At 36.6% G+C, this 72,089-nt stretch overlaps 4 protein-coding genes and 3 pseudogenes across 5 annotated transcripts; 3 read left to right on the forward strand and 4 right to left on the reverse strand.

The window, feature by feature from the left end:
- Positions 1-551: 551 nt before the first annotated feature.
- On the forward strand, positions 552-1,880 carry LOC148928686 (uncharacterized; annotated as a pseudogene).
- Positions 1,881-26,252: 24,372 nt separating this feature from the next.
- Positions 26,253-26,906, forward strand: LOC148928687 (desiccation protectant protein Lea14 homolog). Its single transcript, XM_089055991.1, has one exon. The coding sequence runs from the start codon at positions 26,282-26,284 to the stop codon at positions 26,774-26,776; it is 495 nt and encodes a 164-aa protein (XP_088912117.1). The 5' UTR covers positions 26,253-26,281; the 3' UTR covers positions 26,777-26,906.
- A 9,219-nt stretch (positions 26,907-36,125) lies between these two features.
- Positions 36,126-38,848, reverse strand: LOC125193090 (organelle RRM domain-containing protein 2, mitochondrial-like). 2 transcript variants are annotated; one of them, XM_048090819.2, is made up of 4 exons: positions 38,648-38,848; positions 37,384-37,452; positions 37,181-37,287; positions 36,126-36,576 (listed from the first exon to the last, which is right to left on the reverse strand). In XM_048090819.2, the coding sequence occupies exons 1-4, from the start codon at positions 38,787-38,789 to the stop codon at positions 36,511-36,513; spliced, it is 384 nt and encodes a 127-aa protein (XP_047946776.1). In that variant the 5' UTR covers positions 38,790-38,848; the 3' UTR covers positions 36,126-36,510. The 2 variants fall into 2 exon arrangements, with proteins under 2 accessions (XP_047946776.1, XP_047946777.1); XM_048090820.2 differs by having other exon boundaries at positions 36,126-36,641; positions 38,648-38,844.
- Positions 38,849-40,466: 1,618 nt separating this feature from the next.
- Positions 40,467-42,225, reverse strand: LOC125195970 (large ribosomal subunit protein uL2-like). Its single transcript, XM_048094284.2, has 2 exons — positions 41,706-42,225; positions 40,467-40,992 (listed from the first exon to the last, which is right to left on the reverse strand). The coding sequence occupies exons 1-2, from the start codon at positions 42,143-42,145 to the stop codon at positions 40,650-40,652; spliced, it is 783 nt and encodes a 260-aa protein (XP_047950241.1). The 5' UTR covers positions 42,146-42,225; the 3' UTR covers positions 40,467-40,649.
- Positions 42,226-48,024: 5,799 nt separating this feature from the next.
- LOC125192544 (uncharacterized) lies at positions 48,025-49,178 on the reverse strand. The gene is made up of 2 exons (XM_048090152.2): positions 48,681-49,178; positions 48,025-48,265 (listed from the first exon to the last, which is right to left on the reverse strand). The coding sequence occupies exons 1-2, from the start codon at positions 49,090-49,092 to the stop codon at positions 48,222-48,224; spliced, it is 456 nt and encodes a 151-aa protein (XP_047946109.1). The 5' UTR covers positions 49,093-49,178; the 3' UTR covers positions 48,025-48,221.
- A 2,750-nt stretch (positions 49,179-51,928) lies between these two features.
- On the reverse strand, positions 51,929-52,378 carry LOC148928688 (secreted RxLR effector protein 161 pseudogene; annotated as a pseudogene).
- Positions 52,379-70,444: 18,066 nt separating this feature from the next.
- Positions 70,445-71,883, forward strand: LOC125195173 (uncharacterized; annotated as a pseudogene).
- Positions 71,884-72,089: the final 206 nt, after the last annotated feature.

Genomic DNA, 72,089 nt, shown 5'->3' on the forward strand with positions numbered 1-72,089 from the left:
ACAACAATTTGTGTTGGGATGAGAATGAGCCGCATCGGATTGTGATGGGAACAAAATTTGATTCGAAGCTTCATGTGAAGACTGCTATAACTATGTGGAGTTTGTGGCAGGAAAAACAGTTTAAGGTCGTCGAGAGCAAATTAAGAAGGTGGCATGCCGTATGCAAATTTCCTGCAGGAACGACAGCAACAAGTATTGGCATCATCAGCACCACCGACGCTGAAAAAGAAAGGGAATGTAAGTGGGAGGTTTCAGTTACTCAAAGGGCGCATGACGATATGTGGGAAGTTAGAAAGTGGGTGGGGCGACATACTTGTGTAGACCATCGTGCTAACAGAGATCATGCTAACTTCTCATCGGCAATGATTGCTCTGTGTATTCGACACCATGTGCGACAATGTGCCGATTTCAAGGTCTTCTCAATAATAGCTGATGTTCAAGACAAATTTGGTGTGTCAATCAGTTATAAGAAGGCATGGTATGCAAAGAGAAAGGCTATAGAGTTTGTATATGGTGGATGAGAGGAATCATTTAGGCAGTTGCCAAGCTACATGTTTGAACTCCAGTCACAGAATCCGGGCACAATTGTTGAGTGGAAGCACAATGAGCTATTGAGTCAGAGACGTACAAATGTGTTCAACTATGTTTTCTGGGTATTTGGGCCTGCAATACATGCTTTCCAGAAGGCTGCACCGGTGTTAACAATAGACGGGACTCACCTCCGAGGAAGATTTAAAGGTAAGTTGCTTGTTGCTTGTGGTTTTGATGCTAACAAGACATGCTTGCCTATTGCATATGCTGTGGTGGATGAAGAAACCAATGATAGTTGGTCGTGGTTTTTGGATCATGTAAGAACTCATGTGGTGAAATACGAGAGGGAGGTGTGCATTATATCAGATAGGCATAAAGGAATCTTGAAAGCAATAGAGTCTGAAATCATGACAAGAGCCCCGCGGATACACCACAAATTTTGTTTGGTCCATGTGAGGGCAAATGTGTTGAAGAAGCACAAGGGCCCCAGTTTGAAGGCCATGATCTGGAAGTTGGGGGTCAGTACTCAGGTACGTAAATTTGACAGAAGAAGTCGAGCACTATCTGATGTCAGCCGTGGTACGATGCGAATGCTTGATAGGATTACAAAAGAATGTTGGTCACTATGCTACGATGACACACTTCGATGGGGGGTGGCCACAACAAACATGTCGGAGTGCTACAACAACGTGTTGCGGGGTGTTAGAGAGTTGCCAATTAGAGCTTTGGTTGATTTGACATTTTGGAGGACGGTGAAATGGTGGGTGCAGAAGAAGACAACAATTGAACACACTGAAGGTGAGTTAACCCCGTGGGCGAGGGACATGCTTGCTAGGAATGACTCAAAGGGGCGAAAACATTACATTACTGTAGTTGACCGAGATACAGGGAAGTATCATGTCCGAACTCGATGAAGAATAGAAAATGGAGTGTCAAAGGGCAACAATGTACAAAAAGTCAGGTATCTGGAGTCGACGTGTAGTTGTGGTAAGTGGCAGACGTGGAGAATTCCTTGTTCACATGGTTGTGCAGTTGCTAGAGACAGAGGTCACGTCATGATTGACCTTATAGATAAGTCCTACTACCTAAGTACATGGAGATCACAGTACTATGGTGAAAATTCATTTGATGCACCAAGACACGAAGATTATTGGGTTGAACCTCCATGGAAATTGCGCATCACCCCCCAGCAGTTGATTCCTAGAAGGCGTGGCCGAATTAGAAGAAGGAGGATACGTAATCAAATGGATGTCCGCGAGGAAGATGAACCGAGGGCTCCCCTCCGTTGCAGAAATTGCGGGAAAGAGGGACATGACCGAAGAAATTGCACAGACGGTGCTGTTAAGTAATTTCGTGGTATATATTTCCTTGCTTTTGGCATTGATTGAGTTGTGCATTTGAGAGCTATTAGTTTTTTTATTGACTATTTTTGTTGATTTGCAGGAACAGCTGACAAGAGAAGGCATGACTTTGAAGCTGAATATCGTTGATGTTTGTTTTTAGCTGCAGAAACTGATGGTGGATCTTATTGGACAGTTACTATGTTTATTTATCAACATTTTGTGGTAGATGTTGTTGACACTTATTATATTGACTTTTGTTGACAGTTATTATGTCAGATGAATATTGTTGTCATTTTTTTTATTCAGGTGGAATGATTATTTGACAATCGATACTTTGTATTGTCAATTTTGTAAAAAATTTCCAAGAATTTACCTTAAAATTGCAAGAATTAAAACATATAAGTTCACACTAAAGATACAAATGAAGCCCCTATCAAACACCTATTTCCCCGAAGGCGTGAATTTTGTTGGAGCTTTCTCTTTGTTCTTCCTTGTTGAAAACCCCCTCAATACATTATGCATAGCCTTCCCAATCTTACTTGATGAACTCTTCACTGTTGGTCGTGACGATCCCTCGGTGGGTGGTCGAGATATTACTACTTCATCATCTTCCTCACTCCCTGATTCCCCACCCTCTTCGTCCTCGCCTTCTTCTTCCCCAACCGGATCCACGAATTGATAATTCTAGAAGTATGGATCACGTCCTGCTAGCGCTGCGTTCCAATCAGACCCACCGCCAAAGAATGAGTCACATGATGATCGTGCTCCCCATTGCGAGTGCTCGTGGCTTGCACCACTCAACTGAGACTGTGACCCTGGGTAGACAGTCCAACCTGGGGGATCGTATTCTGGATGCAGTGGCGATGGTACCGTATACTCGGGCTGCGGCTACTGCGGCTGCGACAACCTATGCTGTCGTGTCCACCCGTGTCCACCCGTCCGAACACCCGACAATCCATGACGAAGAGAAGTTGGTGGGCGTGGCGGCATGGCCACATTTCACCGTTGCGAAGCTGGATACTCCATCACATCAGTGTGGTTCGTCGCACGAAGGGCCTCAGTAGCAATTTCTCGGATCTGCCGTAACCGAGGGTCGTTGTCGTGTTCAGATGTCAAATGCCATATCCCCTGAAGGGTCTCAACCTAGATAATACAAATATATAATCATTATTATCAATCTATACAATCAATCTATACAAACATCAAACTAAATACATTTTTATATACAAAAACATAACATACCGTCAACTTCAACGAAGAGGCTGACTCGTTCATCCCAACTGTTGACTGCGTCCCAGGTTGAACTAGGTACGACACTGTGATCCTATTGTACCAAGCCATATAGCCCGGATGACAGGAACCTTCCATGGACGCTGTTGCATGGTGAAAAGTTGATTGGGACCTGTCGTGTCTCGAATCCCATTCATCTATGAAGAATTTATGTATCTTTGCCCAATCAGCACCCTTCCTCCCACGGGGTGACTTTTAGACAAATGTCCCGCATTACCTTGCATCCTATCACGATACTCAGGAATACCTTGGTAGCGGTTAAATTGTCGGCAAACTCGTCCAGCCTCGTGTGCCTCGACAAATGACCAACACACCAAGTAAGTGTCGCACAAGAAGGATGCAGTCGAATCAATGCAGTAATCAGGCAGGATACAATCTGTATACGGTGTCCACACAAACTACAAAAAAATAATATAAATATCAAAATTAATTTCATAGTTTAGAAAATAGTAAATTCATTAACTAACCCAACAAAAATAAATTTCACCTGGCCGGGACGAATCAGTGATAACTGATCACGATAATGAGATACTGAATATCGGGGAGCATTTCTAATTTCAGTAACTCCGTGCCACCTATACAAAACATTTATGTCAAAAGTTAACAAAGAAACATAGTTAAGTGAGTTAATGTAAAAAATACATTACTTGGCTCCAGATGGGGTACACGGCGTGTGCATAGGTGATATAAAAAAGGATGGCCTCAATGTGGGCATTCTTTTCCACGCCCATAGCTGCAAAAGAACCATAGGTCCACCCACATCTCTTTTCTGTCTGCCTATAGATGCCTCGCATAAATAATGATACAGAAACGCTAAGGCAGCGCTACTCCAACTGATACTAGACACGTCAAAGGCATCGTCAAAGGCATTCAACCACATAAAGGGGACCTTGCACCCTGTGGTGTCCGATATAATAAGACCCCCTAACAAGATCAGCGCATGAATACGTGCCCTTTGCATGTATACATAATCATACAGCCCATCTTCCAAAGGTATCGTCGTTTGGTGGATAAGAGATGTCATTAACAAACCGCCCTGCTTCGTTTCATTTTCTACGTCAGGTATCCATCCTAACATATCTCGACACTTGCTGGGCCAATCGTCATATCCGATAGCGTAGTCACGGCCAGTGAAAACACGACCGTCTGCTCTCAAGCCCCACAAGCTTTGCACATCCTGTAAGGTTACAGTAACCTCTCAAACTGGTAGGTGGAAACAGTGTGTCTCAGGCCTCCAGCGCTTGATCAAGGCAGTGATAAGCTCGTTGTCTATCCTCATCGTCCTTCCACATTCCAACAAGCCTTTGAAACCCCATACATCAAGCCAATGTTTCACAGTTGGATGTATTTGCACTGTCCAGACCTTACTTTCCGTCCGACGAACTCTAAACACATTTGATGTGCCATTCGCCAACAAGGAGGCTGAAATATGTTCGGTTTGATAAAAGAGTAATGATGGATCTTCAGGTCCATAACATAACTGTTCTTCAGAACTTGAAGATGCCATCTGCTTCAAAATAATAACCCAAATTGAATCAACATTCCAACATAATCATAAACTCTAAACTCAAATTGAATCAACATTCCAACATTCTTAAGTTCAAAATAATCACCCAACTTAATCAACATTCAATTTTAATCATAAAAACTCAACAATCTGACAGGTCCCAGAAGTGCAGTGCAGGTTTGTACTGTGATATGTGTCACTCGATCTAACAGGTCCAGAGGATTCGACTAGACTTCGAAGGCTAGAAGATCGTGGAACTATCAGAAAGGGGTCGTTGGGTGCACTCGGTCCCTTCAAAAACCTCAACCCACTATACTACAACTTAGCACAGGGAAGTAAAGGATCGATCCCACGAGGAAGTAGGTGTTACGAAACTGCATTTGAGGATGTTTTGGGAAAAGGAGTTGGCTGCTGCCACGCAATTTTTTTGTGGGTCGAGAACTTAAAACTACTGGGTCTGAGAGATAAGCGAAACTTTACTCTACCTATTGGGTCTAATAGATCAGAAGAACTTTACTCTACCTATTGGGCCTAAGAAACGAAAGCGTACGGAACATACATGACTCAGAGAAAATGAGATATTTTAAAGCTCTAAGACAACTGGAGTAAACTTAACTAGACAGACTTTCCTAATTTGGACAGACAAGCATAAAGCGAAAAGCAAGACAAGTTTCCTCAAACTACCAGGGTCTGGAAAAGCATGCAGAAAAGTAAAAGAGACAAAGTAGATCATACTGACAGGTCTAGCAGATATGCAGAAAAAGTAAAGTACATGCAGAAAAGTACTGACATAAAGCAGATCTGGTTCTAACTACCAACAACTTCATCTTCTCCAGGAATCAAACGAGAATAGCAGAGAAAACAGAGTATTAAACACCATGAAAACAAAGCAAACTCTAGATCTAGACTTAAAATGAGAAATTAAAGCCTAAAGTAACAGATCTACGCTACTGGACCTAAAGGATGCAGAACCAGAAAGTGAATAGCCATAATCATGCACAACGTAAACATCAAGCACCAAATATGCGAAACTTCAACTCCAAAACACCACGATTCAACAAATCCAAACATCTCCATATGCAAGTTCCCAACCTCCAGCAACAAACACAGATCTCAGCTCCAAACATCCAACAACAAGCAAGAACGAAAGCTAAAAACAAGAGATGAACATAAACTCAGAGATATTCAACTAAAAGCAAACATAAACTTCCATAATAACTAGAAATAGGTCTGAATCCAGTAGATCAAAGCAAGAAACTAGAGTTGTGAAACTTAGAAATCAACAAGGTACTAAACGAAAGCAAATAAAATTGTTTCTTCGCCTCCACAAGGCGGTGTTACACAGAAAAATAACAACGATGACGATGAGCGGCCAGAATCCTCCATGTCCAAGTGCGCAGCAGTCCAAGATGAAAATTTTTAAGTAGAGAACTAGAACTAGAGCTAGGAGAGCGTCGAAGTGGCTGTTCACGGATTGTCTTCTTCTTCAAGGTTGAGCTCTTTATATATGTGAGGCTCTGATCCCTAGGGTATCCCCTCTGGTGATTTTACGCTCCTGCCCTTGAGTAAGACTCTTTAAAATAATTTGCTCTCGCTCCATTCTGCTCTTGTCGCCAACTTTTGATTCTCCCAGGTCTGAACGACGACTTCTGATTTTTGCTTCAATTTCATCTCTTTTGCATCTTCCAGGTCAGGTAACAACAACTCCTGGGTCCGACAGATTTACTACGCACCTGAACTCAATAACGCACATTAGCACCCCAAATGCACAGAATTTTAACCCTAAACCGATGCATGAAACGAGCCTTATCACAATCCAACTTAAATTGCAACTACAACTGAAAAACACACTTCAATTCAACTTAATCATAAAATTCAACTTCAACAATCCAACTTCATCAAAAATTAAATCACTTCCTAATTATATACATGTGAAACACACAAATAGGCAACAAAACAACAAAAATCGTCCGAAATTTCATCAATTTCATCCTAAACCCTAACTTTGTTAAATTAGGGAAAACATACAGAAATTAAGCAATAAGGGATAAATGTAGCCAAATTGAAGAACAAATACCGAATATGTTTGAAATTCGTCGGAAAAGATGGACAATTGCGCCGGAGAAGATGGAAAATCGCGACTTTGCCGCTGCCTGCTCGTTGCCTCTGTCGAAATGTGTTTCTGCCTCTGTTCTGCTGTGTTTAAATCTCGACTTGAAGACGCATAACCCTTATGCGTCACTAATGAAAGACGCATAAAGGTTATGCGTCACTAACGTTTGACGCATAATGATTATGCGTCACTAAATAAAGACGCATAATTGTTGTGCGTCACTCCAAAACGCTAATTTTATGTGCGTTTTTACTTGACGACGCATAACCCTTATGCGTCATTAAGTAAAGACGCATAACAGATATGCGTTTTACTTGGCGAACTTAAGGCGACAAGAATGTAGACTAGGGTTTCATTTAAAGAGATTTGACCAAGTGTTTAATGAAGATCAAGACAATAAGTCAACGGCTTTAAATACGAAAAACAAGATTTAATAGCTATCATAGGCTAAGCTCAAAAGTCAAGGGTTTATTGTAATTCCAACAAAACGCAATAATTCGCCATATTCTAATTCGAAGAAATAAGTTCAAACCAACCAAAGATAATAAGTTTCAAAATATTCAGCGGAAGCATTTCCAAGAGAAGCGAAGCCATGTATGAAGACACGACTACACTCAAAATCCCAACCATCCGTATTATGCGATTCAACTGTCTCAACACCACCGACCGCCCATCGCCGCTCAACCTGCACATAGGGAAAACACGTGCAGGGCTGAGTATTTTAAACATACTCAGTGGACTCATGCCAAAATATTTTATAGTTATGCCACCCTTACCATAGTGAACTCGAGGTTTAGCATTTAATTGAAAAGATAGCATCGAGTATCACAAAATATTTCATGGACTGGTCAGTCAAACAATACCTCCCATTTTCTCATCAATCATCATTTCATATGGTGCGACTAAGTGTGGCCACACTTTCGCCCACGAGACCGGCTGACTAGCAAGGACGACTCCCGATCTCCCGTGTACACTAGCCTGATAGGGTTTGCGGCCCTACTCAGACCCGAATTCGTTTTTATAGCCCTATAGCCTAATGGAGCGTACTCACAATCTAGGCATCAGACACACACAATATCCAAAATAATCATAGGCATGGCATAACAGTTTAATCCACCCTTATTTCTCCAATATCATAAATTTGCAACATAGAAGTGTTTAAGAATAAAGCCCACCTCGATTTCCTTCGATTTCAAAATATGCACTTCTTCTTGTTATCACACCGGGAACGCGAACTATCACCTTTAGTTCATATATTTCAAATAAGTCTCAATCATGGATCAAAATCATGCATGATCTCACGTTTCCCTTTCCCATCGATTATTTTCAATATTCCCATTCAAAATCAAAGTACGATTATCATATCGTTTTTATCCACACAACAACTCTAGATTAAACATCAAATCGTGTCACGCATGAGTGTTTTCCACACACAACACACGCACACACCCCCCTCACATGTGCACGCCTAACGAGGCGTGCACACACACGCACACACGGTCACAACACATACACATGCATCCAAATTCACCGATTAATTTCCCATTCACTCGTTCTAAATGCATGTGGACTCAAGAACACCGATTGATCGGTAGAAGAAGAGAAGATCAAAAATAAAAGTACCTTTTCAATAGAACAATCGGTAGAAAACAAGTAGGATCTTGATTCTTCAACAAATTCTCGAATTGCAGCTTCAATCCTTCTCCAAAAGATGAAGAATTAATGGAGAAAGTAGGAGAAAAATTTGAGAGAGTGGGAAAGAGAGAGAGATCGAGATTGAGGGAGTGGGGGCGTGATTTAGTGATGCTAGGGTTAGGTTTCTCACTCTTATTTATAGAGTGCAAGATATAATCCAATAATTAAATAAATCAAGATTTGGAAGAGATTTGTTGGTTGAATTTGGCGTGATTTACTAGGAGAAAATAGGGGATTTCGAATTCTAGGCTATTAAATTAGCCTATGATTTAATTTGAATATTTCACGGAGTAGAATAAAATATCACGGAGCAGAATAAAAATAATAATCTCCCCAATTAAATATGGAATAGGCGTGTAGTTTCAATTCCTCAAAGGGATTTAATAAAAATCCTATTTAAATTAGGATATGGTAAGATCTCCTTAGATTTGGCAAGATATGCTAGGATATTTGAATTTATATATGGAAGAGAATAAACAAGGGATCAAATAATATAATAAAAATAATCCCTTCTCCCATAATAAGAGATTTTCGAAAATCTCCATGAAACAATGATAGGGGCATCAATTAAATAGGAATATTCGGACTTTGGATTTAATTCGGTATCTTAAACAATAATTAAATCCAAGAAAAATAGGATCTCTTTCCAATAAATAGGAGGGGTCGAAAATTCCACATAATTAAATAATGCTCCTATTTAATTCTCACTCATTCCTTAGGAAAATAATTCACCACAATTATTATTTTTCCCCACATTAAAATATCCACATATTCGAATTTCCACTTCCACTTCACATTTTCCAACGACTTTGACCATTCCACGGCCACAATATTTTCCACAATATTGACTATTCAATAGCCACATCACATATTCAACAAGTTTGACTATTCAACTCAAACTCAACTCCATATCGCAATTAGGTCACAAAGAATATTGCAACAAATCACTCATCATTTAATTCCACATAATCATAGCATTAAAAGCATTTAATGCAAAAATTTCCACGTCACAAAAATTAGGGTTCGAAAAAGCTGGATGTTACATCCTACCACTCTTAAAAGAAATTTCGTCCCGAAATTTGGTACCTTCATGGGAAGAGTTCCGGGTACAGTTCCATCATCTTATCCTCGAGCTCCCACGTGGCTTCCTCGTATTCGTGGTTTCTCCAAAGTACTTTTACACTGGCAATAGATTTGTTCCTCAAGATTTGAACTTTACGGTCCAAGATCATCTGAGATCGCTCCTCGTAACTCAAATCCGGATTCAAATCAACTTCCTCGTAATGAATCACGTGTTTTGGGTCGAACACGTACTTCCGCAACTGTGACACATGGAAAACGTGGTGTACGTTCCCAAGGTTTGGCGGTATCGCTAATCGATAGGCTACGAGTCCTACTCCTTCGAGAATTTCATAAGGACCGATAAAACGTGGTTTCAACTTTCCCTTAACACCAAAACGCGTCATCCCTTTCGACGGGGATACCTTGAGAAATACTTTATCACTGACTTGAAATTGTAAGTCGGTCCGTCGGACGTCAGCGTAAGACTTTTGTCTGTCCTGGGCTTCCTTCATTCTCACACGGATTTGTCGAACAATTTCAATCATCTCCTCGACTGCATCGGGTCCAAGTACCCTTTGTTCGCCAACTTCATCCCAGTAGAGCGGTGATCTACACCTTCTTCCATATAAGGCTTCATACGACGCCATGTTAATCGTTGCTTGGAAACTGTTGTTATAAGCGAATTCGATCAACGGTAGTGCGGTCTCCCAACTTCCGCCTCGGTCGAGCACCACGGCTCTTAGCATATCCTCGAGAGTTTGTATCGTCCTCTCGGATTGTCCATCGGACTGCGGGTGAAACGCTGTGCTAAAGTTCAATCGTGTTCCAAGCTCGCGCCGTAGACTAATCCAAAATTTTGATGTGAACGTCGGGTCACGATCAGACGTAATCATCACTGGGACTCCATGCAATCGCACGATTTCTCTTATGTAGATACGCGCTAGTCTGTCCGATCCATGAGTGATAGGAATCGGTATGAAATGCGCACATTTGGTGAGTTGGTCTACAATCACCCAAATGGCGGTGTTTCCTTTGAGGGTTTTTGGCAAGGCCGTCACGAAATCCATGGTGATGTGCTCCCACTTCCACTCTGGTATTTCCAACGGTTGTAATTTTCCGTACGGTCGTTGATGTAAAGCCTTCGCCTGTTGGCAGGCTAAGCAACGCTCCACAAATGTCGCGATATCCTTCTTCATGCCATTCCACCAAAATGACTTCTTCAAGTCTTGGTACATCTTCGTACTTCCAGGGTGAGCAGTGTATGGAGTTTCATGAGCTTCACTCATGATCTCGTTCTTGAGTTCCTCGTTATCGGGCACGCATAGTCTTCCTTCAAACATGAGGGCATTATCGGACTCCTCACTAAAATTTCCCGATTTGCCCGTTTTCACTTCCACACGAATCTCTTCGAGTTTCGCATCCATTCGTTGCGCTGCAATGACTCTTGTTTTCAAGTCTGGCTCCACCACGAAGGTGGCGATTCGTCCTTCCACCGTTTCATGTGCCCTTATCACTTCCAATCGCAATTTACTAAACTCTCGTACCAAACTTTCCTCTTCCGTCAGGAAAGCTAGTTGCGAATGGTCTTTACGGCTCAACGCATCTGCCACTACATTTGCTTTGCCGGGGTGGTAATTGATACCACAATCGTAGTCTTTCACAAGTTCGAGCCACCTTCGTTGTCGCATGTTTAAGTCCTTCTGCTCGAAGAAGCATTTCAAGCTCTTGTGGTCCGTAAAGATTTCACATCGAACTCCGTGGAGATGATGCCTCCAAATCTTTAGGGCATGAACCACTGCTGCTAACTCCAAATCGGCTGAGTTGGGTAGTTTAACTCGTGTGGTCTCAACTGTCGTGACGCGTAGGTGATCACCTTGTTTTTTTGCATCAACACGCATCCTAGTACAACCTTCGAAGCATCGGTGTAGACTACGTAGTTCACTCCAGACTCTGGCACAGCTAACACTAGCGCGGTGGTCAACTTCTCCTTCACGAGTTGAAAGCTTACTTCACACTCTGGGGTCCAATTCACCTTGACTCCCTTCTTAAGTTGTTGCGTCATTGGTCTCGCTATCTTAGAGAACCCTTCTATAAACCTTCGGTAGTATCCTGCCAAGCCTAGGAAACTCTGAATCTCGTCTGGGGTTGATGGTGACTTCCATTGTTGCACGGCTTCAACTTTGGCGGGGTCCACTCTGATTCCTTCTGCCGACACAATGTGTCCAAGAAAATTTACTTCCTTCAGCCAAAATTCACACTTGCTAAATTTGGCGTATAGCTTCTCGGTCCTCAATGTCTCCAAAGCGATTCGCAGATGCTCCTCGTGCTCCTTCTCGTTCCTCGAGTAGACTAAAACGTCATAGATAAATACTAGGACGAATTTATCCAAGTACGGATGGAATATTAGATTCATCAAATTCATGAATACCGCTGGTGCATTCGTCAATCCGAACGGCATCACAACAAACTCGTAGTGTCCATATCTTGTGCGAAACGCAGTCTTGGGTATATCCTCCCTTCGTACTCGTAGCTGGTGATATCCGGACCTCAAGTCCATTTTTGAAAAGACTCCGGCTCCTCGAAGCTGATTGAACTAGTCATCTATTCTCGGCAGTGGATACTTGTTCTTAAGGGTCAACTTGTTTAGCTCCCTATAGTCGATGCACATTCTCATCGATCCATCCTTCTTCTTTACGAAAAGTACTGGTGCGCCCCACGGCGAATCACTAAACAAAACCTAGGTCCATGAGCTCTTGGAGTTGTATCTTGAGTTCCTCCAATTCCTTAGGCGCCATTCGATACGGTGCCTTAGATACGGGTGCGGCTCCCGGCTCGAGATCGATCGTGAACTCCAATTGTCGATCTGGCGGCGGTCCAGGTAGCAATTCGGGGAAAACGTCTGGAAATTCCCGCACAACAGCGATGTCTTCTACTCTTCTTTCATCATTCTCCTTGCCGTGAAGATAGACGAGATAGGCAGGTCGCCCCTTTCTCATCATCGCGGTAGCTTGCAGTGCATAGATTATCGCGGTTCGCCGGTTCCTCGAGATGCCATGATACACGATAGGTTCCTTTCCCGGAGCTTGTAGAGATATTTGCCTCTCTTTACAACGAATCTTCGCGAAATTCGCGGCCAACCAGTCCATTCCTAGGATTACGTCGGTATCTCTCATCGCCATAACTTGCAAGTCGTGAGCGACTAACTTAAGTTCTCCCATAACAATTTCTATGTTCGAGCATGTTCTAGATATTTCTATCATTCCTCCTACTGGTGAGGACACCATCATTCTATGTTCAGATTCGCTAGAAGGCAAGCCCAAAGTGTGCAAACATAGCTCAGATATAAATGAATGCGATGCGCCCGTGTCAAATAACACAACAACGGGGGTATCGAGAATTTCGCCCATACCTGTCAAGTTTCCTTTCTCACGATCATCTTGCTCTTTCTTCGGCTTCTTTTGTTCCAGCGCGAACGCTCTAGCTTGTGGAGGAAACCTTGGGCGGGATTCATTTTGCGGGATTTCCTCTTGATTCATTTTGCGGTGCCCTCGATTGCTGACGGGATCCTTGATCATTCTTCCTTGATCCCGATCCTACCTTGTTATTTGCACACTCCCTAGAGTAGTGGCCGTTTCCTCCGCAGGTGTAGCACATGGCGACGTTCTGATATCGGCATTCTCCGAAATGGTACTTAGAGCACACATTGCACTGCGGTGCCCTGGGTCGATAGTCTCCTCTCTGGCTAGATGTATGTTGCCCTCCTCCGTGCTGGGATCGATGCTGATTCGACTGGTGCCGTTTTCCGTCGTAGGAATTCCTAGCATCCTCCCACTTCCTCTTCTCCCGGGAGTGATGTGTGATACGCCCGGATTTTGCACTGTTTTAAGGCCATTATTTGGTCCGTTTTTGTTATCAAAATCACTCTACATGTCCATTATTTGCATATTCTATACATTTTGGTATTTTGACGTGTTTTGTGAGAAATGTGCATATTTGAGCCGAAAGGGAAGTAAAAACGCATAGTCTGGAAATCTGGAGTCAGACGGCGACCAGCGACCGCCGCGAAGTTGTACGGCGACCGCCGGAGCCCGGCGGTCAGGGCTATGTGGCGGCCCGCCGGAGGACATGTGGCGGTCCGCCACCGAAGGGTCAAAGTCTCTGGACTCCAACACGGCGACCGCCGGCCAAAGTGCGGCGGCCCGCCGGAGAAAGGCGGTGAATCCGACCAGCCCTATATTTGCTCCAAGATTTACCAAATTTTGAAGATCTTTTCCTTCTATGATGAGGAATAATCTTCCCCTATAAATAGGACCTCAAGCTTCATCAAAAGAGAGTTTTTTTTCACACAACAAGAACACATTCATAGATATCAAAAGCTAGAGTACTTCAATTGTGCAAGGAGTTGAAGAAGGATTTCAAGAACATCAAGAACGACAAGGATTCAACCTACGGGTTTTATTTGCTTTAGTTTTATGTTCAGATTGCTCTCCCTTCAATCTATGTTTTTAGTTTATTCAGTCATGTGTAACTAAACTCATAGGATTCTAGGGATGTGTTAGTAGCAACTTTTGTTATACAATTCCGTTTTCTATTTAATATCCGTTTTGTTTTTACTTTGTTTCTTCCCTAAGTTAATCATGATGCTTCATAATTGAGTGACACAATTATGTATGATTCAATACAACTTGCTTCATAACTGTGACAGAGTTCTAGCGAGTTAGATCCACTTAGTAGACACTACAGTTAGCTTCCTTTAAAACGGCACTGTTAATTGAGAGTGACGACTTTTCAAGGGTCTTAGGAGCTTTTTGGAGTTACGTGTTAGGATTGACAACCCTAATGTTAGTAATCAACGTTTGTATCGCATGAGCATAAGCTAGGTGACTCGTCCTTTCAAAGTATTAACTGTGCTAGGGTATTGTAGTTTGGAATTTGTATAACCATAAAAGCGAAAGCACATCCGTGGAATTCCCCTTATCTCTATACTTTTCTCTCCGTGATTTGCTTGCATTTAGTTGTTTACTGTTTTTAATATTTACTGTTTTCAAAAAGTTACAAAAAATTCTTGTTTCTCCAGATAGTAATTGAGTTCTAGTAGAAGATAGACACTTTGTGTACATCTTCCCCGTGTTCGATACCCGGTACTAACCTTTTGCTATACTATACCTACTCTGTATACTTGCAGGTATTTATAGTGCAAATAAAAAGTGCATCAAGTTTTTGGCGCCGTTGCCGGGGAAGACAATTCACTTTCGAGTGATATCTTCAAACGGATAATTTTACTACTTTGGATTTTACTGTTTTCAATTTTTATTTTATTTTTTTTTATTTTATTTTCGTTTTTATTTTATTTTTATTTATTTATATATATTTTTTTTAGTTTCTGCAGGTTGTGCAGATTTACGTATCTTGTGGAGAAAATAAGATGGCGGAGCCTACCAACCACGATCTTATCATCTCCCTCCGAAAGGAGGTGGAAGAGATGCGAGCAGAGAGAGCTCGGGCAAAAGCTGAAAAAGAAAAACGAGCAAGGGAGGTAGTTCCAGTCTTGAATATGTTTAGTCATGGTAACATTGTGGACATTCCTGCAGGTCCGCGGATAGAGGCCAATAACTTCAAGTTGGGGATACCCTTAATCAATAGGGTTGAACAAAATGCCTTCGCAGGAAGAAATAATGAGGACGCGAATCGACATCTCACCAAGTTTGTGGAAATAGCTAATTCAATCAAGATCAATGGTGTTGATGATGATATTGTGAGGGTAAGACTTTTTCCCTTTTCCTTAACTGATGCTGCTAAAGAATGGTATGATTGTCTGTCTACAGATAAAACCACCAATTGGAAGGATCTAGTGGTACTCTTTCTCGACAAGTACTACCCGCCTGGCACCATCCTTAAGCTTAAGTGTGAGATTTTTCAATTCATGCAAGGATCCGATGAGCCTCTATATGAAGCTCTCGCACGTTTCAAAACTCTCCTCAGCAAATGCCCGAACCATGGTTTTGGAATAGACCATCAGGTAGGAATCCTTTATAATGGGTTTAACGAAAAAATCTCTAGTTTATTGGATTCAGGGGCGAATGGGGGATTCTTGAGGAAAGGAGGAGTTGCTGCTATGGAGGTGATAGAGGAATTAGCTACCAACAGTCGGGGTTGGTCCAAAGAGAAGCACAAAGCTGAAAGGCTAGATGCAGTGAAGAGACCATGTGGGAATGAGACATCTCAAGAATTGGCATCCATCAGAGCAAGACTTGAAAAATTAGAAGCTACAGGCAAAGAGGGGAATGTCATCAAAGATGTTAAATATGTCCAAAATGGGGGGTTCAATGTGAGCAAAGAAAAAGGAGTGGAGCCACCTACCAATGGAGAAAAATATGAGATGGGCATCCAAAAGATCTTGGAGGTGATGCTTGAGGATAGAAGAAACAATGAGGCCAGGATTGGATTTATAGAGGAGAGAGTGAACAACCTCGAGCAAGGAATAAGTACAATTACCACTGCCGTCATGAACATTCAAACTCTAATGGACCAAGTCCACAAGAAACTTGAAGAAGACAAGGGAAAGGCAGCAGCACGAGTGGCGGACATAAACAAGAAGTGGGTCGCAAAGCAGAAGAAGGACGAAGGCAGCACCTCCGGAACAAAATTTGAGGACTGCCCGACACCCAGCGGACCGCCGCAGACCCCGCGGCGGCCCGCCACTGAGACGGAAGAATCGTCCACTAAGCAGGAGCTCGTGCGGCACAACGGGATTGTACTCCCTTTTCAGCCAAAGAGGAAGTTCAAGCAATTCCTTAACATGTTTTGCAAGGTCCATACTAACATTCCACTTGTTGAATCGTTGCAGGAGATACCAAAGTATGCAAAGCTACTAAGGGAGGCGGTAATGAGGAAGAAAAAGCCGACTAAAGCCGACCTTAAGCTACCGCATCATTGCAGCGAGATCATCCAAAAGGAAAGGGCAGTGAAGCAAAGAGATCCGGGCCAGTTCATCATTAGGTGCCGAATTGGAGAAGGAAAAGTTGATAAGGCCCTCTGTGATTTGGGAGCAAGCATCAACATCATGCCGCTGAAGTACTATGAAAAGCTCAACATCGGGCCACTCAAGACCTCGGATGTGACCATAAGGTTGGCCGATAACACGGCCATCAAAACGGTGGGTATGATTGAGGATGTCTTGGTAAAGGTAGACGATTTCATCTTTCCTGCCGACTTCATTATTCTTGATATGAAAGTAGACAAGAATGTACCTCTAATCTTAGGCAGAGATTTTCTAGCCACATGCAAAGCTCTTATTGATGTAGGTAGAGGAGAAATCACAATAAGTGACCATGGAGGAAAGTCGACCTACAACATCGAAAGCGCGATGCTTAAGTATGAAGAGGCGAAACAAGCTAAGATGGAGCATGATTGCAGGGAGGTCATGGTGACCGATTTGTCTAAGCCTTATGATCCATTTGGAGGGGAAGATCCTTCTAACCCTACTATTTTCATTGTTAACACTTTACCTCAAGCTCCTAAAAAGGGCGAGCCTAATCCTACTAAGCCTATCTTGCAGGAAAAGCCTAAGAGAAAGAAGAGGAAGAAGACTCCACCTCAAGATGACCCTGAAATCTACGTGATCAAAACCTCGAATGGAAAATTCAAATGGTGGAAGAAAGTTCTCAACAAGTTGGTTCCATTCGCGGTGGCAGAGACTAAGATTGTTGGTACAAAGGCATCCCAAAGGAATCCTCACGATGGGGGATAACTCATGAGCTTCAAAGAACGTCAAGCTAAAGACGAAAAATAAGCGCTTGTTGGGAGGCAACCCAACCATTTTTGAAAATTTTTGCTTTAATTTTAAGTATTTTTGGTTTTGGTTTAATTTTGTGCTTTGCAAAAATTTTCGCAGGTTTTGACCTCTCCGTGGCGACCGCCGCAAGCTCTGCGGCGGTCCGCCACCTGAACGCTGGAAAGCATCTTTGACGTGCGGCGACCGCCGAACAGCTGCGGCCGACCGCCACCTGGGCACAATTTTCCAGCGCGATTTTTCGAAATTCTTCGAATTTTCGCCCCGCTCAACCTCTACGCGAAATTTTTCAGGGTACGTTTTTTTTTCAGTAGTATACTCACGCCCCTACCGACTCTACAAACTTATTTTACACTTTGTTGTAAATAAGTTTGGGGGGATGAAGTGGTGGACCGTGAGTTTAGGGTTTTCTTTTTGTTTGTTTTTGCTTTAATTTTTCAAAATCCCGTAGGAGATTTTTGTGTTCTAAAAATGTTTTCTTGAATCCATGTCATGAACATAACATGAAGAACTTAGAAACACGCATGCTTAGGGACACATTAGACCGAGTTGCCAATGATATTATATTCCATCCATGTTTAAGTGTGGCTTAACGTTTTGATATGATGGTTGGGTGAAAAGGTGCATAATTAGTGAATTGCTTGTTCGCCTTGAATCGTGCTTCTACCTTGTGAGATTTGAGCCTTAAATTCTTTCTTGTGTGATTTATCTGTATGCATGTATATGTTTCTAGAACTTGCTCCTAGTCTGCCTAAGTTTACATAGTGTTTAAGTTGATTTAGGAGGATGTTAGGCCGTCTTTTCTTAGCTACTTTTATATCCAAAATTTTCGACCCTCTCAAATTTTTCCCTTGGAGCCAATTTTGAGCCTTTGAGCCTTTTCTTTGGAAGCCAAAATAAATGGGGGGACAATTCCTTGGGTTAGTATAGTTTTTGTTATCTTCTTTTGTAAAGGAATTGGAGAGATAAGGAGGAAAGTATAAAAAGTAGTGTGCTTAATATTAAGAAAGTACAAGTTGTGAAATTGAGAAAAATTCCAAATATGTGCTTGATCTTAGGAAAAAAAAAGAAAGGATGTGTAAAAAAAAAAAAAGAAAAAAAAAAGAGAAAAAATGTGTGAAAGGTTGTGAAAAGAAAATAAAATCAAAGGATTGAAAGTAAATTGAAGGAGAAAAATAAAGTGTTAGAAGTGCCTTAAGTTTTAGAAAAGTGGAGTCATCCTAACTCTACTTGGGATATTTTTATATTTGAGTCACTTTTTAGCCAAATATTCCTCACCTACCAAAGAGCCTACGTTACAACCGAAAAGAAAGACCTTTCGGACTTTTGATGCTTAATCACATTGAGTAGAGGAGGGATTAGACTTTGAGCAAGCCTATGGTAAACTTGGCATGATGCATGATTTGAGTGATTTACACTTTACCTTTATACACTTTGAGAGTGAGAGAAAGAACACTTCCCATCTTTGGATGTTTGCCACATGTGAGTGCTTGAATTCAAGGTGTTCCACGAGTTTGTAATGAAAGTGCACTATTAAGCCTTGCTTGATTTGATTGTGTTAATCCATGCTTAATCTATTCTTTCATCTTTTGAGGCAATTATGACGTCTAGTCCTTGTGCATTCCGTGCGTCTATTCTTGTGTCTTTAGTGTTTTGTTCGAGGACAAACAAAAATGTAAGTTTGGGGGAGTTGATACGCCCGGATTTTGCACTGTTTTAAGGCCATTATTTGGTCCGTTTTTGTTATCAAAATCACTCTACATGTCCATTATTTGCATATTCTATACATTTTGGTATTTTGACGTGTTTTGTGAGAAATGTGCATATTTGAGCCGAAAAGGGGAGTAAAAACGCATAGTCTGGAAATCTGGAGTCAGACGGCGACCAGCGACCGCCGCGAAGTTGTACGGCGACCGCCGGCGCCCGGCGGTCAGGGCTATGTGGCGGCCCGCCTCGGAAATTTACGCTAGGAGAAGAGTCTCACCCGGCGACCGCCGGAGGACATGTGGCGGTCCGCCACCGAAGGGTCAGAGTCTCTGGACTCCAACGCGGCGACCGCCGGCCAAAGTGCGGCGGCCCGCCGGAGAAAGGCGGTGAATCCGACCAGCCCTAGATTTGCTCCAAGATTTACCAAATTTTGAAGATCTTTTCCTTCTATGATGAGGAATAATCTTCCCCTATAAATAGGACCTCAAGCTTCATCAAAAGAGAGTTTTTTTTCACACAACAAGAACACATTCATAGAGATCAAAAGCTAGAGTACTTCAATTGTGCAAGGAGTTGAAGAAGGATTTCAAGAACATCAAGAACGACAAGGATTCAACCTACGGGTTTTATTTGCTTTAGTTTTATGTTCAGATTGCTCTCCCTTCAATCTATGTTTTTAGTTTATTCAGTCATGTGTAACTAAACTCATAGGATTCTAGGGATGTGTTAGTAGCAACTTTGGTTATACAATTCCATTTTCTATTTAATATCCGTTTTGTTTTTACTTTGTTTCTTCCCTAAGTTAATCATGATGCTTCATAATTGAGTGACACAATTATGTATGATTCAATACAACTTGCTTCATAACTGTGACAGAGTTCTAGCGAGTTAGATCCACTTAGTAGACACTACAGTTAGCTTCCTTTAAAACGGCACTGTTAATTGAGAGTGACGACTTTTCAAGGGTCTTAGGAGCTTTTTGGAGTTACGTGTTAGGATTGACAACCCTAATGTTAGTAATCAACGTTTGTATCGCATGAGCATAAGCTAGGTGACTCGTCCTTTCAAAGTATTAACTGTGCTAGGGTATTGTAGTTTGGAATTTGTATAACCATAAAAGCGAAAGCACATCCGTGGAATTCCCCTTATCTCTATACTTTTCTCTCCGTGATTTGCTTGCATTTAGTTGTTTACTGTTTTTAATATTTACTGTTTTCAAAAAGTTACAAAAAATTCTTGTTTCTCCAGATAGTAATTGAGTTCTAGTAGAAGATAGACACTTTGTGTACATCTTCCCCGTGTTCGATACCCGGTACTAACCTTTTGCTATACTATACCTACTCTGTATACTTGCAGGTATTTATAGTGCAAATAAAAAGTGCATCAATGTGATGGGGGTAAGGACGGTGTAGAGTTCTCCTTTGCTCTCTCTCTAGGCATTGCTGCCTCAATATCCAACGCGAGTGCCAACGCTTTAGCGTAGGTGAGTCTCCCTCGACTGGCCAACGACATCTTTATGTCGGACCTTAGTCCCTCATGGAACTTGTCGGACAGCTTCTCGTCAGTGTCGACTTGATCAGGGGCGTATCGGGTCATGCTATTGAGCGCTCGATCGTACTCGGTCACAGTCATGCGTCCTTGAGTCAGATTATGGAACTCGGATGCCTTTGCTTTCCGGTAGCTCTTCGGCACATACTTGTTGTACAATTCAGTCTTGAAATCTTCCCACGTCATTGCTTCCACTTGACCTTGTGTCAGGGTCTTTGTTCTAGTATCCCACCAAAAGTCGGCTGCCTCGATTAGTTGGTGAGTAACGCAACTCATCCGTTCCCTATCATTGCATCCCAAGATTGCGAAGATACGCTCTATCGTGCGGATCCATGATTCAGCCTTGGCCGGTTCTCCAAGTCCATCAAACGCAGGTGGTTTCTGCTCCAAGAACAGCTTCACTATTTCCCGATTAACCAGGGGTGGAGGAGACGGCGGTGTCTGAATTGACTGCGTCACACTCTCCTCGCTCGAAGGCGGAGGTGTCGGTTGACGGTTATTGCGTCTTGGCGGCATTCTGATTTATCAATACACGGATTATTCTCAAAATTCTAGCAACAGTCGCATGGTATAACAAGGCGCATTGGACAATTGTTTTGGTGTATCTGGCCAAGCAAAAGTTCGTCACATAGATGGGTTTCACAAGTAGTGTCAAAGCATGATCATCAAAAAAATCGGTTGCACCATAGGGTATCAAAAGAATCATTGGTCCTTATCAACAAGGAAATTGTAATCAAGAGGCAATTATGCAATTTAAGTGGCAAGTATAGGGCGCAATAAGGTTTTCAAGGATAGTGGTGCGATAATATGATGGCATGATAACATAGTGATAGATAATTTTCCACAATGGCATGAGAATAACAATATGGGAATCCATTGCATCATAAGGTAGTGAGTAATAAAAAAATCCTCCCCATAGCATATCAATCAAAACATTGCCTCAATGAGGTCTTAGTATCAACGGAATTAAAAAAAAAAAGAAATAGAAAGGTACGGCAAAAGTTTAGCAAAACAATAAAAAATATGGGGGAAGCAAAACAATGTTTTCCACGACCAACACTCCTAGTCAATATCATTCATATCCTCCTCGGGGTCCTCATCCTCATCAACATTTCCCATGTCCAAATCATGTCCTTCCTCATAAGGTTCCTTGTCCTCGCTTGATCCACCAACATCCGGGGGCGGAGGGGTTATCGCACGCATGTCCTCCACGTTCCCATTTATGACCAACGGGTTAGACGTATGAGTCCTAAGCCTTGGTTTAGTAGGGACACGATCCACATGCGGCTCCTTATCACGACGATATCTCCATCGACGGGCCTGACTCGGCGGATACTTGTGCGCTGGGGGACTAAGCGGCGGTCCATCCCTTGCAGCTGCCATGGCTGGGAGTAGCTAGCACTCCAATCAAGCCAATCATATCGCCTCGCGGCTTGTACTCGGGCGGACTAAACCACGTAAACGGTAACGCAGCTTGAGCAGTCCATTCACTCCATGGAGAAGGTAGGCTGTGGATCAATTTCGAGATCCCCGCGTGATGGGTAGCTCATCCATACGCGTATGCATCCATCCAGCGATCGTAGAATTCAGTGACGTAGGTTAGGAGAAAGGACTTTCCATCCCACTCAAAATCTTGGTAGGTTTTGACAGGGAAAACCTTGTTCTTCGCATAACGGTCGCGCATCGGTGCGTAATACCGGTTAGGCATCTACAAAAGAAATCTCAGCATCAGAACAAGGATCGAAGAAAATATCAATAGTGTATGAGGTTTCAAATGATGCTGACAGTACGATGGATATGTATATATATGGGTCGAACGATGGAGGTGTAAAGATAATATCATATCTAGAATAAACGGAATTTCATTTCCGAGGCAAATGGTTTGTATATATATATATTCTTCGCATTTCGGTAGTTCGCAGTTTCGTTCTCGCAAGTCGTTCGCCTCGCATTCGGCGTTTTTATGCCTCCAAGTTCGATATCGTCATTCAAATTTTCCAATCACAACACGATTTACAACTAAACATAGCATGCGCAAGTTCAACTCATAACGTTGTTCATCGAACAATCACGCAATCACCATTTATATAGAATTCCCATAGAGTTTTTATTCGTTCAACTCATAACGTTCTTAACATTTAGTCACTTGCATAACAACATTCATCATTTGTTTTGCATAATCACACTTTGCAATTTCGCATGCATGCATAATCATCATTTTATATTCCAACACAAATTTCCAAATATCACAACAACTCCCATTCGCTTCAACTTCCCACATTTCATAATTCAAATCAATATTCAAAGATACGGGTTACCTCATTCTTCATGGTTGAGCGGAGACGAGTCGTGGTGTTGAGTCTTCGACGATATTATTTAATCAATTCCCACAAATTTCAGATTTTATTTCAACAAGACTCTTGGGTCCAGAGCGGAAAGAACTAAGGCTCCGATACCAACTGTAACAACCCGGCATTTCTAGGGTGTAATAAATACGGCGACTGTTAACTTGGCGAACTTAAGGTGAAAAGAATGTAGACTAGGGTTTCATTTAAAGAGATTTGACCAAGTGTTTAATGAAGATCAAGGCAATAAGTCAACGGCTTTAAATACGAAAAACAAGATTTAATAGCTATCATAGGCTAAGCTCAAAAGTCAAGGGTTTATTGTAATTCCAACAAAACGCAATAATTCGCCATATTCTAATTCGAAGAAAATAAGTTCAAACCAACCAAAGATAATAAGTTTCAAAATATTCAACGGAAGCATTTCCAAGAGAAGCGAAGCCATGTATGAAGACACGACTACACTCAAAATCCCAACCATCTGTATTATGCGATTCAACTGTCTCAACACCACCGACCGCCCATCGCCGCTCAACCTGCACATAGGGAAAACACATGCAGGGCTGAGTATTTTAAACATACTCAGTGGACTCATGCCAAAACATTTTATAGTTATGCCACCCTTACCATAGTGAACTCGAGGTTTAGCATTTAATTAAAAAGATAGCATCGAGTATCACAAAATATTTCATGGACTGACCAGTCAAACAATACCTCCCATTTTCTCATCAATCATCATTTCATATGGTGCGACGAATTGTGGTCACACTTTCGCCCACGAGACCGGCTGACTAGCAAGGACGGCTCCCGATCTCCCGTGTACACTAGCCTGATAGGGTTTGCGGCCCTACTCAGACCCGAATTCGTTTTTATAGCCCTATAGCCTAATGGAGCGTACTCACAATCTAGGCATCAGGCACACACAATATCCAAAATAATCATAGGCATGGCATAACAGTTTAATCCACCCTTATTTCTCCAATATCATAAATTTGCAACATAGAAGTGTTTAATAATAAAGCCCACCTCGATTTCCTTCGATTTCAAAATATGCACTTCTTCTTGTTATCACACCGGGAACGCGAACTATCACCTTTAGTTCATATATTTCAAATAAGTCTCAATCATGGATCAAAATCATGCATGATCTCACGTTTCCCTTTCCCATCGATTATTTTCAATATTCCCATTCAAAATCAAAGTACGATTATCATACCGTTTTTATCCACACACACACTCTAGATTAAACATCAAATCGTGTCACGCATGAGTGTTTTCCACACACAACACACGCACACACACCCCTCACATGTGCATGCCTACCGAGGCGTGCACACACACACACACACACGGTCACAACACATACACATGCATCCAAATTCACCGATTAATTTCCCATTCACTCGTTCTAAATGCATGTGGACTCAAGAACACCGATTGATCGGTAGAAGAAGAGAAGATCAAAAATAAAAATACCTTTTCAATAGAACAATCAGTAGAAAACAAGTAGGATCTTGATTCTTCAACAAATTCTCGAATTGCAGCTTCAATCCTTCTCCAAAAGATGAAGAATTAATGGAGAAAGTAGGAGAAAAATTTGAGAGAGTGGGAAAGAGAGAGAGATCGAGATTGAGGGAGTGGGGGCGTGATTTAGTGATGCTAGGGTTAGGTTTCTCACTCTTATTTATAGAGTGCAAGATATAATCTAATAATTAAATAAATCAAGATTTGGAAGAGATTTGTTGGTTGAATTTGGCGTGATTTACTAGGAGAAAATAGGGGATTTCAAATTCTAGGCTATTAAATTAGCCTATGATTTAATTTGAATATTTCACGGAGTAAAATAAAATATCACGGAGCATAATATAAATAATAATCTCCCCAATTAAATATGGAATAGGCGTGTAGTTTCAATTCCTCAAAGGGATTTAATAAAAATCCTATTTAAATTAGGATATGGTAAGATCTCCTTAGATTTGGCAAGATATGCTAGGATATTTGAATTTATTTATGGAAGAGAATAAACAAGAGATCAAATAATATAATAAAAACAATCCCTTCTCCCATAATAAGAGATTTTCGAAAATCTCCATGAAACAATGATAGGGGCCGAAAATTTCATCAATTAAATAGGAATATTCGGACTTTGGATTTAATTCGGATAATTATCCCAAGCAATAATTAAATCCAAGAAAAATAGGATCTCTTTCCAATAAATAGGAGTGGTCGAAAATTCCACATAATTAAATAATGCTCCTATTTAATTCTCACTCATCCTTTAGGAAAATAATTCACCACAATTATTATTTCTCCCCACATTAAAATATCCACATATTCGAATTTCCACCTCCACTTCACATTTTCCAACGACTTTGACCATTCCACGGCCACAATATTTTCCACAATATTGACTATTCAATAGCTACATCACATATTCAACAAGTTTGACTATTCAACTCAAACTCAACTCCATATCACAATTAGGTCACAAAGAATATTGCAACAAATCACTCATCATTTAATTCCACATAATCATAGCATTAAAAGCATTTAATGTAAAAATTTCCACGTCACAAAAATTAGGGTTTGAAAAAGCGGGACATTGTACTTCGAGTCATTTCTAAATAAAAAAAAAAAAAAGTAGGCAATTTAATGGTTGGCAATGACAAACCCACGATATAATTATGGAGAAGCGAAATTAGTACAGTGTACGAATTCACGAAAAAGGAGTGAATGAGATATTTTTTTTTACTTTATTTGAGGGGTAAAATTATTACTATGTCACAAATAAGTTTCAAAAACTATCAAAACAAAGTCGTTTGACTTGATTTCTATATATACACACTACTATGTTGACCATGATTTCTATTGTAATTTTGTTTTTTGTTATTCAATCCCGTGTCTATATCAAAATCTAGAATACTAGGATTTGAAGGTAATTAATTTTAATATATTTATTTATACTTGTGCAATATCCAGACCATGTTTTACTTTAATATGGTACATATTCCTAATATTGATTAAATAATACAGTATGTTACTATATTATTGCAAGATTCTAGAAATGGATAGCAATTTTCACTCACAATAATATTTTAGTTATATCAATAAGTGCATCATATTTTATGTATGAATATTATATGAATATATCCTTGAATGCTCCTTTGCTTAATTAAGCAGAGATCGTAAAACGCGGGGCCCCTTTTTTCAAACAAACGCGTCCAATTAAAATCGTTCGCACACGCGGACCCCACACGCACACACGTATGCGGTGTGTGTATATATATATATAATGAGCTTGCAGTGTAAAATGTAAATCCATCCCCAATTTGAAAAAAGATCAACAAAATGGACCTAATTGAGAAGGCAAAGAACTACGTCTCCGATAAGATCGCGAACGTGCCGGTGCCGGAGGCGACGGTGGCGGATGTAGATCTGAAAGGCTTCGGCCTCGACGGAATCACTCTCCTCGCCAAGGTCTCCGTCGCCAACCCCTACAGCGTCCCCATCCCGATCTGCCAGATCGCCTACGCCGTGAAGAGCAACGAGAGGGTGGTCGCCTCCGGCACCATCCCCGACCCCGGATCTCTCAAGGCCAGCGCCAGCACGCTGCTCGAGGTCACCGTCAAGGTGCCGCACAGCGCCGCCGTCAGCCTCGTCCGCGACATCGGCGGCGATTGGGACATCGATTATTGCCTGGAGCTAGGCCTCATCATCGATCTCCCCGTCGTCGGGAATTTCACCATTCCGATCTCGTATAAGGGGGAGATGAAGCTGCCAACCGTTTCCGACTTTTTCTCTGGATCATCGGGTGAGACTAATGAGAAGGTCGTGACCAAATAGAGAAGGTTTTTCATTTTCTTTGTTTGATGTTATTTACCAGTTATCATCACAGTGGTTTCGAGACAACGATTTCTCTCCACATTTGTTTGCATGGGAGAGAATGAAATAAATCAGTAATTTGATATTTCAATATCTTTTGCTTTTAAATCAAATGTTTGAGGTTAATTTATTTAGACTGTGTTTTTTATAATGAAATTGAAATTAAATTTCAAGTTACAATATTTATATTCTAATAAGCTAATAGTATTAGAATTCATATTTGACCAATCAAAATTTAGCATTAAAATACACAACTGAAAATAATGATGAATTTATAGTAGTAGTATGTATTTGTCAGGTACTCAATTTTATAAGTATTTTTTAATTTCAAATATATTACAGGTTTCAAATTGTAGATTTCGAAAATATTTATTGAAATCATTTTAAAATTTAAATATATTTCTGGTATCAATTCATAATTTGAAAATACTACTCCTTAAGATAATGTGTAAGTTTTATAATTATATTTTAACCTATAAGAATATATTTCATTGATAAAACTAGGAAATTAAACATATATAGTACTTACACTCTCTCTCCCTGCCACGTCATCAACACTAAAATTCCACCTGTCACATCATCATTTTAACCAAATAGGCTAGCCACAGGCTAGCCGTGATAAAAATAATTCAAAAACAACTAAATTTACGAGACATATTAATTTATTGAATTAAATTTACCAGCAATTGGACAAAAGCAATAGACTAGCCACAGGCTAGCCACATCATCAACACTATTAAAAAAAACAACTAAATTTACGGAATTAAACATAAAATACGACATTAAATTTACGACACATATACGGAAAAATTCATTAATTTCATTTTTTTTTAATAAAGTACATTAATTAAAAAAAATTACATGATTAAAAAAAATCGAGCTTCCACACACGAGCCCCCGCTGCACTCTACTCCTCACTAATTTAAAAAAAAATACATTAAAAAATGCAATAATTTTATATATATTAATAAAAGGTACATCCTAAAAAAATTACATAATTAAAAAAATTCATAAAAAAAATACATTAAAAATGCAATAAAAAAAATACATAAAAAATACATTAAAAATGCAATAAATAAAAAAAATACATAAAAAAATATATTTAAAAAATGTAACCGGCTAGCCGAAATTGAGCCTAATGCGGCGGCCAGCGGTCGGCTAGTGCCCGCAAATCGCCTAGAGCTCGCCGATCGGCTAGCCTAAATTGCCGTAATGGAGGCTAGCGAATTGGCCAGCGATCGGCTAGCGCCCGCGATCGGCTAGCCTATCCGATAGCCTCCATTATGGGTGCTCTTCATTTATCTAAAAAAAGTAGTTCTCGTGATGAAAGCTATTAGAAAGTCGTAAATAAGTTGATAGTATGATAATAATTAATTATAGTAAGAAAGTTTTCAAAATTAGATTGATTAATTTTAGACTTTTAGTTGATACCATTATTGATTGAAAAAAAAAACTTTATTGAAAGCCGTCGGTTTATAGATGTACTTAATAAACTTTAATTGGAAGGGATAACAAAATAAAGGAGAAAAATAAACAAAAAGTTATTTGCGGTTGCCGGCGTTGCCGCCATTACAATCAATAAATGTATAATATTTTTTCATTGAATGTATAATATAGTCATACCTCATAAAGATACCTCATACCTTATCTTATAATAAAGGTTCGTTCAATTGCCATAAATAATAATTACTATATTATCCATATGAGATATTATCCATATGAGATTAAATTGAGTAATTATTTTAAGAACAGTGATTTAGAGAGTTTCCATGCCATAATACTCTTATGGCATTTTGACATAGATATATTTTCTATGGATAGTGATTTAGAGATATATGTCTCTATATCATAATAGAGTAGTGATTTAGAGACATAATGTCTCCATGCCATAATATCCTTATATTTTTTTTCCATAAATATAATCAATATTGTAACTAATTTACCCTAACATTAAATATCCTTATCTAAATGCATATCATTGGTTGGAGATAAACTTGAATCATGGATTAAAGTAACATAATTCCAAAAATTTCAAAGAAATATATTTCGTTCGTCATGTCAATTTAATACTATTATTTTAAATAAATAGTTAGTAATTTAGTGAATTAATTATCATAGTGTTAATTAACACACTGCTTCACTAAATCATTATATATAATTGTAAAATATATACTTTTTGAATAAATAGCATTTATTAATAAATTTGTAGTGTAATTTTTAGTTTTTTCTTTGTTCTTTGTGCTATTCTTTCATAGTTTGTTCTTTTTGTTAAATATTCTAAAATATTTTATCAATGCAATAGCAATGAAATTATTTATTTAATATATGGTAAAATTTAAATAATTAAATAATTTTCTTATTCAGATTTAAATTTTATACTAGTCATTATGATGAAGCTTTCTTTTACATTATCTTTTTTATTTTTGTGTTAATAATTTCTTTTTATTTTAATTGAGCTTATAACTCTAATATTTTTATAAATGAAAATATATTATATAGCTTTTAAATATAAAATAGATAAGTTAAGAAATATATGATTATTTTTTTATTGATATTTGAGTGTAAAATTTCAAAAATTAAAAATCAATAAATTATTGTTTAGTACAAAAATAATTGGATGAATCCACTTTTATCATTTTAGATTATTTTAATGTACCATATATCAATGAATTAATTAAGAATATAAAGAACATATAGCTTTAGAATGTTAATTAAATGTATATGAGTTAATATTAGGAGAAGAGATAAAAAAAAAATATCTAATCATATTTTAAAAAGATTATATGACACACGTATATCATTAAATGCGTAATAAAATATGCATAAGTTAATCTATGTCCATAAATAGGTGTCTTTAATAAATACATTAATGCAAGGGTAATAAAGTACATACATAAAATAAAAATTTAATTGAAACTAAAATATGATGTACAATTACCAATTCAACCCCATTATGGGATTGCCATTATGTCTCCAAAACATTTCTCATCATAATATCCCTATTTCATTTTACCATAATCATATTTTATATTGCGACTAATTTGCCCTATTATTATTTTAGAAATACAAGTCTTAAATTATGAAATTTAACACATGCTTGCATTATATACTCATAATTTTAATTAGGCAATTTAAAATCTTAATTAGAGTATTATTAAATGTACGTTGGATAATTTTATGGGAAATGCTCATAAAATTTTTAAAATATAAAATTAAAAATGATTGTTCTTATAAATAAAAATTATTAATTTTATAAATAATAATTATAATTTTTGTGAGTAAAAGATATTAATATTATTTTAATAATAAAAGTTATTCTATTCATTACTAAAATTTATTATCGTAATAAATAAAATATATTGTTATTTTCAAGGAAAAAATTGTTTCATGAATAAGAATTATATTGTAAATAATAGATTTAATTATTTTTAAAGCAACAATAGTCATTTTTCATCATCGAACCCTTTGATTCATCGGATAGATGAGAAGCTTATTACCAATTGAACTAAACTTCATCGGATAGATGATGACTCAAACCCTTTGATTTATCGGATAGATTAGGAGCTTACTACCAATTGAACTAATCTTCATCGTTGAATAGAATTTTTTATTCTTCAAATAAAAGTTATATTTATTATGAAAAGTCATTAACTTTTTTAAATATAAAATTTATTACTCTATTATATAGAATTTTTATTCTTTTGAATAAAATTTATTACTTTAACTTTTTTAAATATAAAATTTATTACTCTATTATATAGAATTTTTATTCTTTTGAATAAAATTTATTACTTTAATTTTTTAAATATAAGTTATTATTCATGAGAATAAAAGTTGGTACTAAATTATTGTTTATGCAAAACTAAAGTACAATTTAAAACACAAAAGTTATTATTGGTTTGACTAATAATAAACATAATTTGTTTCAACGAATAAAATTTACTACAATACTATTTTATTGCGAACAAAAGTTTTTGTTTATTGTGGACAAAAGTTATTTAATTTTTCTATCGTTCAAGAGTGAGTATAATTGTGAAAAAAATAATCATTTGATGAATAAAATGTATTGTACTATTGTTGTCAATAAAAGAATTATTGTAATAAAAAAATATTTTTCTTTAAATTGAAAGTTATAACTCTAAAGAAATAAAAATTATTACTCCAACAAATAATTTTTATGCTTATGATAAACTCTATTATTGTTGTAAACTAGTGTTAACACCCGCGCTATGCACGGGACATAAGATTTTCAAATAATGAACACAAATCCTAACGAAATATAGAAAATAAGAATTAAAAACAATATAAAGATTTACAAAAACGTAAATCTTTATCTTATCCCACTTTAAATGAAAAATTTACTCCTTCCTAATAAATAACATTTCAAATTTGGTAATCGATTTTGTACAATTTTAATTTATGATATAAGTGGAGTAAAATAAATGACAAATAAGAGATGTGTGACTAATGATAAAAAGTATGAGTTAGTTAGAATAAGATGAATAAAGAAAATATGTGTGAGTAGTGATTAAAGAGAAAAACTTAGAAAAAAAAAACAACAAACCAAACAATAGTTCATAAGTTTTGTTTAAGATAGACGAACAAATGATACTATCATTCACAGCACACGAATTAGGTTGATTAAGTATGCCATCACTCGTAGCTATTGAACTTTGAACGGATACACCAACATTAGCTAAACAAAAATGTAATAAATTAGTAAGTTCAAATACAATACAATATGATTCAAGATACAATTCAATATTTACCATAAAATTAGTAGTCATTTTTCTTTACTGAAAGTTATCCCAATGTATTACCCATATAAATCAAGTTATTTACAACATATACGACAATTAATACATCAATAGTAACGTCAGTTTCACTATCTACTAACACTGCTTTAACAATTTAACTTCCAATCCTCCTCTTTTTTACTTTATCAATTTTATCTTAATTCAAATAAAATATCGTATGGATGAAGTATAAAATAAAATGAATGTTGATTCACTTTTTAGCAAAATAATAGATGAAAAGAATAATTAAACTTAAACTAAATTATACAATACTTAACATTGAACAAATACTTAAATAACCTAAATTTAAAATATATTTACATAGTCTCGAACTCCTAAATTCGTATATTGTTTGTTAACGTAGTTAATTAAAATTATTACTTAACATAACCAAATATCAAAACAATCAGCCATTAAATACCTTAATTTTTTACTAACCATTTAGATGATCGCAAATAAAGTATAATTGAAGCCCACAACTATATATCAAGCCCATATAGATACACCTCAATAGCCTAATTTAATAGCCTCCATCGTCTTCTTCATATTGCTCCCTCATTTCCTGACGCCGGTGATTCTCTCTTTTCCCTCATTTCCTTCTCTCTCATGCCTCACTCGCCAGCTTCCCGCCGCCCCACTTTCCTCAACCGCTGCGTCGCCAAGTGGAGGAGGGGTTTTTGCGGAGGATTTTGGTGGGTCTGCACAGCTGGGTAGCTGGCGCTGCCGGCGTACTTCTCTCTTTCTCGCTCTGAAGTCCAGCCGCCGCCAGAGTAGCTTGCCGTCGCGAGTCGGGCTCGACCTTGACTGTCATGGAAAGTTTGGTTTTTGTTTCGATTCAATGGTTGATCTTTATTATTCAGCTACAATTTTCCATTTTTGTTGTAAGGTTCCAGAAATGGATAGATCTAAAGAATCCACCTTTATTCTGTCGAGTTTATCGGAGCATCGCTGGATTATGGCCAGAATTATCCCACGAGCTGCAATAAGAATATGTTCACATTAGTCCAGTCGCCACCGCGTGGGCTTGCTGGCGTGCGAGTCCAGCCGCCACCGCCGTCGGCTGCTCCTCTTTATTCTGCTGCCGCCACAGTAACCCATCCTACACAGCAGTAGCGTCGCCGCTTCCTCTTCATCTCCAGCATCTCTCTCGTCGCCTCGCCCGCCGGCTATCGCCGGAGCCGTCGCCGGATTCCAAGCAGAACCAGGCCTTTTTTTTTTCTATCCAATGGTTGCTATTTTTCAAAATGACCAAAAGGATAAATCAAAATAGCTTTACATTTTCCCTCCAAAAAGGGTATTAAAGTCTTTTTTCGAGTAAATTACTTTTAAATAAAATTTAAAAGTTACTACTCCCTTCGTCCCGCTTAATATGACACGTTTTCCTTTTTAGTTTATCCTAACTAAGATGACAAATTTCCTTTTTTGGTAACTTTCTCTCTCCAATTAATACACTCAACCACTTTTTCTCACTCCTATTAAAATATCCATCTTTCTTTATCTCTCTACTTTAATATTTATACTCATTTTCTCTCTCTTCAATTAAACACTTTAACCAATAACTCCTAAAATCCCGTGTCGGCTAAGCAATGTGTCATCTTAGCCGGGACGGAGGGAGTATAAGTTTAATAGATACTCCTTCCGTCCCGGATAATTCGTCCCAGTTTTCCATTTCGGTCCGTCCCACATAATTTGTCTCATAATTTGTCTCATTTCATTTTTACTATTTTTGGTAGTGGACCACATATTTCACTAACTCATTCCTACTCACATTTTATTATAAAACTAATATATAAAGATAGGACCCACATCCCACTAACTTTTTCAACCCACTTTTCATTACAATTCTGAAAACCCGTGTCCGGTCAAAGTGACCCGAATTATCCGGGACGGAGTGAGTAAAAGTTAGTATTATTTTAATTAATAAATAATTTTGTTCTAACGGATGGTGTTATATTTTTGAATAAGAGTTGTGAATGAAAGTTAATTTTTGCAAATAAAGTTATTCCACAATTCTAGTGAATACAAGTTTGTGTGAATAAAATGTAGCTATTTTTGTGAATAGAAAATTTTATTTTTATGCATAAAAGTTGTAATAAAAAAAAGCCATTGCTTTTGTGAATAATTTTTTTTTTTGTGATTTTTGTGAAAAAGTTATTGTTCTTATAGACAAATAAAATGTGATAACTAATATTGATTAAATAGCTTAATATAAATTTAAATTACTCTAATTAATCAATTAGTATAAACTAGTAACAATTTTTATAGTAATATTGGAGAGAAAAATCAAACTTTTTTGTAAATAGTTAATAAAATCAAATTGGAAGTGAAAAAAATAAAGCACACTAAAAACTAGTATTTTTTATTAAATTATTTTCACTAAAACTTATAAAGACTAATTTGATTAGAAACTCACGACGTATGTTAATATATAAAGACAACAAATTTATACTAATATTTTATATTTGCTCATAAATATATACCCATAAATAAATGCAATAGAAGTAGAGAAACAAAATGAATATTGTCCATCATAAATAAACGGGCCAATGTTAACAAATACTCCTTAATTAGATCTAATATTCTAATTAATATAATAGTACAATTTAATGTAAAGGATAGTAAAGTAAATATCAAAATATTAATTTAACTAAAAATAAAATCTGATATACAATTACTATAAATTCCCATTATGCCACTGCTATTATGTCTCTAAATCATTTCTCATTAATTTATGGAATACAATACATATTCAATAATAATATAATTTTGTGAACCAAACAGCCCCTGAATGTATAATATAGTCATACCTCATAAAGATACATGGAAGAATATATGTGAAAAAGGCCAACTTTTTTTGGTGTATACATCCTCCGTCCATGAAAGATAGTCTCATTTTAGCACTTTGGGTTGTTCACAAAAATTTGTCTCATTTTTATCACTCGAAAACAACTTTCTTTTACTTTACCTACTTTTTCTCTTTTATCTCTTACTTTATCCCTTTTTTCTCCTCTCACTTTACTTACTTTTCTTCTTCTCTATTATTTTACCAATTTCTGATTAAAACTCGTACCATCCACAAATATGACTATTTTTTGTGGATGGAGGGAGTAATATTTTTTCCATAAACATGTATTTCAATTAAAAATTGTCATTTTAAAAAATAAACTATATTCCACATTTCACTCTAAGTGAGCATTTTTTTTTATTTGGCATAAGAGTTTATAAAATGTAGAAAGAGTGGTGTTTCTATTAAGAAGTATATCATTTAGAATGTATATCCAAAAAAAGGAAAATGTACTCTCTCCGTTCCACAGTAAAAGAGTCATTTCATTTTGTGTAGTCGTTTTGCTAAAATAATTTAAAACAGTAAAAGTTGAGAAAAAAATGAAGTAACAAAGAGAATACTATAGATAAGACTCTTCTCTATATTATTCACTTTCTTACTTTACTTTCTTTCTACTTTAACTATTTACAATTATTTTTGTAAAGCGAGTGCACAAAATGAAATGACTGTATCACTGTGAAATGAATGGAGTATCACTTTAACAAAGAGTATATATATTTTATGTAAAATATGATAAGAATTCTTATATTTATAATAATTAATTGTACGATTAATTAGACAATTTTTTTGTCGCTGTTAAAACTTACTAGCACAAGATTAGAATATTGAGGGTTATCTATAGTAGTACTACTCATTTGTCTTATCTTCACAGATTTTTTTTCGCATTTATTTTGGAAAAAAATAATATAATAAATAATTAAAGTCGAGAAGAAAGTATAAAGTAGAAGAATGTATAATGTAGAAGAGACTCTTTATTGTATTTTATTTTATCTCCACTTTAATTATTTAAAATTATGTTTTTAAAGTATGTGTGAAAAAAGTTGTCATCTTAGACGGGACGAATGGAGCTATGATTGTACATTTGAATAATTGAATTTTTCTCATGACATCTTTTGCGCTTTAACTATTTCTGAAATCTTGTGTCTAATAAAAATTTTAAGAAGAAAAAAATAGCATGCTAAATTTGATCATCCCACTCGAATTCCAAGTATATCAATTTTAAGATATGGAGTAGTAGTAATAGTTAAATTTATCCTACAGTTTTTAATTTTGTAGTACTCACTCCGTCTATAAAAATACGTGCACTTTCCATTGTTGTCGGTTCCACAAAATATATGCATTCTATTTTTGGAAAGTTTATATCAATTTAATAATGTAGATCCCACTATCCACTAACTCTACTTTAACTACCATTCTCTTTCTCTCTCTTACTTAACCATGCCATTCTCATCTTCTCTCTTTCTTTACCAATTTTATCTTAACTCTCGTGTCATCTCATCCGCCCATACTTTTATGGGACGAAGGGAGTAATACCTCCGCGTTTTACTGTGGACTGAGTGGATTTAAATATGCAGTGATCCCGTCCTAATGAAAATAACCTACTTCTTCCTAAGTGGTAGTGCGAGATTTATGTAATACTCCATGTTTTGTGTGCTAAGTATAAACAGAATAAAGTAAAAAAGAGAATAAAATAGAAATAGAAATATTTACTTACACATTGAGAGAGAAGGCATATCTAATACTCCTAGGAGGTGTTCGGTTTGCAAGATTGTATTCGAGATTAAATTTGTAGCGTGTTTGATTCATGAGATTCAACCCCACAACTTAATCCTAAATGAACAATCATGGGATAATTAGTCATAGCTAACCCCCTATGACTAAAATAATCTCACACCTCAATCCTAAATTATATCTTGGTACTATTTTATCTTGCAAATCGAACACCGCCCTAGGTGATGAAACTAGCAGCATTCAATCAGTGCTTTGAACATGTCAGCCAAATTCGTATACACGAAGATGAATAATCAAAAAATAAATTGGAAACATGAATGATCCTATCCAGTCATCAAGGAGTGCATGAATTGCTCCACTCTCTCCACTCCTGTTCTGTTCGTTGCATGCTTCATTTGGGGAAAGAACCTTTTGGTATTGCATACTCCACAAATATAACCCAATTATCCAAATACTACAACACACACAAACACACACTAACAATTAATAACTAACCACACTACAACCCCCAATTCAAATATTATCTCTACATAATTCCATAACATACTACTCCATGTATGTATGGTTTAAAATAAAAATCTTCTTATCAGTTGAGTCATTATACAAACCTAATTTACTGTATAAACTAAGTATCGATTAAATGAGAATCATTTTCAGCTCTATGACTTTAAAAAAAAAAAAAATGACTTCTGTAGGTTAGATGGTAAGAACTTAGTTTGGGCCTCTGTTAGGTCGGTTTTAGGTCTTGGTTGTTCCTCTAACGGACCTGGGCCCAGGCCAGTCCTAAATTTATAAAAAAAAACTAACTGAATCCCATAACAGATGATGAACCTAGCTCAGACCGTTCCGTGTCTATGGTGGGCCAGCCCATACGGGGCCAAGCGGGGCACTTGACAAGTGTAGTTGCTATTTTGATTTTCAGTGCAGGTAATCCAGTTAGTTTTCAACAACAATTATTATTTTAAATAGGAAGTCATCTAAAGAATTTTTAACCTGGCCATCCATGCTTTTCATCCCTAATTCAGCATCTTGTATTGTTGCATAATTCACAAAACCAAAACCCTTAGAGAGTGTAGTAGCATGATCAGTAATAACTTTAGCTGCATAAAGAGGTAAAAATCAGCAAATTGCTTTAACATTTTCCAGAATTCTACTACAAATCCCTCATATTATTAAACCACAAAAATTTTAGATACCTTGGACAACTTCGCCATATTTAGCAAAAGCATCACGTAGGCCTTCACTTGTAGTGCGTTTGTTTAGTCCTGGAAATTATACAAGAAGTTGAATTTGGAAAACTAAGAATATGATGCTGCTAAATTTGACTAATTAGCAACAGTGAGGATATTATATTAGTGGTCTAATAACAAACAATAAACAATTTATTTTACCAACTTGTATTAAGCCAGAAAAACAATTTTAGATGACTGCAATATGAATAAAGATTAAGCATAGAATACAGCCAAACTTTATCCTATGCAGCAAAGCTAACAAAGATATATTGGCTCTCTAAGATTGTTTATTACAAAATCAAATTGAATGAGAAATGCAGCAGTAACTTATGGTCTATGGAGCTATCAAGCTAGAAGGTAAGCATAGCATGCAAAACGATCTTAAATTGCATTGAACTTCCATCATAATTTGATGATCTACAGCTCACAAGTCACAAATCAGTTGTGTGTAGCCTCAAATGTTGTCACCACAGTGAAGGTTGGGTTGTAATGACGATCAATATAAAAAAGCAAAGAAGAGAATTAGCATAAAGCAAGCAGCACCATCCTCTAAAACCGAGCGTGTCAAAGATGCTAGTATAATATGTTTCCTATAACTCTATGCCTTTACAACCCTTCAGTTTAAGCAAACATACAAAAATAATAATATCACAAGTGAGCAAAAAAAGTATGAACATTTGGCAAATTTCTCATTTTGGGTGATTTTAGCTTTTCTTTTTTATATTCTATGAAACGGAAATACACGAATGTTTATGGCGTGTTTAACCATTGGCGTTAAACACAGCATTATCATTAGTGTGTTTCACTTTCATAAAAAAAGGTTCCATTCACTGAACATTTTTTCTAAAATCACCCAAAACAAGAAGTTTTTTACACATACTACAAATAAGCACACACGGTTAGAATTGTTATTTTGTTCTCTCGTTTTGCAGAAGACAATCAAATGAATGGCAAAAATTGTAGCTTGAATACCAACATAGGCCAAGGTAGCACTGCTGCTCTATTAAACACATCACGCCCAAACAATACGAATATAACTACAAGTCTACAACCAATATACTTAAAAACTATGAGAAACGAATTTCAGAATCAAAGTATATTGCAGAGAGGTATATACCGAGACAAGTGATGGGAAAAAAGTGTAACTCAATCAGGCCAAAACAGGGAAGACTGTTAACAGTGGTATTAAAACTAATTTATGGTGTGATTGAGAGAGAGAGATATTTACCACAGACGAATAGATTTGTAGAGGGTTCGGCGGGAGGAGGCTTAAATTGAGATAGAAGGGTGGAAAAAGAAGAGCTGAAAGCCTTTCTTAATAATCCCATTCCAACTCGAGAATTAGCGGAAACCGCCGCCCTCACTGCCATTTCTGTCACCACCAGAGAGCACCTCTCTTGTGAATTTAGAATTTATAGCTTTATTCTCAAATGGGATACAAGTAGAGTCTCACTTTTTTTGAAGAAAGAATTTAATGAAATATTAATCTCATTTTTATATACTCCTTCAACTTTTTTAAATATTTTTAAATATAGAAACTTTTGAATGGCATAAATTTTAATGTAAAGTTAGTCAAAAAGAAAAAAAGAAAAAGGATAGTGAAAATGTTTAGGTGAATTGTGGGTCGTGGAGTCAACATTATTAGTGGTGTGTTAATAATATAAGTTGTAATAAATTATGAGTAAAGGTAATCTATTATTTAAAAATGTACTATAATAAAATATTTCTATTTTTAAGAGATTGACGAGAAAGAGTTTCTATTTTTTAAAAATAGATTGAATATTAATTTTATATTTAGTTAAATATGAATATACCAATTTAATGGAATGTGGTGAATGAAACCATAAATAATAGATGTCCTGCTAATCCATCTCCTACTACATATACTATAACATGATTAGTGATGGTGGGGGTCCATCACTCATGTTTGTGTGTATATAGTAGGAGATGGATTAAGATTTCCCAAAGATGATCCTGAATGGTACTAGTAATGAACCATTATTTAGTATAACGAAGGAATATGCCACAAAGAAAGTAAATCGCGTGCAATACTTCTCTCTATGGCCCTAGCCCTTATGTCTTCTGATATTACAAGCATATGACTTGGAACGTGCAAACTGGGCAACTCTTTGTGAGTTTTGCAGTAAAAACTAGGAGTGAGAATATGGATATTAGGTTTATCCATTTTCGACCCAATACTCACCTGGTATTGGATACCCGATATTCATTAAAATGGAATTGGGTATGATCGGGTAATGAAATTTAAGATAAGTCAGATATTGGGTAATCCAATCGGGTATCGGGTATTACCTGAATATCTGATTTACTGTCTAGGGTAATTTTTAATTAGGTTTAACCATTTAAGGGTTGTTGGCTATGGGATAACTTATTTACCTAATTATAATTAATTAGGTTATTTTTCTCAAATATTTATAAATAAGTAAATCATTCGACTCTCCATTAAAGTGACTATACTCTCATTCATCTCTTTCTTTCTTCGAGTCTGTGTATCTATTATGTTTGCGCCTACAGATACCCTACGTCGTTGCCTCTCGGTGAGTCACTGGCCTCCCTTGACAATACAGTTTCATTTTTAAGTTCATAAATATACATAATTAGCATACAGAAGAAAAATAAAATAAAACATTCTCAATGAATAAGAAATTTTTAGCTTTAAAAAATTTAATATATTTTTAATTCTTAATTTTTTTATAAATTATTAATATATATATAAATAGTTGGGTATTTAGGTACCCAATCATTGGGTTTAGATACTCGCGGCGGATATTTGGGTACCCGAAAAACATATCGGGTCTGTTACCCATGGATACCCGAATTCCAATCCCTAGTAAAAACGCTCAAAATTGCTGCTACTAAGAAAATTAAACAAGCAATGCAGAATTATTGAAGCCCCTCAACCAATCAGCATGTACTCAAGGAACAATAGCACAACACAAGTATGAATACTAACACTACAATACCCATCTACTCTTGAAGTCTACAAAAACTTCAGCGCATAGCAATAGTAACAATCAAAGCAGGGTACACGCTCCAGAATAAAGACACTATCATAAGAATCAAAATGCCATAACAAAAAGTAACAATCTTCAAAGTCCCACAAAAACAAGAACAGAACATTATAGTAGTATTCTTAATCCCACAAAAAACTACTAAACCTATAACAATGATATGTCGTAAGATAATTAAGTAACTCATCCAAAAACACTAGCTTAAGCCTTGTCGGCCTTAGCAGCTGTAGCAGCAGCTTGACCACGAAGCCGACCAGTTCTCCTGGCTGCAATAAGACCGACCTTCTGTCCGGGTGGTGCATCACGACGCACAGTACTAGCATGACCAATATGTTGATGGTTACCACCACCATGGGGATGCTCCACTGGGTTCATGGCAACACCACGGACCTTGGGCCATGAGTTTCTCTTCACCCTGAACTTGTGGTACGCATTTCCTGCCTTCAACATGGGCTTCTCAGTACGCCCTCCTCCAGCAACCTGACCAATCATTGCACGGCAGCCACTTGGCACAATCTTCTTGGCTCCGGATGGGAGCTTAATTCTGCAGCCAAAGTAAAGCTTGTCAAGCTAACAATCCAAAAGACATATTAACAACATAATACACCAAAGCTTGTCAAGCTAACAATCCAAAACACATACCAACAACATAATACATCAGTAGAATCAAAATATAAATTATAGTAGCATGCCATATCGTAGTAGCAAAATCAAAACTATACCCTGCAATTTATTCTAACATGACACCAAGAAAACACATATGGCTATTGTCCTCAAACATTAACTAAAGTTTTAAAAATATCAGGATGCATAAACTGAGAGATAGTAAGAGAGTGAAGTGAAGTTAAAAAACATTTTTTTGCTTTCCTTATGTATCAAACAGACCTTAATCTGAAAACCAGAATATCTCAAATTGAGGCCAACAATGTATGTAAGAACATGAGCCTCAGGATTTTGATTAGGGAAGAGGCAAACACCAGAGCACTAATCGTAATTAGATTGTAATTGCGATTGTGAAGGGACACTAAAGTTTATGCCTTCAACAGAAAATGCTAACACATATTTGACAATCAGATGACGGGCATCTAGTCAGGGAGTATTAAATAGAGCAGAAGAATCGAGCTAATATGTAGCAAATTAAGCATTAATTGGCCAAACATATAACTCAGAGAAGCCTTGGAATTAATCATGTGTTCGATTCATGAAATTGTTAATAAGCATCACAATTAGTTAATACGAGCACAATAATAATTATACCTAGAGGTGCCATTATCGGGGTTGTGCGAGATGACGATAGCGTAGTCACCAGAAGCCCTAGCGAAAACACCACGGTCACCGACATGGTGCTCGACGTTGCAGATGACAGCTCCCTCGGGAACGGATCTGAGGGGCAGAACGTTTCCGACGACGAGGTTAGCCTTCTTCCCGCAGTAGACGAACTGGCCAGTGTACATACCCTCGGCGGCGACGAAGAGCTCCTTCTGGTGCTGGAATCGGAAGGGGTGGCGGAAGGTGACGCGGGCGAGGGGAGCACCGCGGCCGGGGTCGTGGATGATCTCGGTGACGACTCCCTTGAGGTAGCCGTTGCGCTCGCCGAAGTCGAGGGAGCGGAATCGGGCCGGACCCTTGCGGTGGTGGGTGTGGGACTTGAACACCGAACCCGCACCCTTACGCTGTGCCCGGATTACACGACCCATTTTCGCTGTGTGTGTGTGTGAGAAAGGTGGAGCGGCGGAGAAGAAATAAGAAGATGAATCTGCGGATTGGGGAATTAGGGTTTTACAATTGTGGGCTTGGGCCCTGATTACTAATACCCCAAATTCATTTCAGGAGATGTAAAGGTATTAAAAACACAAGGTGGACTAATATTTTTCTCCGTCCTTACACACGGTCAACTTTGGGTTCAGCACGGATTTAAATAAATAAAAGAGAGAAAAATGGTAGTGGAAATATTGTTAAAGGAGAGGGGATCCATATTATTATAATGGTATAAATGTTAATGATAATAGTATAAGTTGTAAATAAAATGATGTGTAGAGGTAATATATTGTTTGAATTTTTCAATGTTAGAAAGTTCATACTCTTTAAGGACGGACCAAAAAGGAAATAGTTCGTACTATCTGGGACAGAGAGAGTATTTAACAACAACCTATCCTTATACAGAATAATATTAGTAACAAATTTAGTAAATTCAAAAATAATACTTAATGACAATAAATTTGAAATTAAATTAAAGTATGCATATGAGTTAAAGGTTAGAATTTCAATAAATATGAATTTATATAAAACAACATTCCTTAACCCAATCTGGCCGAGTTGATTCTATAAACATTAGAGTATTAGTATCTTAATTCAAACCTCTATAATCTATATCATATGGAAGCAACTTTTTCGTAATTATCCAACAAATCTTCTAAAATAGTTACAAAGAATCCAAATTTAGAAAGAAAAAAAAAATCATATTCCAAATGTAAAATTACATTTTATAAGTTCAATCATCAATACTTTTATAAGTGCAATTGTCAGTGTAGCCATAATGCAATATCAATGAACTATATGTTGTTAGTGTATGTCAGATCAACTTGTGCTCTGAATATATTTTAGTTTGAATATTTTTAGAAGATTTATATATAATGATTCTTTGCTAGATCTTCTAAAATAAATGGAATGATCAAGAAGATTTGTTATTAATAATGATAAATTAAACAGTAGAAAATAAGCAATAGAAGCACGAAGAATAAAAAATTGAAAAGCTAATATATTTGTACAGTTACTTAATTAAGGATCATAGTGGATTTATAGAGGAAGGAGGGAGAGCAAAATGATTTTGTTTAAATATGGTGGGTATAGAGGAAGGAGGGAGACAACAATGATTTTGTCTAAAACAAAATCAGGGTGCCTTCCGCTATGAATTTTCATTTATACATTGCATATATCAAACTTCCAAGTTTATACGAATCTTTCATTTTGCACCATAAAGTACTTCTAGCAACATATTTTCCACTTTTGTCCAGTCTTTCTTTTTTGTATTGTATAGTTTCAAACATGACCTTATTTACTGTTGACATGTAGGACCACGTAGGAGGCATTATATTGAGACTTTGCATAAGACATTTTTTTTTATTGAGAAAAAATATTCAAAGCTAACGTAGAGCAGCGAGCAAGACTACACAAAGTCAATACCGATAACAAACAACAAATAACGCACAAGCAGTGGCGGAGCCAGACTTTTAACGATGGGGAGCCCAAACAACTATTCTGTTCGTTCATAAAAAATAGTCTCATTTATAGACGGCACGAGTTTTAATGAGAAAGTGGTAAAGTAAGAGAGAGAATGTATAAAAATGTGGGTAAAGTATGAGACGAAATTTTTTCATTTTTATAAATGAAACTATGTTTTGTGGACATTTCAAAATGACAAAATGAGATTTTTTTGTGAACGGATAGAGTATTAAAATATATTGAGTATGTTCAGTGTTCGGAAACAACTCGAACATATGCTAGAAAAATATGAATATATTTTTAGGGCATAACATTGATATTAATTTTACTAATATTATACCGAATTATATATTTACATGTCTATAGAATTGTTTTTATTCTTAAATCATAAATATCATTCTTCATGAATATAAATTTAAATCATTTATGCAAAATTACTCGAGAGAAAATCAATAAAAATAGTAATGTGAGAAAATCAATAATACTCTAAATGAATATGATAAAAAAAAAAACCAGAATTACTAATTTAATTTAAAAATAAAGCCATAAATGAACTAAACATAACTCTAAAACCAGCTTTACTAATTGTATTATACATTTATACAGTTGTAGAGTTAACAATTCTCTGCTAATATTAGAAAATCTGAAAAAACGTACTCCAACAGGATTTGTTGTAGAGTATAAGATTCCAAAATAAGCTTCAGTTATAAAAACTAATCCACAAGCAGGATTTGAACTTGTTATCTCGCGAATGAGAGGCTTGTTACCAAACCAACTGCGCTAGCTACTGATATCATTCATATTGCATACATATATTGAAAAGGTTGTTGTGCTGCGTGTGTTCAAATAGGAAATAACAGGTTCCCTAGATCCAACAAATCCACTAGATCACGTGGTCTAGAAACTCTTTGATCGCAAGGAATTCCGGTCGTCGGACACACAGAGCACTTCTTTCAAAAACCCTCAACCACTTTACTAAACCTAGTATAGGGAAGTAGGGATCGATCCCACAGAGAAGGATGCGTAATACTCATGTTCAAGGATTTGGGTGTGTTTTTGGTGTTGGCTGCTGCCACGCATTTTCTTGGGTTGAGGAAAACAAATTTAACTTGACTTGGGAGTCTTTAAGACTCCTAAACTAACAGCTAGACCTAGGCAAAAATTATAAGAGAACGTTGCAAAGAAAGTTAACTGCTCAACACTTGATCTAAGAAAACTGCTTCACTACTAGACCTAGGAAATAGACCTACTGTGGGGACCATGACTGAAAAAAGCAAAGTACGAACGAAAAGCTGGCAGAATAACTAACTCTCATACTAACTAACAGCGACATCGTCTTCTACAACCAAATTGCATAAACTCATAAGAAATTTAACATGAACGAAATTAAAACAGAGCAAACTAATTTTAAATCAAATCTATGCATGAACTATGAAGAACTAAACAGATTTGCAGACACTAGACGAAATAAAGCAGAAAACAAGAAGAAAACTCGAATTCATCTAACAACTTTCTTTCCTAAACGCAGATCAACAAACGGAAAGACAATAAGTATCATCAACAGCCAGGTCGACTCTCAAAAGTGAAGTTCGACGGTAAAAACGAGCAAAACAACTGAAATTAAAAGGAATTGTATCGTCGTCCACACTCGGACGGTGTTGCCAACCACGAAATTTCTAAGAAAATAACCTTCCGTTCCCGACTACCCCAGATCTCCCATTCCCAAGTGTGTGTAATGTGTGTGAGCTAAAAAGAGTGAAGAAAAAAGTCCTTCTCCTTGCGTTGCATGCTCTTCTATATATAGGCGTTTGAGTGGGGCCCAGCGAGGTATAGATAAGACTTTGTTGCCCTCAGCTATTGACTCCTCTGTCACGCTAATTTCCCTTGTAAGTCCTGCTGACTTCGTTCCTTTCCTTCGCTAGACCATCTCCTTCAGTACTTCCTTGATCTAGCGATTTTCTTCACACACCTGGCTTAGGAAACGTGTTAGACCCAGCAAATTATAACATTTTTTCGCACATTACCGATGCATGAAATTAGCCTTATCATATATATAGTAATACTCTAATGGCTGGGGGGCTAAAGGGCCCACCTGGCCCCACCGTGGCTCCACCACTGCGCATAAGACAACCCCAACTCAACATGAAAACCAACAAGCCAACGAGCAAGACACCGAAACAAGAAAGTAAAATCAACAACTTGTGGAGACTTGACTAAATAATAAGTATTAGTCATTCGGCTCGGTGGTCTTGAACACCTTCCTTTCTTACAATACCCAAGATGCCATAAAAGTTTTCTCTTTGTCCGCTCCTAATTCGGGGGAAACTCTTGAAATATTACGTTGTTGCGGATGTCTCAAAAATAGACCAAAGAATGATGTAAAATATAAAGATCCAAAATTTTTTGTCAAGCTTTCGAAATGGGGTTCCAAGCTAACTTAGAAAGCAAGCCAACGGATCTCTAGGAAGACAGAAGGAGAAATTCCATAAGTCACAACAAAAATACTAAAATATCAGAAGATGTTGGAGACCTTGCAACAGAAAAAAAAAAAAAAAACGGTGTTCAATAAATTTAATTTCTTCCTTGCAAAGTGAACAGAGATCATCTTAGACATTATCTTGAGACTTGGCATGAGACATTATTTTAATTCCATTGAGATAATATTGATTTGACTACAATTTTATAAGACAACAAGGATGGTTTGAATAATTCTTACTTTTCTTTGAGCTTTAACAAATATCAATTCGTCTTTGACCTACTTTAATTTCTAATTTGATACAAAAAAATCTCTCTTCCTATTTGAATGGGTAGGAGAATCTTTCTCTAATAGAAAGAGAGATATTTGGGTATCCAATTAGAAAATTACGAAGTAAACTATATATGTCAACCTCAAATACTTAATTTTGCTTATGGCATGATGCATGAAATGTCAAAGAGATGCAAACTAGATTATTGAACAAAATTTGTGAATTGGAGATGCAGATTAGGGATATAAAATCTAATTAATGAAATTAGACATACACGAGTTTGAGTCAAAGATGCAAACTAGATTATTGAACAAAATTTGTGAACTGGAGATGCAGATTAGGGATTTAAAATGTAATTAATGGCATTAGACATACACATGCTTTAGTTGAGTACGCATTAGGTGTTCTTAAAGAGCTATTCTGTTAATAGATTCTTTAATTAAACTAATGTGTTTGTATAGTATTCTCTTGATGAAGTACTTGTGATGCAGACTGATGGCCAAATTAACGGTTTCCATGCTCATCGATGGTGAATTGGTGATGTACCCACACAATTATCTTATGCAAATTTCTTTTACTCATATTGTTGATATACTCACTCCGTCCCAACTTAAGAGTTCTAATTAGTTAGGGACGAGTTTTAAGAAATGTAAAGAAAAGTGGGTTGAATAAGTTAGTGGAATATGAGTCCCACTTATATATGGGTATTACTTTCATAATAAAATGTGAGTGGAATAAGTTGATTGAATGTGAGACCTACTTACCATTATGATAAAAATGAAGTTAGACTCTTAAGTTGAGACGAACGGAAATGGCAAAACATGACTCTTAAGTTGGGACGGAGGGAGTATATATTTAGAAGGGGTCGCGAGGTATATATGTCTCACTTTTCTTTTTAGTTTATTCCACGAAAGATATCATATTTTCTAAATAATTTTTTTTTCTCACGTGAATATATAAAAACATATTCTCCACTTAACATATAACATTTCATCTAATTTGAGAGGGATGAAATGTAAAAAAATGGATTGGGTATGAGTGAAATGGATTCAAAGAGTATTGGTAACCCATACTCCATATCATACACCAACTCATATCTTACCCATGCCATTTTATTATCACTCCATTCAATTTTGGGGGCCGCTGCAACGGTTTATATTGGAGGAAGATGGAATGCAATGGCTGAAAATTGGGTAAAAGAAAAAATAAATCCAAAAATGATACTAGGATATTTTATGTTTTTGTCACGTTGGATAATTCTAGGATATTTTATGTTTTTGTCTTGTCGGGTGTAAAAATTACCAACCGTATAAAAGAATTTAAAATTTACTCCTATGTTTTTCAAGATCACTTGTAATGTTCCTAGAAAGTATCAATGTCTTATAAAAATTCTTTCACCTAGATTAGGTTATACGTTAATGCAACATTCATCTCACCATACATTTGTAAATAAATGACAAATCTTCAACCCATCCAACTTAATCTAAAATGCAGTGCAAATTTTAAGATAATACTAATGCTGTAATTACATAACGTATGAGAGCAAGAAAAGATTAAAATATTAAGTGGATGCTTTGCTTTGGAGTTATCTAATCTAACCCACAAGATTAAGGCAAACAACAAGGAAAGAACAAAAGCAAGAAGACAATTTGTTCTCTCAAAATTCCTCAGGTTGTCTGTTTCCCAAATTTTTACAGTACTACTACTATTAACACACACTAATTAACTCTATACTTAGTGAAAACACTACTAATTAACAAAAGAAAAGTGGCAATTTTTCTTGATTTATTACTTTATACTTGAGCTACATAAATCCCTTCTCTTTTCCTCTCAGCTCCTTCAATTTACCTGCATTCGCCCCAAAACAAAATCAGTAGATTAGGATAAGTTCAACTTTTCCAATAGCCACCAAACAAGGGACACGTACACACATCTCCATAGTCAATACATAACAGAATTCACAGGAGCTGTCTAATTACACAGAAAAAGAGATTAAAAAAATAAAAAAATAAACAAAAATCACAGTATTTCAAACTCCAAAGCAGAATCAGTGTGTATAGCTCATTTTTGCACACAATTTATTTAAAAATCTTCTCTTTTTCAAAAAAGCCGGCAATCCTATGTTCAAATAATTTATTCAAAACTCTTCCTTTTGAGAATCAAATGAAACACGCGAACGACGTCGTCTAAAGTGAGATTACACTCAAAAAAATTCCTCACCACCAAAACCCCCAAAATTGAAAATCAAATCGAGAAAACTAACCCTTGGAGGAGCAATCGGGCGGATCCTCGAAGAGCGAGAGGGAGAGATGCTTGTGAGCAAGTCCGATATCGAAGAGGATTAAGCCGGAGGTTGGGTCATTGACGATTATGTCCTTGACGGGGAGCCAGAGAAAGAGCTCTTCCTGTGAGAGGCCTTGGACGCCGGTGAGGCTGCCGTGGGTGAGATTAGCGCGGAGCTCACTCTCGTATAAGGCCATGGTGTCGAATCTGGTGAGACAGGGGCCGTCCAGGTAGACTTGGAGGAGGCCCGAGGCTGAGAAGGTGTAGGACTTGACGTCCTTGGGGAAGAGGCCCGGCGGCAGGCCCATGGATTTAAGGAGGTCGTGGATGGAGGTGGAGTAGCACAGCGGGAGAAAACCAAGGAGGAGGCAGAGGATTTGGAGGGGCGCCATGAGAGGAGAAGAGAGAGAGGGAGTTTTACTTTAATGGAGTGAGGAGGTGCTATTTTACTAATGAAAATTATGAAAAATGATTTGGGGGTTAGGTTTATCATATTCCTATTTCTTTTTTGTCGGAAAAAATCCTCTTCTACTTTATCACCAACGAACCACATACAAAACGTTTACATTAGGACTATTTTATAAATAAATGAAAGTTGACAATTTTATCTGCAATTCACAAAGAATTGGGGAACGCAAAATAGTAGTACTACTAGTATTAATATTTACAAAGTTCATATTATTAGTATAATTAATTTTTAGTTAATTAAATACATAACTAATTTTATTATGAAATTAGTATCCGCCCTGCTATCCAATCATGTCAGACACATTCACAAAATTATGACCATACTAAAACTTGATTTATTCGGAGTAGATTCATAGATATCTATACAGAGCCGTCCTGGTATGAGACGGGCCTCCCCAACTGCAAAAATAAGATATGATCCAAAAATGAATGGTCACTATTGCATAGGGACGAAGGCACATTGGGGCCTGGGGGGCCTATGGGCCCCTCAGCAATACGTATTATTATAGTATTAGTAGTATTATTTAGACATTAAATATCTGATAGAGTCTTAGCGGAGTTGGTCTGGCAGTTTTGTGGCCTGAGTTCGAAACTCACTAACCTTTAATTTTTATTTCAATATTTTTTGCTTTTCTCTTTTTTATTTTTCAGTTTTATAGTATGTTCTATTTCTTCATTTTACATATTCTATTTTAATGCAAAATATGCCCATTATTACGTAGAACATATTTTTTTTAGCTTCACATGTTCTATTTCTTAAAAAATATTCTTTCTTAGTGATATTAGGTACAAAATTCTATCTTTTAAATTTATATTATGCGAGGAATAATATATTCTACTTACTATCTACAAAAATTTGTCTCTGTTTTTTAAGTTTTACATATCTATGTTATGCAAAATATTTCTTTTTAGTAGTAGTATTATCATGTGCTACAAAATTCAATGTAATAGATTTGTATTATGTGACGAAATAAAATTGCTATATATTAAAAATTATTATTTAGAAAATTTAATATCTATATTATTAATCAAATAAATAATTCCGGACTTCCATAAAATTAAATGGGTAAATATATCAAAGGAGTATAATATAGTTATATTTTTAAATCTAATCTTTTTATTATAAAATATTATTTGACAAATTTATTTATCATTTATTACACACCCTCTACTCTTTCTTTCTCCTTATTTTTCTATATTTTTTGCAACTCCATATCGCTATGCTGTAGCATTTTTCGGCAAAACTAACATCGAAAAATATCGAAAATTTGGGCTCCCCAACGTAAAATTCCTGGCTTCGTCAGCATACGCATTATGTACTCCCTTTACATTTACTATCTTAGTCCCCCAAATTTTGACACAGTTTGACCCGGCACAGGTATTAAGAAATGTAATGAAAAGTGGGTTGAAAAAGTTGGTGGGATGTGAGTCCTACTTTTAAAATATTAGTTTTATAATAAAATCTGAGTAGGAATGAGTTAGTTGAATATGTGGTCCACTGCTAAAAATCGTAAAAGTGAAGTATGTCAAATTTTTAGGAACGAACCGAAATGATAAACTGTGTCAAAATTTGGGGATGGAGGTATTATTATTTCTACTGTATAATATTATTACAAGGATAATTTTGTCAACGCGGTAGAATAGAATATGCATCAATAATTGTGACGATATTTTGTGTATGACAGTTATCTTTACTTCGCAAATTATTAAAAATTCGATAAAATGTACTACTAGTAGCAATTATTTACAATTCGATCAGATATAGCAATAAGATTTTATAATAATTATTATCTCCAACTATTTTAATTTGATCCATTTTTCAAAATTATGCATTTTCTATTTGAGAATAATTTTTTTTTTCTAATGAAATGAGATCTATTCTCCATTAACTACTTCGTCAAATCATTTTTTCTTAGTATTGTATATATATGATGTTAGCTATGAGGAAGAGAGAGTGAGAAAGATTCCACATACACTTCAAATTGTATCTACAATGAGATAACACTTAGCAAATTAGTTTGTGTGACATGCGGCGGAAAGAAGAAGATCGCAATGATGATGTCTATATTAGAACTGAGAGATTCACGATTTCGGACTTTGGCACATCAAGATGAGAAAAAAAGCACTGGGATTGGCCGTTCGACGCGATCAAGTCAAAGCCGTTGGAGGATGCACGGGATGATGATGAGAAGGTCATGGCGAAGAAGCTGGAAATGTCTGAAAAGGTTCATAGCACGACAGTCTTATGCCTCGAGGATAACTTCTTGTGGGCGGTTTTGAAAAAATAACCCATGGTTGCGGGTATATGGGCGAAGCTAGAGCACCATGAAATAGAGACTATTTTACTCTCTATATGAAATAGAGACTATACTTGTACAAATTTCAAGCAGGAAAAACGGTTAAGGAACATCTTGATGAATTCGATTGTTGAAAGATCGGTGTTGTATTCATTCAACTCAATTGTGATTATCGTATACACACCTCTCTTAAGTAGGCAAAGAATTACATAAAGATGACAAGATTTTCCCTAATACTTATTACCTAATTACTGTGATTCTACAATCTTTTCGCCCATAATTAATCTTTTCCTTACTTACATATTTTTCCTTTCCAACACTCCCCCTCAAGTTAAGTAACAGGATTCCCCATTCTTAAACTTGCCCAATACCTCACGGAAGCTTCTTGTATCGACAGCTTTCGTAAGAATATTTGCCAACTGATCTTCGGATCTCACAAACGGGAGTTCTACTATCTTGGCCTCTATATTGTCTTTGATGAAGTGTCGATCCACCTCGGCATGCTTTGTCCGATCACGCTGGACTTGTTTTCAGATATACTGATTGCCACCTTATTATCACAGAACAACTTACATGATTTTCCTGAGTTCAAATCCAGCTCGGTCATCAACTTCTTCAACCATAGAATCTCTGTCAACCCACTCTTGATTCCTCGGAATTCTGCTTCAGCGCTTGATAGGGCCACTATCTTTTGCTTCTTGCTCCGCCATGTGACAAGATTTCCCCCTACATAGGTGAAATAACCAGCGGTTGATTTCCTGTCATTTGGATTTCCCGCCCAGTTAGCATCGGTAAACCCATGAATCTCTAAGTGTCCATGATTCTCAAATAGAATTCCATGGTCCGCTGTCCCCTTTAGGTATCGAACAATCCTCGGTGCTGCTTCCCAGTGAGCCACTTGAGGTGCATGCATGAACTGACTAACTACTCCAACTGCATAAGTTATGTCGGGTGTAGTGTGGGAGAGGTATATCAATTTCCTGTAAGCCGTATCTCAATACTTTAATGATTTCGATAATGAAATCTAATTCTAGATTTGAATTAATTCAACCACAACATTTATACTATAAGTGGGGATAAAATCACCAACCTCCATCTTTGCTTTCTTCTTTTGATGTAGAGGTTGAATCCACCAATTGATGTTCATCCTATCCTTGACTGGATCCTCCATAATTGATGTTATCCCCTCTTTGACCTCAAGCCTTTAATGAATCTTTTAATGGATAAAGAATCAAATCTTCTATACATATTTATATATGTAAACGCTGATATCTATACGCAAGTATTGCAGTGAAACTTTTGTGTGTTTTTCTCATGCATCAATCATCTCTTTATATAGGAAATTACACGACTCTTCGTGAAGCACCAAAGGGACGTGTTTGTTCATTTCCAGAGCAATACTGTTCTATTAAGATAAAGGCACGTCGGTTCGGTGATTGTAAATCAGTTAATCAAAACTGATTACAACCAATTCCTCACATTACACACTTGCACGTCCATATACATAATTCATGCACTTATTTAAACATTAGAATAATGTTTAATTAACCACCGCATTTAATGCTCCTTGATATACTTTCACGTACCGTCAATATAAATATATATATATATATATATATATATATATATTACTACTTTAATATATAATTACTTTACCATTTATATATATGTACAGCAAGAATCCATTCGAGTATACATATATATTATCTTTAATGTATAGTGTAATATTTTATTATGAGGTAAGAATGGAGGGTTATCAATACACCCGATTCTAATTCTTTAATCGAAACTGATCCATCACGGAATCGTCTTTAATATTAGAATCCTTAACTTTTATTATTATGAACTTAATCTTTATTATTAAACCAACAGATACATAGGTCACATAAGAATATAAATATTCTTACATTCTCCCACTTGACCTTTGTGTCGTCTTGATGGTTTAACAACCATAATGTGCACTTTAATATCAAGTTCATAAATCCTTTAAATACCATATAAAATTAGAACTAATCAAATCATGGCGGTCACACATCATTAAGCGACATGATCTCTTCCATGTATCACAAACCAATTCTAATTTTATATTGTCCTTTCATTGAGATGATCCTATATTCTCAATTTATCATATGTTATCCAAAAAACCATAAGTGTATACACGAACTTTAATGATAACATATTCAATTAACAAAAACATAACTTTAATTGAATTCCAAGTGTCTTACACCTTAGGAGCACAATATAATTGCATAGCAAAACTTTCTCTATAATACCCATATGTTTTTCATGGCCAATAAACAATTGGGTGATAATCCTTTATTTAACGGATCCGCTTCAATTATATTAGTCCTTATATGCTCGAATGGACACTTTATGTTTCTGTACTTCTTCATTTACCGAAAAATACTTCAATGTCATGCATATCACCTTTCAAGTACTTATCTTTCCTTCAGAAGAAGATTTCTGCGAAATTATCACAATAAAATCTCAGCGACTTGGGTATAATGTTAACAGTTCCAAGTCTCGAGATTAAATTTCGCAATCACTTTTCATGAACTTTGGCCCCAATGCATGCTAAAATTCAACTTTCATAGTGGAAATAGCAATGACAAACTATTTTCCACTTTTCCATAATATTGCTCCCACGACTTAAACGAACAAATAGCCAATCATCAATTTTCTACTATTGACACATCCGGCTGAATTTGAATATCCAATGATCTCTAAGTCATCAGACTCCCTTTTACATAAGCATGAGCTCTTTGGTGCCTTGCAAATACCTGAGGACTTTCATTGCAACTTTCTAGTGATTCATTCTGGGATTACTTTAATATCGACCCAACATACCAACAATAATGTAATATTCGGTCGCCTACATGTTTTGAACATAGTTCAAACTCCCAACCACTGATGCATATGGAATTCTTTCCATTTCCTTACACTCCAATTCACTTTTAGGACATTGTCTCCTTTCTGAATTGGAGCTATCTTTATAGAGCAATTTTTCATTCTCTATATCTCTCAAATTTTATCGATATATTTCTTATGAGACAAATTCAACGATCCTTGTGATCTAACTCAAAAATATTTCTATTTCAATCACATAAGATGTCTCACTCATATCTTTCATTTCAAAATCCTTATGTTCCAATTCACTGTTAGGACATTTCATTTTACCGAACTTGTCTCCCTTCTGAATTGGAGCAATACTTATAGAGAGATATTATTTGTTAACATCATGTAACATACCCTTGTCATTTGCAACAAGCAAAATATCTTCAACATATAAGACTTACTTTATAAACTTGCTCCCACTGATTTTTACATAGATACTTCGATCAATAACGATCTCTATAAAATCATATGACACAATGGTATCATTAAACTTTTAAATACCATTCCCAGGAAGCTTGTTTTAGTCTATATTTTGACTTACTCAGCTTACATACTATTTTTTCTTGTTATGAGGTCAAGAATCCTTCAGGTTGGTCCATATACACTTTTTCTACCATTTCTCCATTCAGAAAGGTGGTTTTTACATTCATTTGGTGAAGCTCGCGATCATAATGAGCCACCTAAGCCAGAATAATTCTTAAAGAATAGTCACTTTTCATGGCTCGTTGGAATGCGCAAATATTTATCACGGCTTATATCACATTCACTTTTAAAAGTGTAAACCACAGTAATTTGAAACGACATATTTTCTCTTCCTTACTAATCGTCTCAATATTTATTGTGGTTCACTATTCTCTTTTAGAATTGTGACAGGTTCATCTACTTCATTTTCGGTTAGTGGATTTTACACATCATCATGTTGTTCTATTGTGTCTTTTGATTGTGACACAATAGGAACAACAGACTTAGGTGCAACAACATGTGGATGAACCTTATCGTGGAATTTATGAACATGAACATCCACCTTTCACCACTCCCACTGTTTTCACCATTTTCAATGAACCTCACACTTCCCGTTTAAAATATTCTCGTACTATGGTTAAAACAATAAAGTGTATACCACTTTGATTTTTCCGGATAGTCAATAAAAAAATTCACTGACAATCCTTAATCAAAATCTTTTCATGTGGATTATATATAGCATTACTTATGCTCGACAACCCCAAATATGAATATGCCTTAAGCTAGGTTTCCTTTCCGTCCACAGTTCAAAAAAAGTTTTATGAACTGTCTTACTGGGAACCTAATTAAGCATATATGTCGTAGTCTTTAAAGCATAAATCCACAATTGAAAGGGTAAAGTATAACAACTTAACATACCTCTAACCATTTCCATTAATGTACGATTCCACCTTTCCACTAAACCATCCTTTAGCGGAGTATTAAGCATTGTTTACCGTGCACAAATGCCTCTACTTCGAGAAATTTACAAATGGACATGGATATTATCCATAAAATTTTCACAAAAACTTAACATCTTTATCCAATCTCACAATTTTAACTTTCCTATCAAACTGTCATTCCACCATATCAATGAATACCTTTAGGACATTCAATGACTTGGATCTTTCATACAGTAGACATTTATTCCATAACGTGAGTAAACGTCAATAAAGATGATAAAGTATTTCTTACCAACTGATACGCTCGGATTTTGCACTATTTTAAGGCCGTTATTTGGTCCGTTTTTTATGTCAAAGTCACTCTACACGTCCATATTTTGCATATTTTGTCTATTTTGGCATTTTGACGTGTTTTGTGAGAAATATGCATAATTGAGACGAAAAAGGGAGCCAAAACGCAGAGTCTGGAAATCTGGAGTCAGACGGCGACCGCTGACCGCCGCGGAGGTGTGCGGCGACCGCCGGCGCCCGGCGGGCAGATCAATGCAGCGGTCCGCCTCGGAAAAATACGCTTGGAAGAGAAGTCTCGCCCAGCGACCACCGGAAGTCTTGCGGCGGTCCGCCGCCGGAGAAACAGACTCTCTGGACTCCAATGCGGCGACCGCCGGAGAAAGGCAGAGAATTTGAGATGCCCTAGATTTGCTTTAAGATTTACCATATTTTGAAGATCTTTTCCTTCTACAACAAGGATTGGCTTTCCCCTATAAATAAGACCTAAAGCTTCATCAAAAAGGGAGAGCTTCTACTTGTGCAAGGAGTTGGAGAAGGATTTCAAGAACATCAAGAACGACAAGGGTTCAACCTACGGGTTTTATTTGCTTTAGTTTTATGTTCAAATTGTTTTCCCTTCAATCTATGTGTTTAGGTTATTCCATTATGTGTAACTAAACTCATAGGATTCTAGGGATGTGTTAGTAACGACTTTGGTTATACAATTCCTTTTTTCTATTTTATATCCGTTTTATTTTTACTTTGTTTCTTCCCTAAGTAGTTTTGATGCTGCATGATTGAGTGACACAATCTTGTATGATTTAATATAGCTTGCTTCATAACTGTGAGAGAGTTCTAGCGAGTTTGATTCACTTAGTAGACGCTACAGTTAGCTTCCCTTAAAACGGCACTGTTAATTGAGAGTGAGGACTTTTCAAGGGTCTTAGGAGCTTTATGGAGTTACGTGTTAGTACTGACAATCCTAATTTTGTAATCAACGTTTGCATCGCATGAGCATAAGATAGGCGACTCGTACTATCAAAGTAATAACTGTGCTAGGGTATTGTAGTTTGGAATTTGTATAACCATAACTGTGAACGCACATCCCTGGGATTCCCTTATCTCTATCTATTATCTCCGTGTTTTATCTGCACTTAGTTGTTATATGCTTTATATTGTTTTCTGTTTTCAAAAAGTTTTCAAAAACCTTCCGTTCTTCCAGATAGTAATTGAGTCTTAGTAGGAGATAGACACTTTGTGTTTGCCCTTCCCTGTGTTCGATATCCGGTACTGACCTTTAGCTATAATATATATACTCTGTATACTTGCAGGTTTATTTAGTGCTAAAAAATAGTGCATCATCAACCCAAGAAGGAGTATCAAAAGGACCACATATATCAGTATGTATTAACTTAATAAGTTGAGTGTTTCTCGTAGCTGATTTCTTTATAATGTGTTTAGTTTGCTTCCCCATAATGCAATCAACACACATATTTAGGACACTAAATTCCGAATTTGAGGAAGATTTTCGTACTTTACCAACCTCATAATCTTTTCTTTGGAAATAGGATCTAATCTTTAATGCCACAAGAACGCCAAACTTTTACTTGACGAACAACGCTTAACGCCTCGACTTTCAATATTAAACAAGGATTCAGAAAACTTTGCATCAAGATTGTATCTATTAAGTGAATCAAATAATGTACCATTACCATAATAGTAATCATTTTGGTACGATGTGGATACACAATATCCAATCTTTATATTAAAACTTAAGTTATCCAATCCACTTACAGAAACAATATTTATAGCACACTCAGGCACATAGAGATAACCGTTAAGATCTACATAACATCTGATGTCTAAGATCAATCTCTAAGTCCCAATGCCTTCGTTCCATGCCTTTATCATGTTTCTTATGAACAATTATTGTTCAAATCCTTTTGTAGATTGAATCAAACTGAATACATGTTTAACATGAGACATGAATTGTAGTACCAAAAACTGACCACTAAGTATTATTAGGCTCTTCGATAAGATTTAATTTAAAGTAAACAAAACCGTTATGTTCAACTTTCTTATCGAACGAGGCCTTTCTTTTAGGACAATCTTTCCTAAAATGTTCTATTTTCTTGCAAATGAAACACTTCTTTTCCTTATGGATATGCTTTTCTGGACCTTTCAGAAAAGATTTATCCTTCCTTTGGTCCTAATTACTTAGTTTTCCTTTACTGGTGCTTACACCTCCAAGACCTATGAGATTCGCAACTTGATAATTTATCTTCTTTAATCTCCCTTCCTTTTAAACCAACATAGCCTTTAATTCTTTAATTGTCCCATTTATCTTTAATGGTATTTAATTCACCTGGAACTGGCTAAATTCAACATGTAGGGAGTTTATGATAAATTTTAGCCGACAATTGCTCATGAGCCTCCATTCTTAAGGTCGTTAACCTTACTGTCTGTCAAGTTAGACATGTTTGTCACATGATCGTGAATCGGCTGAGACCAGTCAAACTTCTTTGTAGTAAGCCAATTGATTATGCTTCTATATTTGACTTATCAGTCAAACCCGATCGTGAACACTCTTTAATTTTCTTAATAAATTCCCTTGCTTTTTCTATCATGGGCAAAGATGACTCAAATTTTCTGTCATCGTCATTCTCATAAGGCTCAACCTGCTTGATCATTCCCAAGTCTCACATTGAGATTTTTAGTTACAGAGTGACACCTATAATGGTTGGGGATTCCTCTTCCGTTCGTATGACATGGTCCAATATCTTTACACCCATCGTAAGCCGGATCTATTCAGACCATTCTCCATAATTTTGCCCATTAATTTAATGACAGAGTTAGCATATGCATACAAATTTTATAAAGCTGCAACATTTATACATGCTTATGTATACGTGCTTGAGTTCTTTAACACAGATTCATAAACAATAATAAAAACTTTAAATAACATGCATTCAAGTAACCTTTGGGTTATACTTAAGCACATGTACCTTCAGTGATGCTAAATATATACTTTAACAATTAATCAAACTAAACATATACTCCCTCCGTCCCATTTTAGGAGTCCCGGTTTACCATTTTTGGATGTCCCACTTTAGGAGTCCCGGTTGAAATATTCCATAAATGGTATTAGGCCCCACATTCCACTAACCTTTTCCCACTCACATTTTATTATAAAACTAATATAAAAAAGTAGGACCCACATTCCATTATCTTTTTTCACCTATATTCCTTTGTATTTCTTAAAACCCGTGCCGAACTCAACCGGGACTCCTAAAGTGAGACGGAGGGAGTATCAAATAAGCATGTTGCCTTTGGGTGTACATACTAAATGACACATGAATAAATGATTAATCCACTTCGTATTTATTAACTATATACAATGATCCACCTTTTGGTGATCTCCCAGTATATAGATAATAAAATAATTGATCAATCAAACTCTTATGTCATTTATAGCATCTCTATATTCATGATCAATTAATTAACATTTATCATTTTCAATAAATAAATGCAATATAACAAGACCACTTTGTTGATAAACAAGTTATATATTATTTAAATATCGAAATCTTTAATGGTTAGAATATCCTAATATTTGTTTTAACATTTCATAAAACAATTACCCAAAACACAAGCGGAAGCATATTAACCAAAATCGAAAAATCCATTCAAATTTCGATTTTGAAATCACATAAATGGTGAATTAACCAAATCTGGATTGGCTCTGATACCAACTGTAAGCTGTATCTCAATACTTTAATGATTTCGATAATGAAATCTAATTCTAGATTTGAAATAATTCAACCACAACATTTATACTATAAGTGGGGATAAAATCACAAACCTCCATCCTTGCTTTCTTCTTTTGATGTAGAGGTTGAATCCACCAATTGATGTTCGTCCTATCCTTGACTGGATCATCCATAATTGATGTTATCCACTCTTTGACCTCAAGCCTTTAATAATTCTTTTAATGGATAAAGAATCAAATCTTCTATACATATTTATATATGTAAACGTTGATATCTATACGCAAGTATTGTAGCGAAACTTTTGTGTGTTTTTCTCATGCATCAACCATCTCTTTATATAGGCAATTACATGACTCTGCGTGAAGCACCAAAGGGACGTGTCTGTTCATTTCCAGAGCAATACTCTTTTATTAAGATAAAGGCACGTCGGTTCGGTGATTGTAAATCAGTTAATCAAAACTGATTACAACCAATTCCTCACATTACACACGTGCACATCCATATACATAATTCATGCACTTATTTAAACATTAGAATAATGTTTAATTAACCACCGCATTTAATGCTCCTTGATATACTTTCACGTACCGTCAACATACATATATATATATATTACTACTTTAATATATAATTACTATACCATTTATATATATGTATAACAAGAATCCATTCGAATACACATATATATTATCTTTAATGTATAGTGTAATATTTTATTATGAGGTAAGAAGAGAGGGTTATCAATACACCCGATTCTAATTCTTTAATCGAAACCGATCCATCACGAAATCGTCTTTAATATTAGAATCCTTAACTTTTATTATTATGAACTTAATCTTTATTATCAAACCAATAGATACATAGGTCACATAAGAATATAAATATTCTTACATTTCCCTACTAGACGCTGATATCGGTGCGGTGAGTAGCTTCAGCTCCTTCTACAATCTGTACACCATGGTTATGGACTATAGGTGTGTTGGCTGGCTTGCATTCTAGTAGTCCCGTTTCAGTCAGTAAATTAAGAACATACTGCTTCTGACTGATAAGGATCCCCTTCTTCGATCTTAGCACTTCTATACCCAGAAAGTATTTTAGTAGCCCTAAGTCCTTCATCTCAAATTCTGCAAACAAACTCTTCTTTAGTCGGTCCATTTCCTCTTCGTCATCACCAGTGAGGATCATATCATCTACATAGATGATCAGGCATGTAATCTTCCCTTCTCTCCTTTTTAGAAGCAATATATGATCAGAGTTTTTTTGCTTGTACCCACACTCCTTCATTACCTCTGTAAACCTCCCAAACCAAGCTCTAGGCGACTGTTTCAGCCGATACAGTGTTCGCTTCAGTTTGCAAATCTTCTCTCCTTCGAATTCCCCAGTAAATCCAGGAGGTGCTTCCATATAGATGGGTTTCTTTAGTTCCCCATGTAAGAACGCATTAGTTACGTCACACTGATGGAGTGGCCATTCCCTGGCTGCTGCTATCGAGAACAACACTCGAATAATACTCATCTTGGCTACAGGTAAGAATGTCTCTGTGTAGTCAACTCCATAGGTCTGAGTATAACCTTTGGCTACCAGTCTTGCCTTGTACCTTTCAATCGATCCATCCGGTCTCCGCTTGATGGTGAAGACCCATCTACATCCCACGGTTCGAACTCCATCAGGTTTCAGACAAACCTCCTATGTATTACTCTTCAGTAGGGCTCGCATCTCTACCAGCATTGCTTCCCTCCAATGAGTCATTTTCATGGCCTCCTCGGCTGTGTATGGAATTTCCTCCTCCTCATAAAGAGCTGCTTCAAATGCCCTAACCATTTCAGTTAGATTGCCCTTGGCCAGGTTTGCCATAGAATATCTGCTTTTGCGAATCCTTTCAGGACTGTAACGAGTGCTCCTCGAAGGAAGCATATAACTGCTAGTATCACCATCAATTGCTACATTCTCACTATCATCTACACCAAACTCGTCAGGGGTAAGAATTGTATTATCTGAGCTAGTTTCAGGAATTATCTCAGATATCACTGGAGGAGAAGATTCGGGCGTAGGCGTTTGAGGAGGCTCTACAGCAGACATGACTGGCTCCGTGGTGACACTAGCTTGTTATGTTAGTTCCGCGGTCGAGATGTTTGGGTGTGGCACCGACAAATTGAGGGGTCAAATTATTTCACACTCCCCCTTACCAGGATTCTCCCCCTGACCCCGAGGTTTGGTATAAAAATATTCACTCTCTAGAGAATTACAATTCATGGTTGTTATAATTTTTCTAGACCCCGGGTGATAGCATCGATAACCTTTCTGATTATCACATACCCCAAGAAAACACATTTTATCGCACATGCAGAAAATTTAATTCTTTCATGTTTTGGCACATGCACGTAAACAGAACAACCAAAGATTTTGAGCGGAAGAATGAGAGGTGTAGGAATACCAGTTAAGAATGAAAGAACCTGTAGAGGAGTTTTCATACCTAATATTTTAGTGGGTAGATGATTAATTAGATAGACAGCAGTAGCAATAGCTTCGGGCCACAGAAACTTAGGGACTCCCGAGTCGAAAAACAGGGCTCTTGTGATTTCTAGGATCACCCTATTCTTTCTCTCAGCTACCCCATTTTGTTCAGGTGTGTAGGGACAAGTAGTTTGATGAACTAATCCCTTTTCCTTAAAAAAATCTGTCATTTATTTATTAACAAATTCCCTACCATTGTCGGATCTAAGGATTTTGATACCGGTTTGGAATTGTGTCTGGATCAAAGTAAAAGAGAGAGTAAATTTTTCTAAGACTTCAGATTTATGTTTCAAAAAATATACCCAAGTTAATCTAGTGCAATCATTCACAAAGAAAAGGAAATATTTGAATCCATGATCATCAATAATAGGAGCGGCACCCCAAACATCCGCATGTACTAAAGAAAAAATAGTGTTAACACGAGTATCGCGTGATCTAAAGGATTGTCTGTGGCTCTTCGCTAAAACGCAAGACTCACAAGTAATATCCTTAAAATGAGAAAACTTTGTAAAAAGCAATTTAAAATAACCCGAGGATGGATGCCCCAGTCTGCGGTGCCACAACCAAGCTTCCCGGTTTGTATATCCGTGAGCAAGCATTGCGGTGCCACCTTGTTGAACAATCTCATCCACATAATAGAGACCTTGACGCTCAGTGCCACGCCCAATTATCCTCCTCATCTTGATATCCTGTAATACGCAGAAATTTGGATGCATCAGTAATGTATAGTTTAATTGTTTCGTAACATGGCAGACATGAGTTTATGGGATAATTTGGGCACATATAGACAACTTTTTAGTTTTAAGGTCGGAGAAATTTCAACGGTTCCACTCCCACTAACAACAGTTAATTCCCCATCAGCAGTTTGTATATGGCCTTTTTTTTGCTCCATCAAATTCAGAAAAATCATCTCTATCATATGACATAGTATCAGTCGCCCCACAATAAAAAAATCCATCCACTTTCCTTAGAATCTGTTCTACTTTGGGCAATACAAGCAATCGGGATATTCTCCAAAGGTGAAAAACGATTTGGGCTAAGGAAAGTTTTTTCAGCTAATTTAGGGGTTTTATCTCGAAATTCATTATTTTGGGGTTCAGATTGAATACTCTTAGGCCATGTTTGGTTGCCAGGATTCTGTTTGGGAAAGTAATCTGATTCCTTAAATTTTAAATTCTTGTGTTTGTTTCAGTTTTTAATCAAACTGGGAAAGTAATCAGAATCCGAGAACAAAGAAAGTTAGTACAACTTTTCAGGATTGTGAGTCCTAACTTTTCTTAGGTATTCTTTTTCCCAGTTTTAGGATTCTTACATATTTAAGCAATATAGTATAGTTTTATTAATAATAATAACATAATAATAATAATAAGAATAATAATAATAATAATAATGTTTTTAAAATAATTTAAAATTATAAATCATACTTAATTTCACTATATTAAATAACTATAATTAAAATTATCATAATTATAACTATATTTTATAATAATTCATAATAGTAATAATTTATTAAATAATTAAAATATAATTATATAATATAAATCTTATAATAAATAATAACTATTTTATTTTATAAATTAACAATTAATCAATAAAGTCATAGTGCAATTTTAATTTATAAAATTTATTCAATTATAATATCCGTAAATATTATAATTATTATATTTATTATAATAATAAATGAGTATTGTATTATAATACTCCATGTAACTATAATTATAATTATATTATTATATATTATGATGGATAATCCATGTTTAAACTATCAATCGTAATAATAAATATAATAATATAATTATTATTATATTTATTATTTTTTGTAATTAATAATTTATTAAAAAATTTCTAATAGTATTATTTTTTATAATAACTATATTTTTAGTTTGGTGTTTAAATTAAATATAAATTTAAAATCTTGATATTTTCCAAACACAGGAAAGTAAAGTTACTGGGAATCATATTATCGGGATTCATTTTCCTAGGAATCATTTTCCTTGCCAACTTTAATTTCCGGCCAACCAAACATGGCCTTAGAACTACATGGGCTAGAATAAAAATGACTCATGCAGTGGGGTGTTTTTTTAGCATCAATCGAACTTGGAGGACTAAATAGCAAATTAAATTGGGGATTAGGATTTGTCAACCCTAATCCCATACCTCCAATTGAGCCGCCTCCCCGTTTCCGGCTGCCTCGCCGGCTCTGCCGCCTCCGCCCTGCTGCTGGCCGGTGTCCCCTGTTTACCCACGGGCGACGGCGACCTCCCGGTCTTGCGGAAATAGTCCACCGCCTCCATCCTTCATCCCGATTGCCAACCGTGCCTTTGCCTTTTGATTCTCATCCCACCACTCCGGGAACCCGACGAGGAGAAGCACGTTTCTCTGGTATGTTTGTTCTTTCCACAGTGTGAGCACCACATCTTTGATTTGTCGGGTTTAAATCCTCGGCAGTTGGGTGGTTGTGCGGCGGCTCGTGGTGGTGGCTGGTTCGGCCGTTGTTGAGGTTGGTTTCAGACGGCAAATCCGAGTCCAATTTGGCCGATGATGAGTCGCCGTTGATTGCACCAGTCTAGTGGTCAGGGTTCTTGCGCTGTGCGGCTTCTCTTTTCACCATCCCGTACGCAGTCTCGGCTGAGGGCAACGGGACCTCTTTGAGAATGTCCCTCCAGATTCCGTCGTATATCGGGTTGAGTCATGTCTGAAATTTGAATAGGCGTCTGGTTCCTACACATGTTCGAAGTTGGCTGATTCCCTTGTCGAAGCTCGATCGGCTGATATTGGCACCGGTCGATCTCAATCCAGACTCTGTGAAGTTGTCGCCAGTACGTCTTGAGCCCCTGTTTTCCTTCGACGACTGAAGTGTCTTTCTTTCAGGTACATTCCTCGGGTTTTCGTATGTAATTTGGAGTGTATCCAACTGCTCAGGAAGAGATTCCCGACCCAGATGATTCGTTGGTACGACAACCGAGACCTGGCTTCAAACAAGTTTCCTCAACCCACTTCTACTGATTAGTATAATGGAGGTAAGGGTCGAATCCCACGAGGATGGACACGTTTTGATAACTGCAGTGACTTTCCTGGGTGTTTTTGGTTAGCTACCACGCTTGGGTTGAGATTTTACCTAGACAAGAAATAAAGGTGGTACTCTGCTGACTAGTAGGCGTGAAAATAACAGGCATGTGGTGGTGTTCGTGAAGGTAGGGGACAAGGTGTCTCAGAGACATATGGGAAGTAGACAGTTACTAAAAGAGGAAAATTAGACAACAAGGTATATCTGGTGGCTGGGGGCTCTCTGACAGGTCTGGATAGTACAACTGAAAAAGTAGGGAACAAAAGCAAAAGTAACTTAAAGGTAAAAGTGGTCCAACTAAAGTTGATTTTGACGTTTTCTTCTTCACCAAGTATTGACAAAAAAATCATATGAACACAAACACCATAACTAACTTCAAATTCATGAATACAAACTCAAGATCCATCGATTAAAATGTTTAAACTTAAATTAAACGGTGAAACTGCAACTTTACTTCTACTGACTGACATGCAAGATGGTAATCACGGCGTAGAAAAGAAACTCGTGCACGAAAACTTAACTAAACATAGCTACAACTTCGAATCAGCAACTCCAGATAAGAAAGCACTCAGAAATTAAAAGCAATAACTAGATCTAACTTTCCTAGGCAGAATGAAGCAAACTCGAACCAAAGCGACATGCGAAATAGAAACTTCATAACGTAAATGTTGGAAAATAACAAAGTACTTCAAAAGGCAACAACGATGAGTGTTTGCAACAAAACCAACGATAAAAACAAGTAAAGATTAAACTAGAAAGTAAGGTAACGATTGTTTTGCCACTCCGGGCGATGATACTACTACACTACTGCGATAACTGGCTGGAACGGCGGACTGATGACTTATCCGGCAGACTCTTGGACGTCAAGTGATCATGGCTGTGGCGAGGAACGAGAGATTGGATAATGCTGAAGGAACTGATCTTCAAGAGAGAATTCTAACTAAGTGTGGTGGCTGGACTCAAAGGCGAACTCCTTCTCTCTCTCCAAGTGGCTTCTTTTATAGGGAGGCTTGCCCTTGCTTTTATGGTAGACTCCCTTCAAGTTTTGACTTTTATGCCCTTGTTAATGATCATCCCAGCTATCCTTCTTCTCCATCTCGAGCCTTTCTCTGGCATACATCCTGGTCAGTATTGCACCCTTCTAGCGCCTTTTTCACTTGCGTCCCCTGAATCGTCTCCTACTGACTTGGATCCTTTAATCCTGCACACTTGAGCAACTGTTTTGCAGATAATACATGCATTTCACGACATACTGACCAGTAACCAAGGCTCAGAATACGACTTATCAACGACCCTGCACGCCTTCTCCTCCAAATCATATAGCAAATATGGATCTGTCGTGCTTTCAAAAGTGGTTTGTAGGCTCTCCCATAGAGCATGTGCAGTCTGATGGTGTGCGAAATCGACAACGATTTCGGTCTCAACGTTGTCAATGATCCATGAGAATACGATCATATCGGCTTCCTCACAACTTGAGTAGCCTCGGATTCCTGGTTCCGGTGGAGGCAGTGTACCGGTGATATATCGGTTTGCCTGCCCGTCTCCCTACAATTGCTACTCTCATCAACCGTTTCCACAGGGAGTAATTCGTCTCGTTAAGTTTAACGGCTAGAGTAACATTCTTGTTCATCTTTAATCGTCCATCCTCAATGTTGTCTGGTTTTCATTCCTCCTCCCTGTCTGACATTTTTGGTGTAGATTGCAGGTTCGCCTTCTTGGCCGAGAAAGGTTTCTAGGCTATGATGATATTTTCCGAGCCTTTGCTCTTATACCATGTTGAAAGATCGGTATTGTATTCATTCAACTCAATTGTGATTATCGTATACACGCCTCTCTTAAGTAGGCAAAGAATTACATAGAGATGGCAAGATTTGCCCTAATACTTATTACCTAATTACTGTGATTCTACAATCTTTTCACCCATAATTAATCTTTTCTCTACTTACATATTTTTCCTTTCCATCATCGATAAAGGAACAGGTGATCATAAAAATATTAATGGGAGTTTATAGAAAGAAGGCAAGGGGATTGTTCTTCTCAATGCGCTCCTCAAATCATATGATCACTTTAAAGATGACATGCTGTATGGTAGAGAAAACCGTTACATTGGAGGAAATGCAATAAGGAATTTCATAAGATACCTAAACCAGGGGAGGCTCTATTCATGAAAAATTGATTATCATTTAATTTTTTATCAAAGAGAAAATTTGAGAACATATTTGTAAATTTAGTGTAGTTAATCAATATAAATGCAAATAGGTTGTAAATTTCAATATTTATGTCTAATTTAGAAAAAGATCCCTTATGTTCATGGGGCAAATAGGTCCCCCGGGTGGATCTATCTGTTTTTTGTTGTAAATATTAGGTTACCACACGCAACTCAATTAGTAAGATGATTCCCCTTCAATCAATAGAATATGAGTTCGAGCCATCCCTCTAACTAATAGATCAAAAGTTTGAGTAAGCAGATGAAAAATCATTATTGATTCTATTGTGAAAATAAAAGTAAATAGTCTCTCCAAGAACAGAGAAGCTGGAAAAGTGAGGTAAAACTTAAAAGTCATTTTACTTTGTAGACTTTGATAGAGATATTTCAGTTATAAGCTTTAATAAGATAGTCAGTTTGATATATATATTTTCTTCAACTATCCCAACACCTCTCTTGTCAGAGCAACTACGGACACATGGGTACCACTATACTAAATGAAGTTTATTTCATCTCATTAAATCGCACGTGTTGCTCGATTTTGCTAAAAAATTACTATACAACATTCTAAAAGATGTTGTTTGAGTGAATTGCTATTTTTATCTAACTAATAATATATCTTTATAAATACTAAATTCAATTAATTATAAAAGAATAGCAGTTAAAACCATAAATCACAAACTTAATTTGGAACCTTTTACACTCTAATTTTTTTGGACTAGAATCACTAGATGATTGCGACAAAATATGATTTACAAAACCATTTCAACGTGAAAGCAAACTTAAATCTGGATGTTAATGGACGTATTAATTACAAATCTAGAAAATAGGCCCTCTTAGCAGATCCATTCAAGCCACCGCCTCATCCCGGATAGTGGGCCGGAATATGAGCCCATTACTGGAAAGAAGCTATAGCAAGTTATTAATTTTGAGCCCAATACTGGAAATAAGCTCTAGCAAGTAATATCGAATACCTAAAGGTACCTTTTAAAATAAATTATTTAATAGTGATCCGTGCCTTCCAAATGGACCAGTTATCCAATTTTGAGGCCTTAAAATTAGATAAATTTTAAATACTATTTTTATTTCTCTCTCTCTAGCAAGGTGAGTTTTAAATACCACTAAAAATACTTCAATCACTTTTTGTTTCCATCCTTCTTACTTTATTAATTACGTTTTAAAATTTGTACCGGTTTAAATTTGGTCTATTTGTAGCATACGGAGGAGGCACATTTCATTAATTTTTCAATTTGAGAAATTATTAAAATATTATAGCTCTAGATCGCATTGTACCAGGTCAATTTTATAAATCAGAAGGCTAAATTGTCAAAAAAATCATACTCCCTCCGTCCCAAGATACTAAACTCATATACCATTTTGGAGGTGTACCAACATATTTGATTCATTTTTATTTATGGTAAAAATTTACTTTATTACCAACTCCACTTACACCACTAAACAACACCTCTTAAGTTCCTGTGCCTAAAAGAAGTGAGTCTAATATCTTGGGACGCAGAGAGTAAGTAAACTTGGTCGATTCCATAACTTTTAAAAACAATTAAGTACATTATAATTTTGATATTTTACTTAATGGTCTTGTGTCAAAAAAATTCGGCATGCATGCTATGTGTGTTATTTGGTTACATTAATTGTATAGTAGAACGTGCTAATAATGAGTTAGTGGAATGTTAATATGGGTATTGTGAGAAGCAGAAAGGGAGTCTGAGGGAAAAGAAATAAATTAAGGGTCAAGCGTGAAGAAACAAAGAGTAAGAGGATAATGAACTCCCCCAATTCACTACAAACTCAATGTATTATCACTATCACATAAAATAACTGTAGCCATTCCCCATCACGCAATTATATACACACATCATATAAAAGCCCAAGTTTTCGGATCATAAAAGTCTTGAGTTATGGGAAATTACTGTCGGCATAACACTTCTCTATTATTGGGACACCTTTTCGACCATATGGAGACAAATAATAGTATAGTAATTTGAAAACACCAACACACAAATACACTTTACTTTCAAGTCCAATATTTGAATTGCTTTTGACTACTACTATTTTCTACGATGGCTTATCCATTTGTTTCCTGATACTATGAGAGGAAAATTGCTTAAAAAAAACTTAGTATCTTTTATGGTCAAAAAAACCGAGACGTAATCATTTATGTTAGATAGTTTAAAAAAATAAGTAGTGCTAATCATATCATTTAGGACGCAAAAGAAAGCGTCTCTAATTTAAGGACAAATTAATTTAATCTTTTGTTTTTTAGGACACTTCCATTTGCGCTCTCTAATTTTAATTGGGACACAAACAAGGAGAACGTTTTTGAAGCGTTGACGGTATATTTAGAAACACAAATTAACGTCCTAAATTGTATTAAAAAAAAATTTTAACAGTTTTTTTTTTGTTGTTGTAGCGTAGCGACATCTCAAAATAAATCATCAAAATCATTGAATATTAAGCTACTACTCCCCATTTTCGATCATTTATATATATATATATATATAGGATTGTGATCAATTGAGATTATTTATGCTAATTGAGAAATGAGATGCAATATCAGCCACTCATTTTTATTAAATGAGTGGTCCAGATTTTGCCACACAATAAATATTTTTAGATTAATTTAATATGAAAGGATAGAATGGTAATTTCATGTTTTAATTAGGATTTCATCTTCACGTTCCATAGATAGAACTCCAAACCTTGCTGGCTTTGCTGCTGAAATTCTGCTAGTGATCGCTTTCTGATCAAATCCGACCGCCGGATCTGAGAAGCAGGATCGGTAAGGACTCCAGAGAGCGGCGATCAGTAATTTCATGTTTTAATTAGGGCAGAATGGATGAATCGAGGGAAGCAGCAACAACAGGATGAATTGAGGGAGATTCCGGCGAGGCAAGACTGGGAAATTGATGCCTCGAAATTCGTGGTCAAATCTGTGCTGGCGCGGGGCACTTTTGGCACCGTTCACCGCGGCGTTTATGACGGAGAGGATGTTGCAGGTATGTGTATTAATTTTTTCTTTTTTATTGATCAAGATAAATCAGATTAGGAGATGTTAGAATTTGACTGAATTTTGTGTTGTTTTCAATTCAGCAATGTGGCTAATTGACATGTTTTGGAATGGGAAATCTTTTTGTGAAGATGAAAATAGTCTATGCATTCCATGTGTTTGTTAATTTGTCTCAATATCAGTAGGATACAGCTTGGTGTGAATTTTTTTTTGCCTTGTAGTGCTTGTTGTGATGACTGTAGACTAAGTAGTTGTTTTTCCTTGATCATGATTTGATGAGTTGCTATTAACTTGTGTTTTTGCTATCAACATTTTTATGAGATTTTTGCTTCTGTTGCAACCATATTACCATATTTTTGCAGTAGATGATTCAATTGTATTGGATGTGAACTCATTTGAGAGATTGATTTTCCAATATTTGCTTTTGTTATAGGATTTGAACTTTTTGCAAGCTTAATTGTTGATTTGTTTATGGAATTGGAAGTATTATCAGGAATTGGATGTCAACAAAACTTGGATTTGGGTTGCAGAATTTACCCCAAGAGAAAATGCCTCAACTTGTATAGATAATCAGGAAGAGGGATGAGCATTTGGCACAGGATGGCGATGAAATTGAGCTTGATATTGAGGCTCTTGATACGGAAACGTTGTGGGAATTTGATCGGTTTGTGACCAATTGGAAGAAGATGGTGAGCAAGACAAAGCGACAAGCGTTGATGATGAACAACAATCCAGCTGCTGGAGTTTCTATTCCCTCCAGTCTTGTTACTGATGCTGATGTGGTAAGTTAAATTTGCATCAAGATTTTTGTCTTTTTTGTGGTATTTTCACTGTTTATTCATGTTGCTGGTAATGTTGTGTAGGGCGCATTGAGCGACAAGAATGATGATTGTGGCAAGATGATGAAAGAAAATGATGAAGAAGATGTAGATATTGATGACGATATGCCAGCAGCGAGCTTCCCTGCTGTGGTGGAGATTGAGATTGAGAGAGAAGGTGTTGTTGGGCAGGAGAATGATGGTGTTGTTGGACAGGAGAATGATGGTAGAGGCAATGCCAGCAGTAGCTCAAGCAGTTCTGGCAGCTCAAGTAGCGATTCGTCATCCTCGAGTGGTATTGATACTGATTCTTCTTGCGTTTCTACATTGTGTTGTGGGTGAAAGTATGGAAAACAGAAACAGAAACAGATGTTCATTCGTTTGAGCTTGCTTTTTACAGATTCTGATTTAGGGAGTTCCTCTGGTAGTGAGTCCGATGCAGATGATTGACCAATTTGATGATTGAACTTTTATTTGATGATTGAATTGGATGTATGGCAGTTTTGTTGCTTTTTCTTGCCTGTTAACTGTTAACTAACTGTGATATCTCAACTTTGTTTTAGTTCATTTGATATTTTAGCTATTGATATGTGAATTATAAGTGTTATTTTTTAGTTGTTGACATTCGATATTCTCGGTATTGATATGTCAATTGT

Source organism: Salvia hispanica, chromosome 4 (assembly GCF_029641045.1).
Source record: "Salvia hispanica isolate PSC_SH4W2 chromosome 4, Shi_PSC_v1, whole genome shotgun sequence".
Lineage (NCBI taxonomy): Eukaryota > Viridiplantae > Streptophyta > Magnoliopsida > Lamiales > Lamiaceae > Salvia > Salvia hispanica.

What these genes read in the sequence shown, in the direction of transcription:
- LOC125195970 (XM_048094284.2), bottom strand. Translation starts at nt 42,145, where the DNA reads ATGGGTCGTGTAATCCGGGCACAGCGTAAGGGTGCGGGTTCGGTGTTC. An exon ending in CCCGATAATGGCACCTCTAG is followed by an intron (nt 40,993 to 41,705) that starts GTATAATTATTA and finishes CTTTGGCTGCAG; the next exon opens with AATTAAGCTCCCATCCGGAG.
- LOC125192544 (XM_048090152.2), bottom strand. Translation starts at nt 49,092, where the DNA reads ATGGCGCCCCTCCAAATCCTCTGCCTCCTCCTTGGTTTTCTCCCGCTG. An exon ending in GCCCGATTGCTCCTCCAAGG is followed by an intron (nt 48,266 to 48,680) that starts GTTAGTTTTCTC and finishes GGGCGAATGCAG; the next exon opens with GTAAATTGAAGGAGCTGAGA.
- LOC125193090 (XM_048090819.2), bottom strand. Translation starts at nt 38,789, where the DNA reads ATGGCAGTGAGGGCGGCGGTTTCCGCTAATTCTCGAGTTGGAATGGGA. An exon ending in TACAAATCTATTCGTCTGTG is followed by an intron (nt 37,453 to 38,647) that starts GTAAATATCTCT and finishes TATAATTTCCAG; the next exon opens with GACTAAACAAACGCACTACA. An exon ending in ATATGGCGAAGTTGTCCAAG is followed by an intron (nt 37,288 to 37,383) that starts GTATCTAAAATT and finishes CTCTTTATGCAG; the next exon opens with CTAAAGTTATTACTGATCAT.
- LOC148928687 (XM_089055991.1), top strand. Translation starts at nt 26,282, where the DNA reads ATGGACCTAATTGAGAAGGCAAAGAACTACGTCTCCGATAAGATCGCG.